General features: G+C 54.3%; 1 protein-coding gene across 2 annotated transcripts; it reads left to right on the forward strand.

The window, feature by feature from the left end:
* The first annotated feature begins 13,681 nt into the window (after nucleotides 1–13,681).
* On the forward strand, nucleotides 13,682–45,915 carry LOC139256205 (protein numb homolog). 2 transcript variants are annotated; one of them, XM_070874154.1, is made up of 8 exons: nucleotides 13,682–13,817; nucleotides 17,418–17,492; nucleotides 31,557–31,631; nucleotides 34,090–34,230; nucleotides 35,988–36,192; nucleotides 37,737–38,036; nucleotides 40,679–40,846; nucleotides 44,420–45,915. In XM_070874154.1, the coding sequence occupies exons 1-8, from the start codon at nucleotides 13,692–13,694 to the stop codon at nucleotides 45,124–45,126; spliced, it is 1,797 nt and encodes a 598-aa protein (XP_070730255.1). In that variant the 5' UTR covers nucleotides 13,682–13,691; the 3' UTR covers nucleotides 45,127–45,915. The 2 variants fall into 2 exon arrangements, with proteins under 2 accessions (XP_070730255.1, XP_070730256.1); XM_070874155.1 differs by lacking the exons at nucleotides 13,682–13,817; nucleotides 17,418–17,492 and adding an exon at nucleotides 21,345–21,421.
* The last annotated feature ends 24,780 nt before the right edge of the window (nucleotides 45,916–70,695 follow it).

The following is a 70,695-nucleotide window of genomic DNA, read 5'->3' on the forward strand; positions in this document are numbered from 1 at the left end:
CAGTACTGTTTGCTTTGAATCAGTATTCTGTCCCAGTTCAACAAATCAATCTGCCCCATGCCTGTTCGCAGGGCTCGAGCAAGTGTCTGATTTATGTCCGATCTGAATAATGCTTTAATCCGCAGCGGGGGGGAAAAGGAGCTTCATGCGAAGGTTTTTAAACTCCACATTGGTGCTTGGGTCTGAGGGAGTTCGGGAATAACAACCCCTCATAGACTACAATAACAACTAGTTGCGTTTATATAGCCCCTCTAATATAGGATAACATCTCAAGGCGCTTCACAGGAGGGTTATCAAACAAAGTTAGCACATAAATCTGTGCAGTACTGAGGGAGTGCCGCACTGTCGGAGGGGCAGTGCTGAGGGAGCGCCGCACTGTCGGAGGGGCAGTGCTGAGGGAGCGCCGCACTGTCGGAGGGGCAGTGCTGAGGGAGCGCCGCACTGTCGGAGGGGCAGTGCTGAGGGAGCGCCGCACTGTCGGAGGGGCAGTGCTGAGGGAGTGCCGCACTGTCGGAGGGGCAGTGCTGAGGGAGCGCCGCACTGTCGGAGGGGCAGTGCTGAGGGAGTGCTGCACTGTCGGAGGGGCAGTGCTGAGGGAGTGCCGCACTGTCGGAGGGGCAGTGCTGAGGGAGCGCCGCACTGTCGGAGGGGCAGTATTGAGGGAGTGCTGCACTGTAGGAGGTGCCGTCTTTCGGATGAGACGTTAAACCGAGGCCCCGTCTGCTCTCTCAGGTGGATGTAAAAGATCCCACGGCACTATTTCGAAGAAGAGCAGGGGAGTTCTCCCCGGTGTCCTGGGGCCAATATTTATCCCTCAATCAACATAACAAAAACAAATTATTTAGTCATTATCACATTTCTGTTTGTGGGAGCTTGCTGCGCACAGAATTGGCTGCTGGGTTTCCCACATTACAACAGTGACCACACTCCAAAAGTACTTCATTGGTTGTAAAATGCTTTGAGATGGCCAGTGGTCATGAAAGGCGCTATAGAAATGCAAGTCTTTCTCTCAAAATTTAACACCAAGCCACATGATATATTTGGACAGGTAACGCTTGGTGAAAGAGGTCGGTTTTAAGGAGCGTCTTAAAGGAGGGGAGAGAGGCGGAGAGGTTTAGGGAGGGAGTTCCAGAGCTTGGGGCCCAGGCAGCTGAAGGCACAGCCACCGATGGTGGAGCGATGGGAATCGTTGATGCTCAAGAGGGCAGAATTAGAGGAGCGCAGAGATCTGTAGATCCGTTTTAGTTTAGAGTTTCATTTTAATCTCGACACCAACAGCTGATCTTGCGATGTGTTCCCAATAGTTGGCTGAACTCTCTGCTCTGGGTCAGGAGACAGTGGGCCCCATTCCAGGCCTCGAGCCCCGAATCTAATCACTCCCTGTGTCTTCCAGAGAGAGCACTCTGCTGCTGCACTTAAACTAGAGGTCATCCAAAACTCGGCTGTCCCCGTGTCCTAACTCGCACCGAGTCCCACTCATCCATCACCCCCTGTGCTCACTGCCCCGTGTCCTAACTCGCACCGAGTCCCGCTCACCCATCACCCCCTGTGCTCGCTGCCCCGTGTCCTAACTCGCACCGAGTCCCGCTCACCCATCACCCCCTGTGCTCGCTGCCCCGTGTCCTAACGCACCGAGTCCTGCTCACCCATCACCCCCTGTGCTCGCTGCCCCGTGTCCTAACTCGCACCGAGTCCCGCTCACCCATCACCCCCTGTGCTCACTGCCGTGTGTCCTAACTCACACCGAGTCCCGCTCACCCATCATCCCCTGTGCTCGCTGCCCCGTGTCCTAACTCACACCGAGTCCCACTCACCCATCACCCCCTGTGCTCACTGCCGTGTGTCCTAACTCACACCGAGTCCCACTCACCCATCACCCCCTGTGCTCACTGCCGTGTGTCCTAACTCGCACCTACATTGGTTCCCGGTTGAGCAATGCCTCGATTTCAAAATTCTCATCCTTGTTTACAAATCCCTCCATGGCCCTCGCCCCCTCCCTATCTCTGTAATCTCCTCCAGCCCCACAACCCCCCGAGATGTCTGCGTTCCTCTAATTCTGCCCTCTTGAGCATCCCTGATTATAATCGCTCCACCATTGGTGGCCGTGTCTTCTGTTGCCTGGGCCCCAAGCTCTGGAACTCCCTCCCTAAACCTCTCCGCCTCTCTCTCCTCCTTCAACAAGCTCCTTAAAACCGACCTCTTCGACCAAGCTTTTGGTCACCTGCGCTAATTTCTCCTTATGTGGCTCGGTGTCAAATTTGTATCTTATAGCACTCCTGAGAAGCGCCGTGGGACGTTTCAATATGTTAAAGGTGCTATATAAATACAAGTTGTTGTTGTTACACTTGACACGCACCTTTCGACCCGAGCCTCCATCTGCCCGCCCTATTGGTCCTCGGGCTGCCAACTCTGGTTGGCTGAATTCCTGGAGGTTTCATCACATGACCCCCCCCCCCCAGGCTGCTTCTCATTGGTCCATCCTGGCAGCACCCTGCCTTCCTCCAGCCAATTGGAAAAGCAGTGAGTTTCTTTGTTATCCGATTGACAGTCAAGAATTGTCCAATCAAATGATTTTTTTCCCCCTTTTCCGAAATCCTTTATAATTTATAATATCAAAGTCTTGACTGAAGATGAAAAAACACTGCGATGGTTTTTTCCTATGGTTACTCATAGCAGTGCAGCGGGAGATTAATCTTCGATTCCCAGAGAGTCCAGGTCAATCCGGGAGGTTTAGCGACCTCTGGCTGGTTCAGGAGGGCAGAAATACTGTGACAACAAGAGCGGGTCAGAGGCTGGGTATTCTGTGTCGAGTGTCTCACCTCCTGACTCCCCAAAGCCTTCCCACCATCTACAAGGCACAAGTCAGGAGTGTGATGGAACACTCCCCACTTGCCTGGATGAGTGCAGCTCCAACAACACTCGAGGAGCTCAACACCATCCAGGACAAAGCAGCCGCTTTGATCGGCACGCTACCCACCACCTTCAACACTCACTCCCTCCACCACCGGCGCCCCCTGGCTGCAGTGTGCACCGTCTACAAGATGCACTACAGCAACTTGCCAAGGCTTCTTCGGCAGCACCTCCCAAACCCGTGACCTCTACCGCCTAGAAGGACAAGGGCAGCAGGCGCATGGGAACACCACCACCTCCACGTTCCCCTCCCAGTCACACACCATCCCGACTTGGAAATATATCGGCCGTTCCTTCATCGTCGCTGGGTCACAATCCTGGAACTCCCTCCCTAACAGCACTGTGTGGGAGCACCTTCACCACACGGACTGCAGCGGTTCAAGAAGGCGGCTCACCACCACCTTCTCAAGGGGCAGTTAGGGATGGGCAATAAATGCCGGCCTTGCCAGCGACGCCAACATCCCAGGAATGAATTAAAAAAAATAAGAATCTGAGCAAAGAGTGTTTTGTGATGCAGCCAGAAACGGCAGTGCCTGGTGCAGTGCTGAGTGACGCTGTGGGGTCGCAGGGCAGGGTCACACTGTGGGGTCGTAGGGCTGGGTCACACTGTGGGGTCGCAGGGCAGGGTCACACTGTGGGGTCGCAGGGCAGGGTCACACTGTGAGGTCGCAGGGCAGGGTCACACTGTGGGGTCGCAGGGCAGGGTCACACTGTGGGGTCGCAGGGCAGGGTCACACTGTGGGGTCGCAGGATAGGGTCACACTGTGGGGTCGTAGGGCAGGGTCACACTGTGGGGTCGTAGGGCAGGGTCACACTGTGGGGTCGCAGGGCAGGGTCACACTGTGGGGTCGTAGGGCAGGGTCACACTGTGGGGTCGCAGGGCAGGGTCACACTGTGGGGTCGCAGGATAGGGTCACACTGTGGGGTCGTAGGGCAGGGTCACGCTGTGGGGTCGCAGGATAGGGTCACACTGTGGGGTCGCAGGGCAGGGTCACACTGTGGGGTCGCAGGATAGGGTCACACTGTGGGGTCGTAGGGCAGGGTCACACTGTGGGGTCGTAGGGCAGGGTCACACTGTGGGGTCGCAGGGCGGGGTCACACTGTGGGGTCGCAGGGCAGGGTCACACTGTGGGGTCGCAGGGCTGGGTCACGCTGTGGGGTCGCAGGATAGGGTCACACTGTGGGGTCGCAGGGCAGGGTCACACTGTGGGGTCGCAGGATAGGGTCACACTGTGGGGTCGTAGGGCAGGGTCACACTGTGGGGTCGTAGGGCAGGGTCACACTGTGGGGTCGCAGGGCGGGGTCACACTGTGGGGTCGCAGGGCAGGGTCACACTGTGGGGTCGCAGGGCAGGGTCACGCTGTGGGGTCGCAGGGCAGGGTCGCACTGTGGGGGGGGTGGCGGGACGGGGGGCGCTGTACGGGTGGGGGATCGGGGGTGTAGAGCATGGTGGGACTGGCCTCAGTCGCCTCCGATAGGCGAGTGGAACGAGCTGACAGAGTGTCTGGCCTGTGAGATTTGACACGGGTTTCCCCAAATAATATCATCTGCATAAACATCACGCTTCCAACGTCACATTTCAAAGTGCATGCGTGTGTGTGTGTGTATGTGTGTGAGTGTGTGAATGTGAGAGAGGGTGGGTGTGTGTGTGTGTATTTGTGAGAGCGAGCGAGTGTGACTGACTATGCACACACACACACACACAGTCACCAGACAAGAACAGAATCAGTCTGGGCTATGATGCCCTGTGCAGTCGAATAGCCCGTGCTGTCTGGGCTCCAGCAGGAAGAACCGACCCTCGGTGCAGCACCGGGGAGGGGGGCCGGTGCTGGGAGATGCAAAACGAGAAACAGTCTGCACCTTCGGGAAAGGAGAGAGGGATAGAGAGAGCGAGGGAGGGAGAGAAAGCTGTGGGAGGGGTTAGAGAGAGAGGGGGGTGGGGGGGGGGGGGGAGTGAGCCCTGTGATGAATGAACAATCTCCGCCCTGGTCCAATTAGTCTGTCTCCCCGCTGTGGCCCTGACAGCCCACCCCTCTTCTCCCCTTCCAGTCGGCCCGCAGTCTCGGTCTCGGCCCCAGCCCAGCTCACGGTTCCCGCTCTGTGCCGGGGGGGCGAATTGTCCCGGAGGTTCCACAACCCCTCCGACCCCCAACATCCAGCCCCCAGCGGGGCTCCCTGAGCTGCCAGCGTATGTGGACTTGAACCCACAACCCTCTGACTCAGAGGCGAGAGTGCTGTCCACTGCCCCACGCCTGACACCAGAGGAGCACCCAAGGGAGAAAGGAATGGAAGATAGGGTGGAGCCTCAACACGGAGCAGATAGGCCATAAATACTGTGTAACTAGGGGTTACAGGAGGGTCGATAACCAGAGGGACACAGATTGGTGGTGATTGGCAAAAGAGCCAGAGGGGGAAGAGGAGAAAACATTTATTTTTACGCAGCGAGTTGTTGCGATTGGGAACGCGCTGAGTGAAAGGGCGGTGGGAGCAGATTCAACAGTAACTTTCAAACCGGGGATTGGATAAATACTGGCAGGGGCCGCGGGGAAAGGGCGGAGGGGGGAGTGGGACTGATTGGATCGCTCTGTCACCGAGCCCGCACAGACGCGATGGACCGAATGGCCTCCTGTGCTGTGGATTCTGTGAACAGCGAGGTCTCTGGGAATGGTCCCCCTGACCCCAGGATTCTGTTCCACTCTTCACTTTGCCTGTGGACTCTGACTCTCTCTGTCGCTCTTCCCCTCTCTCGCCCTCTCCCTCCCTCCCACACTCTCTCTCTCTCTCTGTCTCTCTCTGTCTGTCTCTCTCTCTCCCTCCCTCCCTTTCCCTCCCTCTCTCTCCCTCCCTCCCTCCCTCTCTCTCTCCCTCTTTCTCTCCCTCAACCTCCCTCTCTCTCTCCCTCTCCCTCTCTCCCTCAACCTCCCTCTCTCTCTCTCACTCCCTTTCTCTCTCTCCCTCAACCTCCCTCCCTCAATCTCCCTCCCTCCTTCCCTCCCTCCCTCCCTCTCTCTCTCTCTCTCTCCCTCACCCTCTCTCTCTCCCTCACCCTCTCTCTCCCTCACCCTCTCTCTCCCTCCCTCTCCCTCTCCCTCTCTCTCGCTCTCTCCCTCTCTCTCTCTCTCTCTCTCCCTCATCCTCTCTCTCCCTCACCCTCTCTCTCCCTCCCTCTCTCTCTCTCTCTCCCTCTCTCTCTCTCTCTCCCTCACCCTCTCTCTCTCCCTCCTCCCTCCCTCTCCCTCTTCCCTCTCTCTCTCCTCCTCCTCTCTCTCTCTCTCTCCCTCCCTCTCCCTCTCTCTCTCTCTCTCTCTCTCTCCCTCTCCTCCCTCTCTCCCTCTCTCTCCCTGTTTATTGCACGGGGCTGTTTGAACAGCTGGGCTGTGAATGACGAGCAGTTTTAGGATTATATTTTATGCGGGTAAAAGAAACGTTTCCCAGAGAATCTCCAGGCCTCATTTTCTGGAATTTTCCTCCATCTGGGGATGATTTTTTTCAAACGAAATATGAGTGAACATATTTTCGAGCGGCTCTGTCGCATATGTTCTCTCTCTCTCTCTCTGTCTGTCTGTCTCTCTCTCTGTCTGTCTGTCTGTCTCTCTCTCTGTCTGTCTGTCTCTCTCTCTGTCTGTCTCTTTCTGTCTGTCTGTCTCTCTCTCTGTCTGTCTGTCTCTCTCCTCTGTCTGTCTCTTTCTGTCTGTCTGTCTCTCTCTCTCTTTCTCTATCTCCCTCTCTCTCTGTCTCCCTCTCTCTCTCTCTCTCTTTCTATCTCCCTCTCTCTCTTTCTGTCTCTCTCTCTCTATCTCTCTCTGTCTCTTTCTGTCTGTCTCTCTCTCTCGCTCTGTCTCTCTCTCTGTCTGTCTCTCTCTCTCTCTCTGTCTCTTTCTGTCTGTCTCTCTCTCTGTCTCTCTCTCTGTCTCTCTGTCTCTCTCTCTCTCTCTCCCTCTCTGTCTCTCCCTCTGTCTGTCTCTCCCTCTGTCTCTCTGTCTCTGTCTCTCTCACTCACTCTCACTCTCTCTCTCTTTCTCTGCCTCTCTCTCCCTCTCTCTCTCTCTGTCTATCTCTCTCTCTCTCTCTCTCTCTCTCTCTGTCTCCCTCCTCTCTCCCTCTCTCCGGTGAACTCCCTCTCTCACAGGGACACTCCCCTCCCCTTGGCCGGTGTGCACTCCCCCCCCCCACCCCCTGTAAAGGCAGGGACCCAGCCCCAGCTGTGACTGGGAGCAGTTTCATTGGCAGTGAGTCCTCAGCCAGAACTGTGGCTTCAAAAGGGAAAATGCAAATGTGCGAGTGATTAAAGTTTGGAAGTATCTTTTTGTGAGGAGGCAGTAAGATGAGTCAGTAGGCGTTGGAGCAACACTGCTCCTGGGACAGCAGCCACGAGGCATGCAGAGTAACCGGTTCCCAACAGCAGGCATGCAGCCCAGTGCAGCTATAGGCGAGGGACCTGCTCTTCAACCATTAAAGGGCCATTCATCTGTGAAATTTTGCCCTCATCTTATTTCAGTACAAATCGCTCCCCCTAAGTTGCAAATACATTATCCTACCTGGCCTCGCCCCTCCCTATCTCTGTAATCTCCTCCAGCCCCACAACCCCCCGAGATCTCTGCGCTCCTCAAATTCTGCCCTCCTGAGCATCCCCGATTATAATCGCTCCACCATCGGTGGCCGTGCCTTCTGTTGCCTGGGTCCCAAGCTCTGGAACTCCCTCCTTAAACCTCTCCGCCTCTCTTTCCTCCTTCAAGACGCTCCTTAAAACCTACCTCTTTCCTGCCTTAATTTCAACTTGTGCGGCTCAGTTTTTTATTGTATAACACTCCAGTGAAGCGCCAAGTCACACACCATCCCGACTTGGAAATATATCGGCCATTCCTTCATTGTCGCTGGGTCACAATCCTGGAACACCCTCCCTAACAGCACTGTGGGAGCACCTTCACCACACGGACTGCAGCGGTTCAAGAAGGCGGCTCACCACCGCCTTCTCGAGGGGCAATTAGGGATGGGCAATAAATGCCGGCCTTGCCAGCGACGCCCGGGTATTTGAGAATGAACTTTATTCAACAAGTGTGATGTGGGGGAACTGGAGTTTGAGAGCAGCCAGTAGCCTGGGTCCTGGAAGTTGACAGTGCGTCATTGTGAGGCCATTTCTGGAAGCACTTTGCCACTTATAAAGTACACAATGTGTTTGCGTGTGTGTGCAGTGTTTTTTTTGTTCAGAACGTTTAGCATCTTCTCACCAGATATTTCCCCTGTGCTGTGAGGAACTCCAGTGTGTAAACATTTGCCGTTGATTCACCATCAGGGTCGCGCTGTTCCATTGCTTGCCTGGGGGGGGGCGCAATCTGCGGATGCCTGGCCCGCCTGTTTCGGGCCTGGGCTTGTCCGCGGCTGGGATTTTCCTCATTTGTGTTGGGTTGTGTGTCGCTTGAAGGAGATGGGGGCGGGTGGGGGGAGGGTTCAATGGCTCAGTCAATGCACCGCTCTGTGTGGTAAAGACAGAAAGACTTGAATTTATATAGCGCCTTTCTCGACCACCGGAGGTCTCAAAGCGCCAATGGAGTGTAGTCACTGTTGTAATGTGGGAAATGCGGCAGCTAATGTTGCGCACAGCAAGCTCCCACAAACAGCAATGTGATAATGACCAGATAATCTGTTTTAGTGATGTTGATTGAGGGATAAATATTGGCCCCAGGACACCGGGGAGAACTCCCCTGCTCTTCTTCGAAATAGTGGCCCTGGGATCTTTTACGTCCACCTGAGAGGGCAGACGGGGCCTCGGTTTAACGTCTCATCTGAAAGACGGCACCTCCGACAGTGCGGCGCTCCCTCAGCACCGCCCCTCCGACAGTGCGGCGCTCCCTCAGTACTGCCCCTCCGACAGTGCGGCGCTCCCTCAGCACCGCCCCTCCGACAGTGCGGCGCTCCCTCAGCACCGCCCCTCCGACAGTGCGGCGCTCCCTCAGCACTGCCCCTCCGACAGTGCGGCGCTCCCTCAGCACCGCCCCTCCGACAGTGCGGCGCTCCCTCAGCACCGCCCCTCCGACAGTGCGGCGCTCCCTCAGCACCGCCCCTCCGACAGTGCGGCGCTCCCTCAGTGCTGCCCCTCCGACAGTGCGGCGCTCCCTCAGCACCGCCCCTCCGACAGTGCGGCGCTCCCTCAGCACTGCCCCTCCGACAGTGCGGCGCTCCCTCAGCACCGCCCCTCCGACAGTGCGGCGCTCCCTCAGTACTGCCCCTCCGACAGTGCGGCGCTCCCTCAGTACTGCCCCTCCGACAGTGCGGCGCTCCCTCAGTACAGCCCCTCCGACAGTGCGGCGCTCCCTCAGTGCTGCACTGGGAGTGTAGGACTAGATATTTTTGTGCTCAGTTCCTGGAGTGGGACGTGAACCCACGACCTTCTGACTCAGACGAGAGTGCTGCGCACTGAGCCACAGCTGACACTGATAGCTGAGGCATGCCGTCCAGGAGGCTCCCAGGGGTTCGTGCATCACAGTCCGGGGGGGGGGAGATGGGGGGTTTAATGACCGTTAACCAATGGGTGAAGGAGTGGGGGGGGGGTGCAGTTGCTGAAGTTTCCTGTGGTTAATTGCACTTCAGCGCTCACAGGGACAGGAGTCGGCCATTCGGCCCCTCGAGCCTGTTCTGCCATTCAATGAGATCATGTCTGATCTGCGACCTAACTCCATCTACCCGCCCAGTCCCCATATCCCTTAGGCTATCGACCCCAGATGCAAACTAACATTCGATCTAGCATCAATTGCCGTTTGCGGGAGAGAGTTGCAAACTACTCCCGCCCTTTGAGCGTAGAAGTGTTTCCCAGCTTCACATCTGGCTCTAATTTTCAGACGATGCCCCTTCGTCCTAGACGCCCCAACCAGCGGGAATAGTTTGTCTCGACCCACCCTATTACATTGCAGGCAGTTCAGAGAAGGCTCACTCGTCGATTCCTGAGATGAAGGGGGTTGTCTTATGAGGAAAGGTTGAGCAGGTTGGGCCTGTACTCATTGGAGTTTAGAAGAATGAGAGGTGATCTTATTGAAACGTATAAGATTTCTGAGGGGGCTGGACAGGGTAGATGCAGAGAGAATGTTTCCCCCCCCCCCCCCGTGGGGGAATCTAGAACTAGGGGGCATAGTTTCAGAATAAGGGGCCGCCCATTTAAGACGGAGGTGAGGAGGGATTTCTTCTCTCAGAGGGGGGTGAATCTGTGGAATTCTCTGCCCCAGAGAGCTGTGGAGACTGGGACATTGAATATATTTAAGGGGGAGATGGACAGATTTTTGAACGTTTTCTTTCTCCGGCAGTCCCTCGGAGTCGAGGAAGACTTGCTCCCACACTAACACGAGTTCTCAGGTGACTGATGAGTCCAATGTGGGACCCACAGTCTCTGTCATGGGGGTGGGGGGGGGGGAGGGGGCAGACGGTGGTTGGAGGGACGGGTGGGTGGGAGGGGGGGGGGGCTTGGGTTGCCGTCCGCTCCTTCCGCTGTTTACGCTCGGCTTCCGCGAGCTCCCGGCGACGAGACTCGAGGCGTTCGGCGCCTTCCCGGATACTCCTCTTCCGCTTTGAGCGGTCTTGGGCCGGGGAGTCCCAGGTGTCGGTGGGGGTGTTACATTTTTTCAAGGAGGCTTTGAGGGTGACCCTTGAAGTGTTTCCTCTGCCCCCCCCCCCCCCCCCCCCCCACCCCACCCCACCCTGGGGCTCGCTTGCCGTGGCGGAGCTCAGAGTAGAGCATCTGGTTCGGGAGTCAAGTATCAGGCATGTGGACAACATGGTCCGTCCATCGGAGCCGCTCGAGCCTCGGTGCTGGGGATGTTGGCCTGAGCGAGAACACTGACGTTGGTGCTTTGCGGTGTCTACTGTACGTGGTTCATGTCTCTGATGCATGGGAGGGTGGTCTGGGGAGTCGGGGGTTACGGGGAGCGGGGCAGGGAAGTGGAGCTTGAGGCCAAGCTCAGATCAGCCACGATCTCGTTGAATGGCGGAGCAGGCTCGAGGGGCCGAATGGCCGACTCCTGCTCCTAATTCTTACGTTCTTACCAGTTCCTCTTTTAATATCTTCGGTCAAGTCACCCCTTAACTTCTAAATTCTAGTGATCGCAGCCCTAGTTCGTGGAGACTGGCTGCCCGCTGATTGGTGTGTGGGTGGTGGGCGAGCGAGCGGATTGGTCCAGGCCGCGATGCCCGCCACCCAGTAGCGGACTCGCATTCGCTGCGCGCACTCGCTCGCAATGAAGGGCCATTTTGGACAAAGCGTTGGTGGTGCTCGTTGGAACTGGCCACAGCGAAGGAGAGAGGAACACACACTTTATTTTAGAAACATAGAAACATAGAAAATAGGTGCAGGAGTAGGCCATTCGGCCCTTCTAGCCTGCACCGCCATTCAATGAGTTCATGGCTGAACATTCAACTTCAGTACCCCATTCCTGCTTTCTCGCCATACCCCTTGATCCCCCTAGCAGTAAGGACCTCATCTAACTCCTTTTTGAATATATTTAGTGAATTGGCCTCAACAACTTTCTGTGGTAGAGAATTCCACAGGTTCACCACTCTCTGGGTGAAGAAGTTCCTCCGCATCTCGGTCCTAAATGGCCTTGCTCTCTCTCTCTCTCTCTCTCGGTGAGGACAGGACGTTGACCCCCCGGCTGTGTGACGTCGCCTCTCGTTCCACGGGGCTTGCACTTGCTCAGGGCCAATGTTGGGACTGCAGACAAGGCACTCACCGTGGGAAGGAGGAGGCCTCGAGGGTCCCTCTAGTGGTGGTCCTTCGAATTACCATCGTGAACTTGAAAGACAAGAAGATTTATTACAAAGGAAGACTTGCATTTCTATAGCGCCTTTCACGACCACCGGACATCCCAAAGCGCTTTACAGCCAATGAAGTACTTTTGTTGTCACTGTTGTAATGTGCGAAACACAGCAGCCGATTTGTGTACGGCAAGCTCCCACACACAGCAATGTGATAATATCCAGATAATCTGTTTTTGTGATGTTGGTTGAGGGATAAATATTGGCCCCAGGACACCGGGGAGAACTCCCCTGCTCTTCTTCGAAATAGTGCCGTGATCTACGTAGAATTTTACAACACACAAACAGGCCAACGCCGGTGTTTATGCTCCATATGAGCTGAAAGATCTTTTGCGTCCATCTGAGAGAGCAGACGGGGCCTCGGTTAAACGTCCCATCCGAAAGACGGCATCTCCGACAGTGCGGCGCTCCCTCAGCACTGCCCCTCCGACAGTGTGGCACTCCCTCAGTACTGCCCCTCCGACAGTGCGGCACTCCCTCAGTACTGCCCCTCCGACAGTGTGGCACTCCCTCAGTACTGCCCCTCCGACAGTGCGGCGCTCCCTCAGTACTGCCCCTCCGACAGTGCGGCGCTCTCTCAGCACTGCCCCTCCGACAGTGTGTTGCTCCCTCAGTACTGCCCCTCCGACAGTGTGGCACTCCCTCAGTACTGCCCCTCCGACAGTGTGGCACTCCCTCAGTACTGCCCCTCCGACAGTGCGGCACTCCCTCAGTACTGGACTGGGAGTGTCGGCCTGGATTTTTGTGCTCAAGTCCCTGGAGTGGGACTTGAACCCATGACCTTCTGACAACTTTGAGGCGATTGTGCTGCTCACTGAGTGTCAGCCTTGGCTCGGAGGGCCAAGAGTGAATCAGGTGAGACTGTGCTGGGTTGAAGATGTGCGCAGGGCAGTCTGTTCATAGATAGATAGAAACATAGAAAATAGGTGCAGGAGTAGGCCATTCGGCCCTTCTAGCCTGCACCGCCATTCAATGAGTTCATGGCTAAACATGCAACTTCAGTACCTCATTCCTGCTTTCTCACCATACCCCTTGATCCCCCGAGTAGTAAGGACTTTATCTAACTCCTTTTTGAATATATTTAGTGAATTGGCCTCAACAACTTTCTGTGGTAGAGAATTCCACAGGTTCACCACTCTCTGGGTGAAGAAGTTTCTCCTCATCTTGGTCCTAAATGGCTTACCCCTTATCCTTCGACTGTGCCCAAGCTGATGCTGGCTCCTGTTGTCGCTGAATGGGTTCCTGTCTCTATTTCCTTTTAAAATAAACACACTTTGTATTTCCATTCTGATGGCCCAACATGAGGTAGATTAGAGAGGTCGCGATGTGATAATGGGGCTCGGTGCAGTTGGGCACGGCCAATTGTGTTGTGCGGCTTTAAACCGAGGCCCCGTATGCCCTCTCAGGTGGATGTAAAAGATCCCAGGGCACTATTTCGAAGAAGAGCAGGAGGAGTTCCCCCCGGTGTCCTGGGGCCAATATTTATCCCTCAATCAACATCACAAAAATACAGGTGATCTGGGTCATTATCACATTGCTGTTTGTGGGAGCTTGCTGTGCGCAAATTGGCTGCCGCGTTTCCCACATTACAACAGTGACTGGACTTCAAAAAGTACTTCATTGGCTGTAAAGCGCTTTGAGATGTCCGGTGGTTGTGAAAGGCGCTATGTAAATGAAAATCTTTCCATTCTGATTCTCGAACGTAAAGGATATTAGAGGGGTGATTGTGGAGCTCGTTACGGTCAGGAACTGCCGAACCCCCCCCTGCCCCCCCCTCCCTCCAATTGTGTTGCGTGACTCTTGAGGTGTCGGTCAGCGCTCTCTCTCACCTCGGGAGTTGGGAGGCCGTGTGTTCGAGTCCCCCCCACTTGAAGTCTACGTGGTGGGAAGGGAAGCGTCGCACTGGGCTAACTGTGTTTCTCCCCTCCCCCCCCCTCGCCCTCCCCCTTGTTCCTTTCCTGTGTAGGGAGAGGGACCCCGCCATGAACAAACTGCGACAGAGCCTCCGCCGAAAGAAACAGCCGTATGTGCCCGAGGCCAGTCGCCCCCACCAGTGGCAGGCCGATGAAGAGGCCGTTCGCAAGGGCAAGTGCAACTTCTCCGTCCGGGTGAGTGCAGCAACTGGCTTGTCCGTCCCACGCCCGTAACACCCACGCCCGTAACACGCCCCACGCCCGTAGCACGTCCCACGCCCGTAACACCCACGCCCGTAACACGCCCCATGTCCGTAGCACGTCCCACGCCCGTAACACGTCCCACGCCCGTAACACGTCCCACGCCCGTAACACGTCCCACGCCCGTAACACGTCCCACGCCCGTAACACGCCCCACGCCCGTAGCACGTCCCACGCCCGTAACACACCCCACGCCCGTAACACGCCCCACGCCCGTAACACGCCCCACGCCCGTAACACGCCCCACGCCCGTAACACGCCCCACGCCCGTAGCACGTCCCACGCCCGTAACACACCCCACGCCCGTAACACGCCCCACGCCCGTAACACGCCCCACGCCCGTAACACGCCCCACGCCCGTAGCACGTCCCACGCCCGTAACACATCCCATGCCGCTCCGCGCGGAGCCAAATCGAGCAAAAAGCCCGACACCGAAGGCACACATAACAATGGCCCAGAAATCCCGGCTCCGTGCGGAGTGTGTACGCACCCGGGAAGGCATCGGGAAAGCCGATTTTCAGCACGTGCATTAGACTGGATGACTTTGTGTCGGCCGGCGCAGGTATAATGGTAAGTACTGCAGGGAATCGAATACGGCCAGGGCGATCTCCTGGACTAGTGTCGATCGACTGGATGGGTCGGGGAGGAATTTTACCCAGATTACTTTCTCCAATTGCCCTGGGTTTTTATCTGCATTTTGCCTCTCCCAGGAGATCACATGGCTCCGGTTGGGGTGCAGTGTAGAATGTTTCGGTGTAAGGGGTGTCGCAGTTGTGTGAGGCGGACTGGTTGGGCTGGGTGCTCTTTGCCTTTCCACCATTGTTCATAGGTTTATATGTAACCTTCAGGGCTGCTGACCGAGGGCCGTGCGGCTCTTTGTCGGCCGGAGCAGACACGATGGGCCGGAATGGCCTCCTTCTGCCCTGTAAATTTCTATGTGCTGAAAACCGGCTTTTCCGATCTGTCAAGTTCCAGCTCCAGCTTGACAGATCATCCACACCTCGTGAGCGAGGATATTTGTATGGGCAAGATTGCGGGATTTACCCATATCTTGCCCAGCAGATGTCCTCAAACCTCTTGCGTCTGATAGAAGCAGATGCATAGCCCACTGTTACAGGCGTAAGAGTTTTAAAACACACACAAACCTTGTAAAATAAAATTGTAAAAACAAATGTTATTGTTAAAAACGCTCCCCACTCCGGAAAGTTTATTTTAAACCATAATTTAAAAAAAATTTTTATCGCAAAAATAAATATTTTTTAAATACATAAATAACTTTAATTTAAACGAATAAAAGTATGTTGTGCATTTTTTCTATCTTTTATTATTGGTTGTGTGTGTTTGGGGGGGGGGGAAGGGGTTTCTCATTCATAAAAATAATGGGTTCTCCAACTTACGGAGTTCCCATTATTATGAATGAGAACATACTTTAGCTGATTGGCTGCCCAGAGCCATGTGACTGCAGCTCCAGGCCCCCGTGCACGTGCTGCGATGCACAGTCAGTGGAGGCCTCAGGACTGGGAATTCGCGTGGGGGCAGCAGGAACAGGTAGGAGCGCTTCATTTTTCCAGAATCCAGTCGTTCGCCCGCGGGGAAAGGAGAAACCGGGATTTCTGGGCCATTAGAACAGGTGACTTAAGAGATCAGTTTTAACAAGTGCCTTAACAGAGGAGAGGTGTAATGTATTTGTTTCCCGGGTTCTTTGCTGAAGAATTCATAGCGACACACTGCTATTAAGAACTAGTTGGTTTATTAACAAAGGTTTCACAATCACACGACACATTACCGGTTCATCCACCAGGCTCACAACCACCTGCCCCATCGTGGATCCCCCGAACCCAACTGGCCGGGGTTTTATTGAGTCTTGTGAACATCACGTGACTGGCTAAGCCACTCCCCACTCAACAGCTCTGCAACTATTTTTGGTGGAAATTTTCATTCAACTGCCCCCTTGTTTTTTTTTGAGGGAACCAAAAACACAGATTAACGATTGAACCATTGTCAAATCAATCAAATTAAATCAAATAAAAATTTGGTTGCCGGGGGGCGATGATGCACTCCAGTCCCTCCGGCGCCCGTCTCACGCGGAAGGCCACGAGCGTACCGGTGGACACCGCGTGCTCCATCTCCAGGGACACCCCGGCTCGGATGTAACCGCGGAAGAGAGGCAGGTCAGTCGGGCTGAACGACCCCCTCGACCGCCCGCTGCCTGGACCGCCTGATGGCAACAGCTCTACAAACGTCACAGGTGGAGAGGTTTAAGAAGTAGGAGCAGGAGTCGGCCATTCGGCCCCTCGAGCCTGTTCCGCCATTCAATCAGGTCATAGAAACATAGAAAATAGGTGCAGGAGTAGGCCATTCAGCCCTTCTAGCCTGCACCGCCATTCAATGAGTTCATGGCTGAACATGAAACTTCAGTACCCCATTCCTGCTTTCTCGCCATACCCCTTGCTCCCCCGAGTAGTAAGGACTTCATCTAACTCCCTTTTGAATATATTTAGTGATCTTCGACCTCAGCGGCACTTTCCCTGCCCGATCCCTATATCCCATTTCTGACGAAGAGTCATTGACCTCCACAGATGCCGCCTGACCTGCTGGCTGTATCCAACATTCTCTGTTCTTACCCCATAATCCCTCGATTCCCTTAATGCCTAAAAATCTATCGCCCTCTGTCTTGAATAGACTCAACGACTGAGCCTCCACAGCCCTCTGGGGGCAGAGAATTCCAAAGATTCACCACCCTCTGAGTGAAGAAATTCCTCCTCATCTCAGTCCTAAATGGCCGACCCCTTATCCTGAGACTGTGTGACCCCTGGTTCTAGACGCCCCAGCCAGAGGGAATCCCAGAACTTGGGGCCCCGGCAGCTGAAGGCACGGCCGCCAATTGTGGGGCGAAGGGGGTGGGGAGGGAGGGGGCCGCACAAGAGGTCACAATCGGTGGAAGAGGGAGTTTGAGGAGGGAGGGGTTGTAGGGCTGGAGGAGGGTACAGAAGATGTCTCGATGCTGGGGATGTTGGCCTGGTCGAGGACGCTAACGTTGGTGTGTCTGTCTTCACGGCCAAAGGTGGGCAGAGGAAACATTGCAAGGGACACCCTCAAAGCCTCCCTGATAAAGTGCGACATCCCCACTGACACCTGGGAGTCCCTGGCCAAAGACCGGTCCGCCCTAAGTGGAGGAAGTGCATCCGGGAGGGCGCTGAGCACCTCGAGTCTCGTCGCCGAGAGCGTGCAGAAACCAAGCGCAGGCAGCAGAAGGAGCGTGCGGCAAACCTGTCCCACCCACCCCTTCCCTCAACGACTATTCCCGTATCGGGCTGTTCAGCCACGTGAGGACTCACTTTAAGAGTGGGAGCAAGTCTTCCTCGATTCCGAGGGACTGCCTATGATGATGATGGCAGAAGAGGGTGAGGTGTGAGGTCACAGGAACAGGGATTTAAACTCAGCGATGGATGCTGGGCAGGGTGATATCTGTAACGGGAAATATGGCTGGCGTGGTTTTTAAATAATAATTAGTTCCCCTCTCTCCCTGTACAGTACCTGGGCCATGTGGAAGTGGAGGAATCCCGGGGGATGCATGTGTGCGAGGATGCAGTGAAGAAACTCAAAACTGTGAGTATTTCTGATTGTCATTTTCTGAACTGCTTTTCTCCTCTTCCTGCTCCTTAAGCCCGCAGCCTGGTGGCTTTTAGCCCCTTTACAATCGGTGGCCGAGACGAAATGCTCCCCTTGTCTGAATTTAAGAAAGACTTGCGTTTGCAGATTTGGGGGGAGGATTTGAGGGGAAATTTCTTCACCCAGAGGGCGGTGGGGGTCTGGGGCGGAACTCGCTGCCTGAAAGGGTGGAAGAGGCAGAAACCCTCACCACATTTGGATGTGCAGCTTGAAGTGCCGTAACCTACAGGGCTACGGACCCAGAGCTGGAAAGTGGGATTAGGCTGGGTAGCTGTTTGTCGGACACGATGGGCCGAATGGCCTCCTTCCGTGCTGTAAATGTCTCTGATTCGATGATATCGCGCCTTTCACGACAACCAGACGCTCCAAAACGCATTACAGCCAATCGAAGTGCAGTCACTGTTGTATTGATGGGAAACGCCAATTTGCGCACAGCAAGCTCCCACAAACAGCAATGTGATAATGACCCAGATCATCAGTTTATAGTGATGTTGATTCGGATGAGACCTTAAACCGAGGCCCGGTCTGCCCCCCTCAGGTGGAAGTAAAAGATCCCACAGGAATATTTCGAAGAAGAGCAAGGGGGAGTTCTCCCCGGTGTCCTGGGGCCAATATTTATCCCTCAATTAACATCACTAAAACAGGTGATTTGGGTCACTATCACATTGCTATTTGCGGGAGCTTGCTGTGCACAAATTGGCTTCAAAAAGTACCTCATCGGCTGTAAAGCGCTTTGAGACGTCTGGTGGTCGTGAAAGGTGCTATATAAATGCAAGTCTTTCTTTCTTGAATTAAAGATTAATCTCCCGGAAGCTGCTGAGAGCAAATATCCAGGAGAAAAAAACCATAAGGGCTTTAAAATAAAAATAGTGCTTTAAAAATTGTTTTCTTGTTCAATTAGTTATAAAAATATTGGAGATGGGGGGGGGGGGGGGAAAGGACTTTTGAGTGATTTTTGACCCTCAGCCAATCGGGTAACAGAGTTAATTCGCGATCCGATTGGTCGTGGGAAGGCAAGTGCTGTGATGATGGGTGTGCCTGGCGACCAGTGGCGGGAGAGTGGGGGCGGGGCCGTTGGTGGTCATGTGACGACCCCTCCAGGAATGCGTCCAGACAGAGTTGGCGACCCAGTGTTCCGTGACGCAGGGGAAGATCCCAGCTGGGCCTTGGGTGCTGGGGTTCGGGGCTTTCAACTCTTCCCTTGCGTTCGGCCCTGAGAGAGAGAGAGAGAGAGACAGAGAGTGAGCCTCGATCATTTCTAGCTCGGCAGCTCTGGACAACGACCAGCTAATGGCGCCCTCTCCCCGCACCGGGGAAAACGCCGTATAATGGAGCACTCCTCCAGTTGCAACCTCTTGAGCACCATCGGTTCCCATCGCTCCACCATCGGTGGCCGTGCCTTCAGCTGCCTGGGCCCCAAGCTCTGGGATTCTCTCCCTAAACCTCTCCGCCTCTCTCTCCTCCTTTTAAGACGCTCCTTAAAACCGACCTCTTTGACCAAACCTTTGGTGCTCATGTGTGCTTACGTGGATCGGTGTCAAATTTTGTCTGATTTATGCTCCCGTGAGTCGCCTTGGGGTGTGTGGCTACGCTTAAAGCATAAACACCGCAGGGAGCAGCACGTGACTACAGTGTGGGCAGGTACAGCAGGAGTGGCGAGGTCGGGGCGAAGGAGCGGCGAGAGTTCGTAGAGGGGTGTGATCAGGGCCCAGGGGCAGCACGGGCCCAGCCCACACTGTGCGATATGTGGGCGCACTGGGTCCGTGCAGCAGAGCTGGTCTCCGGTCGTCCTGGTTAACCCTTGCCACTGGACCAGGACCTCGCTCTGTCAAGCCCCGTGTGGTGGCTGGTGTGCAACGGTCACCCCACATTAAACAAATCCACCCACAGGCATCTTCCACCCTTCAGGATGTAGTTCGGGATCTGGAATATTAGGTCCTTCATTGAAAGACCTGTGAACTCAGCCCTTTTTGGCGTGGAGCAAGTCATCCCTGCTTCGAGGGACCGCCTATGATGATATAAATGCAAATATAAATGGGGAAAATGAGACGAGGGATGATTTGTTGTAGTTGGAAGGTCCCTCATTCAGTATTCACTTGTGTACAGGATCCTGTGCAGAGCAGCACGCAGGGACCAGGCAGCGGGGCCTAATCGGCTTATCATCCATAACCAGCTGGCTGACACGCTGTGTAAAGGGGCCTGTTTGCAGAGGGGGCGGTTAGCCCACAGTGCAGTCTTTTTATCGTTCGTTTGCTCGCCGGGAGGATACATGATCGCTCGTGTAAACGCACTCGGGGCGGGTTCTGAACAATCTCAATGAGGCCTTCCTGTTTTGGGTTTCCTGCCGGAGTTGGACCCAAGTCCGTTGGTGAACCAGATTTATTGCCAGAGAGGTTAACAATGATTAACCTCTTACGCCCCAGTTTAATCAGCTATGAGCCACCTGTTGCTGGTTGGTGCTTTTTCCTGATCACAGTATCTCAGAAATGTACAGCACGGAAGGAGGCCATTTCGGCCCATCGTGTCCACGCCGGCCGACAAAGAGCTACCCAGCCTAATCCCACTTTCCAGCAACTGTACAGGGTATTGGTGAGGCCGCACCTGGAGTACTGCGTGCAGTTTTGTTCACCTTACTTAAGGAAGGATATACTAGCTTTGGAGGGGGTACAGAGACGATTCACTAGGCTGATTCCGGAGATGAGGGGGTGACCTTATGATGATAGATTGAGTAGACTGGGTCTTTACTCATTAGAGTTCAGAAGGATGAGGGGTGATCTTATAGAAACATTTAAAATAATGAAAGGGATGGACAAGATAGAGGCAGAGAGGTTGTTTCCACTGGTCGGGGAGACTAGAACTAGGAGGCACAGCCTCAAAATACGGGGGAGCCAATTTAAAACCGAGTTGAGAAGAAATTTCTTCTCCCAGAGGGTTGTGAATCTGTGGAATTCTCTGCCCAAGGAAGCAGTTGAGGCTAGCTCATTGAATGTATTCAAATCACAGATAGATAGATTTTTAACCAATAAGGGAATTAAGGGTTACGGGGAGCGGGCGGGTAAGTGGAGCTGAGTCCACGGCCAGATCAGCCATGATCTTGTTGAGTGGCGGAGCAGGCTCGAGGGGCTAGATGGCCTACTCCTGTTCCTAATTCTTATGTTCTTATGTACTAAGGAAGGCAAATGGCGTAGTCTTTTATTGCAGGGGGTTGGAGTACAAGAGTAAGGAAGTCTTGCTATAATTGTACAGGGCCTTGGTGAGACCACACCTGGAGTACTGCGCACAGTTTTGGTCTCCTGATCTAAGGAGGGATATACTTGCCTTGGAGGCGGTACAACGGAAGTTCACTAGATTGATCCCTGGGATGAGAGGGCTGTCTTATGATGATAAATTGCATAGAATGGGCCGATACTCTCTGGAGATTAGAAGAATGAGAGGTGATCTTATTGAAACGTACAAGATTCTGAGGGGGCTTGACAGGGTAGATGCAGGGAGGATGTTTCCCCCCCGGGCTGGGGAGTCTAGAACCAGGGGTCACAGTCTCAGGATAAGGGGTCGGCCATTTAGGACTGAGATGAGGAGAAATTTCTTCACTCGGAGGGTGGTGAATCTTTGGAACTCTCTGCCCCAGAGGGCTGTGGAGGCTCAGTCGTTGAGTATATTCAAGGTGGAGATCGATAGAATTTTGGACTCGAGAGGAATCGAGGGATATGGAGATCGGGCGGGAAAGTGGAGTTGAGGTCGAAGATCAGCTGTGATTTTATTGAATGGCGGAGCAGGCTCGAGGGGCCGAATGGCCAACTCCTGCTCCTAATTCTTGTGTTCTTATGTTCAGTGGGTCCGTAGCCCTGCAGGTTACGGCACTTCAGGTACACATCCAAGTACTTTTTAAATGTGGTGAGGGTTTCTGCCTCTACCACCCTTTCAGGCCGTGAGTTCCAGACCTCCACCACCCTCTGGGTTAAAACATTTCCCCTCAAATCCCCTCTAAACCTTCTACCAATTACTTTAAATCTATGCCCCCTGGTTGTTGACCCCTCTGCTAAGGGAAACAGCTCCTTCCTATCCACTCTATCCAGACCCCTCTAAAATTCTCCAGTCCGTAACATAACATTTCCCGTAAATCATAGAATCACAGAACCGGTTACAGCACAGGAGGCCATTCGGCCCATCGAGCCCATGCCGGCTCTCTGCAAGAGCCCCTCAGCCAGTCCCACTCCCCCCGCCCTTTCCCCGTAGCCCTACAAATATTTTTCCTTCAGGTACTTATCCAACTCCCTTTTGAAAGCCGCGATTGAGTCTGCCTCCACCGCCCTCTCAGGCAGCGCATTCCAGATCCTAACCACTCGCTGCGTGAAAACGTTTTCCTTCGTGTCGTCTTTGGTTCTTTTGCCAATCGCCTTAAATCTGTGTCCCTCTGGTTCTCGACCCTTCCACCAATGGGAACAGTTTCTCTCGATCTACTCTGCCCAGACCCCTCCTGATGTTGAACACCGCGATCAAATCTCCTCTCAACCTTCTCTGCTCCAAGGAGAACAACCCCGGCTTCTTCAGTCTCTCCCCGTCACTGAAGTCCCTCATCCCTGGAACCATTCTGGTAAATCTTTTCTGCGCCCTCTCTAAGGCCTTCACATCCTTCCTAAAGTGCGGGGCCCAGAATTGGACACACTACTCCAGCTGTGGCCGAACCAATGTTCATCATAATTTCTGTACTTTTGTACTCTACGCCTCTATTTATGAAGCCCAGGATCACGTAAGCCTTTTCTGACCACTTTCTCAACCTGCCCTGCCACATTCAATGATTTGAGCACATATACCCCAGGTCTCTCTGTTCCTGCACCTCCTTTAGGGTTGATGCTCCTATCATGTGCTATTAGGTGTTTCTCATAGACTTGTACCTTTATGTGTGTCCTAAGCGACGTAAATGATGTAGGCTGCACCGGACTGTTCGCAAGCTAAGTCTCCTGTTTTACCCAGAGCTGGGCTCCTGACCCCCATCCCCACTCCATCACCAAGAGCACATAGTCCCACCGTTAATTCTTTCACGGAATGTGGCCGTCGCTGGCAAGGTCGGCATTTATTCGGCCATGGGAGCATCACGGCCAAGCTTGCTCTCGCCCTCACTCCGACCTTTGCCCCCTGGCACTATCCAGCAAGGGTCACTGGACGGCCATTGGGGGCGGACAGCCTGTTTTTCTTTCTTTTCAGGCCTCACCCCAGGGCCCTGAGGCAAGACAGAGCGTTACAACAGTGACTGCTCTTCAAAAAGTGCTTCATTGGCGGTAAAGCACTATGGGATGTCCCGCGGTTGTGAAAGGCGCTATAGAAATGCAAGTTCTTCCTTACTACCATTACCTTTTTATTCTTTCACGGGATGTGGGCGTCGCTGGCAAGGCCGGCATTTATTGCCCATCCCTAATTGCCCCTCGAGAAGGTGGTGGTGAGCCGCCTTCTTGAACCGCTGTAGTCCATGTGGTGAAGGTGCTCCTATTAGGGAGGGAATTCCAGGATTGTGACCCAGCGACGATGAAGGAACGGCCGATATATTTCCATGTCAGGCTGGTGTGTGTGACTGGGAGGGGAACGTGGAGGGGGTGGTGTTCCCACGCGCCTGCTGCCCTTGTCCTTCTAGGCGGTAGAGGTCGCGGGGTTTGAAGAAATTCCTCCTCATCTCCGTTTTAAGTGGGCGACCCCGTATTCTGAAACTGTGCGCCCCCTTAGTTCCAGATTGGAGTAGGAGCAGTTTAAATACACAGCCCCATGTCCTGCACAATCTGTCGGAGTGAGATAATCTATCGCCAGGCCCGATCGTTGTTGTACGCACCTCCTGTCTGTTCGCCTCGAAGTCTTACCCGACTATGGAGTGAACAGATTCCGCTCTCTAAGCCCAACGCAGCCAGCTTTCTCGGACACCCTGTGCACAGCTCCTGTGAGGGTTAATCCAAGCGAGGCGCAGACAGATTGGCAGAGCTCGCCGTGCTCTGTCACTTTAGCCTGGTGTTTGGGACTCTCGCCTTGGCCTTGGAAGCCGTGTTCCCTCCAGCCCCGCCCCTCGGGGACTGAGTCTTGGGCAGGATGTCCCGTCCCATATTGGGATTTAGCGAGGGATCTGTGAACTGTGAACTGGGATCGACCTAGAGTAGGTCCCGGGCAAGGCACTGGCTGTTGGGCCAGAGAGCACGTGTGTGGCCCAGGCTGGGCTGTCAGCGGACTGGCCGATGAGGACCAGGCTCCTGTTGGGAGCGAGCCCATTCTGTGCCTCCCAGCTGGCCAGGCTTGACACCAGCACATTGTGTGGGCCGTCTCCAGAGGGGCACTGAGCACACTGGGGGTGGGCCGTCTCCATTGCTCTCCGGGGGGGGGGGGGGGGGCACTGAGCACACTAGGGGTGGGCCGTCTCCATTGCTCTCCGGGGGGGCACTGAGCACACCGGGAGTGGGCCGTCTCCATTGCTCTCCGGGGGGGGGGGCATTGAGCACACTGGGAGTGGGCCGTCTCCATTGCTCTCCGGGGGGGGGCACTGAGCACACTGGGAGTGGGCCGTCTCCATTGCTCTCCGGGGGGGGGGGGGACACTGAGCACACTGGGGGTGGGCCGTCTCCATTGCTCTCCGGGGGAGGCACTGAGCACACCGGGAGTGGGCCGTCTCCATTGCTCTCCGGGGGGGCACTGAGCACACCGGGAGTGGGCCATCTCCATTGCTCTCCGGTGGGGGGGGGGCACTGAGCACACTGGGGGTGGGCCGTCTCCATTGCTCTCCGGGGGGGGGGGGCACTGAGCACACTGGGGGTGGGCCATCTCCATTGCTCTCCGGGGGGGGGGGCACTGAGCACACTGGGGTGGGCCATCTCCATTGCTCTCCGGGGGGGGGGGCACTGAGCACACTGGGGTGGGCCGTCTCCATTGCTCTCCGCGGGGGGGGGCACTGAGCACACTGGGGGTGGGCCGTCTCCATTGCTCTCCGCGGGGGGGGGGGCACTGAGCACACTGGGGGAGGGCCGTCTCCATTGCTCTCCGCAGGGGGGGGCACTGAGCACACTGGGGGTGGGCCATCTCCATTGCTCTCCGGGGGGGGACACTGAGCACACTTGGGGTGGGCCATCTCCATTGCTCTCCGGGGGGGGCACTGACGCACGCTGGGGGTGGGATGTCACTGAGTATGGCCACCGAGCTTCCCGGCCTCGCCTTTCTCCTCCTTCTTCTCTTCCTTTCAGCCCTTCCCTTTCTCCTGTCCTTTCCTTCCTTCACAACCTTCCGTCCTCTCCATCTCGCTCTTCCTCGCCCTCCTCTCCCCTCCCCTCTCCTCCTCTCCCCTCCCCTCTCCTCCTCTCTTCTCCCTCTCCTCCTCTCTTCTCCCTCTCCTCTTCCCCCTCCCCTCCTCCTCTCTTCTCCCTCCCTCTCCCCTACAGAAAGTGGGATGAGGCTGGGTAGCTCATTGCCGGCCGGCGCGGACACAATGGGCCGAATGGCCTCCGTCCGTGCTGTAAACTTCTCTGATTCTGTGATGAGGCTCGAGTGGATGGGTTGGGCCGAATGGCCTGTTTCTGTGCTGTATATCCGGTGTGATGAAGACTGGCCTTCAGGGGGTGGGGGAGGGGGGGGGGTGCTGGGGGGGGGGGCTGGGGGCGGTGGTGGAGAAGCAGTCTGGAGCTCAGAATGGGATTCAGGGGAGGGGGCGAGATGCGCGAAAGGAGGACGATTGTCTCTGGATTTTGACTGAACGAAAACTACCTCAACGTTTTAACTTGTTAATTTTGTTTCCGTATCCTTGTCTGAAGCAGGTCCGTGCAAATGCCTCCTTTTTTTGTTTTATTAAAGCTGCTTACCGCTGTCTTGTTACGTTCCCTCCGTAACCCTCGCACTTTGCTGGTTAACCCCTCCGTCTCCCCGCCAGCGCGATCTGTGCCCCGCAATCGCTGCGTGGCGGCTTTTGTTGTCAATCATCGGGAAGAAACGGGGTTTTTCGGATTTCCGGACTAATCTTGACTCACTCGGCAGCAAAGCGGGAGTTTCGTGACTCTTGGGCCGTGGAAGTTCGGAGAAACTCTGGCATTTTACTGCGTTTGGGTTCAGTTGGGTCTGTCCGCAGATCTCCCCCCGGACTATTCGCTCCCTGACAGCTTCTCTATATCCGTAGCTCAGCGGTTATGTCACTGGACCAGCGATCCCGAGACCTGGACTGGTGATCCGGAGACCCGAGTTCAAATCCCACCACGGGAATTTCAATTCAGTTAATTAAATAAATCTGGAATAAAAAAGCCAGTGTCAGTAATGGTGACCATTGACTACCGGATTGTTGTAAAAACCCATCGGGTTCACTGACGTCCCTTTAGGGAAGGAAATCTGCCGCCCTTACCCGGTCTGGCCGATATGTGACTCCAGACTCACAGCGATGTGGTTGACTCTTAACTGCCCTCTGAAATGGCCCAGCGAGACACTCCGTCGTACCAAACCGCTCCGACAAAGTCAGCACTATGGGAGCACCTTCACCACACGGGACTGCAGCGGTTCAAGAAGGTGGCTCACCACCACCTTCTCAAGGGGCAATTAGGGATGGGCAATAAATGCCGGCCTTGCCAGCGACGCCCACATCTCGTGAAGGAATTTTTAAAAAAAACCTGAGGTGTGATCTGGGGGAAGGAGCCCGTCACTAAGGGCTGCTGACCAGGGCCTCGAACATTCTTATTGAATCACTTTTGGGCCGTATTCAGGAGTTCCTTCTACGGTAAATTGCCAGTGTTTGATCGGATTGGCTGGGGGTCAGCTATACTAACCTCTCACACACTAACCCGCTACTGAGCATGTGTCAGCAGATGCCCCTGGTTGGTGTCAAACTGGGCAGTGATCTCACTGGGTTAGAGATGTCCCTCTGCTCTCCCTGTCTCGGGGAGTCCGGTCCAGGCCACGATAGGGGCCTGGAGATGCACAATGCTGTCGCGTAAACTCTTTAACTTTGGTGCTCCGAGAGATCTGGGGGTCCTCGTGCAAGAAACACAGAAAGCTAGCGTGCAGGTACAGCGAGCACTAAGATTAGTGGGAAAGCGGGTTGTGTAGAGGACACAGAGAGGCTGCAAGGAGATTTGGATAGGTTAAGCGAATGGGCTAAGGTCTGGCAGATGGAATACAATGTCGGAAAATGTGAGGTCATCCACCTTGGGAAAAAAAAACAAGTAAAAGGGAATATTATTTGAATGGGGAGAAATTACAACATGCTGCGGTGCAGAGGGACCTGGGGGTCCTTGTGCATGAATCACAAAGAGTTAGTTTGCAGGTGCAGCAGGTAATCAGGAAGGCGAATGAAATGTTGGCCTTCATTGCGAGAGGGATGGAGTACAAAAGCAGGGAGGTCTTGCTGCAACTGTACAGGGTATTGGTGAGGCCGCACCTGGAGTACTGCGTGCAGTTTTGGTCACCTTACTTAAGGAAGGATATACTAGCTTTGGAGGGGGTACAGAGACGATTCACTAGGCTGATTCCGGAGATGAGGGGGTGACCTTATGATGATAGATTGAGTAGACTGGGTCTTTACTCGTTGGAGTTCAGAAGGATGAGGGGGTGATCTTATAGAAACATTTAAAATAATGAAAGGGATGGACAAGATGGAGGCAGTGAGGTTGTTTCCACTGGTCGGGGAGACTAGAACTAGGGGGCACAGCCTCAAAATACGGGGGAGCCAATTTAAAACCGAGTTGAGAAGGAATTTCTTCTCCCAGAGGGTTGTGAATCTGTGGAATTCTCTGCCCAAGGAAGCAGTTGAGGCTAGCTCATTGAATGTATTCAAATCACAGATAGATAGATTTTGAACCAATAAGGGAATTAAGGGTTACGGGGAGCGGGCGGGTAAGTGGAGCTGAGTCCACGGCCAGATCAGCCATGATCTTGTTGAGTGGCGGAGCAGGCTCGAGGGGCTAGATGGCCTACTCCTGTTCCTAATTCTTATGTTCTTATGTACTAAGGAAGGCAATTGCCGTAATCCTTTATTGCAGGGGGTTGGAGTACAAGAGTAAGGAATTCTTGCTACAATTGTACAGGGCCTTGGTGAGACCACACCTGGAGTACTGCGCACAGTTTTGGTCTCCTGATCTAAGGAGGGATGTACTTGCCTTGGAGGCGGTACAACGGAAGTTCACCGGTCCCTGGGATGAGAGGGCTGTCTTATGATGATAAATTGCATAGAATGGGCCGATACTCTCTGGAGATTAGAAGAATGAGAGGTGATCTTATTGAAACGTACAAGATTCTGAGGGGGCTTGACAGGGTAGATACAGAGAGGATGTTTACCCCTGGCTGGGGAGTCTAGAACCAGGGGTCACAGTCTCAGGATAAGGGGTCGGCCATTTAGGACTGAGATGAGGAGAAATCAAGGGATATGGGGATCGGGCGGGAAAGTGGAGTTGAGGTCGAAGGTCAGCCGTGATCTCACTGAACAAAAGAACACAAGAATTAGGAGCAGGAGTCGGCCATTCGGCCCCTCGAGCCTGCTCCGCCATTCAATGAGATCACGGCTGATCTTCGACCTCAACTCCACTTTCCCGCCCGATCCCCATATACCTCGATTCCTCTCGAGTCCAAAATTCTATCGATCTCAGCCTTGAATATACTCAACGACTGAGCCTCCATAGCCCTCTGGGGCAGAGAATTTCAAAGATTCACCACCCTCCGAGTGAAGAAATTTCTCCTCATCTCAGTCCTAAATGGCCGACCCCTTATCCTGAGACTGTGTGACCCCTGGTTCGAGACTCCCCAGCCCGGGGGGGAAACACCCTCCCTGCATCAACCCTGTCAAGCCCCTGTAAGAATGTTGTACGTTTCAATGAGATCGCCTCTCATTCGTCTAAACAGAAGGCTGAAGGGAGACCTGATCGAGGTCTTTAAAATTATGAAGGGGTTCAATAGGGTGAGACGTAGAGAAGATGTTACCACTAAGGGGGGCCACCAATATCAGACAGTCACCAAGAAATCCAACGGGGAATTGAGGAGAAACTTCTTTACCCAGAGAGCGGTGAGAATGTGGAACTCGCTGCCACAGGGAGTGGTTGAGGCGAATAGTATTGATGTATTTAAGGGGAGGCTGGATAAACACATGAGGGAGAAAGGAATAGAGGGTTATGGTGATGGCGGGGAGATGGAGAGGGGTGGGAGGGGGTTGGTGTGGAGCATAAACCCCGGCACGGAGCAGATGGGCCGAATGGCCTGTTCCTGGGCTGCAGTGTAGATGCGGTCGGGGATCTTTGAGTGGGGGGTTTGACACTGGCGACGTTCTCTCAACGGTAACCACACCTGGCTCTGGCTCTGGCTTTGGCCCAACACTGACGCACTCTGCTCTGCTGCACCCCTTTCCGTGCTGCGCACATCGCTCGCTCCATCTAACCACTTCCGCCCCCTGCCAGCTCAAACACTCCTCCGTTTCGTCCCGAACCATTTTATAATCATTCTCTTTGGGCATCTTCCCGACTTGTGCAGGACCCGAAGAACTTCAAATCCATCTTCCGACAAGTAAGTTGAGGCCGGGTGCCAAGGCCAAAGGCTGCTGACTTAATTAGGAGTGAATGTTATGTGCCCTGGAAATCCTAAGTGAGATTATAAGAACATAAGAACATAAGAATTAGGAACAGGAGTAGGCCATCTAGCCCCTCGAGCCTGCTCCGCCATTCAACAAGATCATGGCTGATCTGGCCGTGGACTCAGCTCCACTTACCCGCCCGCTCCCTGTAACCCTTAATTCCCTTATTGGTTAAAAATCTATCTATCTGTGACTTGAATACATTCAATGAGCTAGCCTCAACTGCTTCCCTGGGCAGAGAATTCCACAGATTCACAACCCTCTGGGAGAAGAAATTCCTTCTCAACTCGGTTTTAAATTGGCTCCCCCGTATTTTGAGGCTGTGCCCCCTAGTTCTAGTCTCCCCGACCAGTGGAAACATGCTCTCTGCCTCTATCTTGTCCATCCCTTTCATTATTTTAAATGTTTCTATAAGATCACCCCTCATCCTTCTGAACTCCAAGAGTAAAGACCCAGTCTACTCAATCTATCATCATAAGGTCACCCCCTCATCTTATTCTGATATCTGCCTCAAAAATCTTAATTCAGATAAATAACACCGAGTTGCCCCATCTCTGTAACCTCTTTCAGCTTTCTGAGAGCTCTGCGCTCCTCTAATTCTGCCCTCTTGAGCAGCCCTGATTATAATCGCTCCACCATCGGTGGCCGTGCCTTCTGTTGCCTGGGCCCCCAAGCTCTGGAACTCCCTCCCTAAACCTCTCCGCCTCTCTCTCTTCCTTTAAGAATCTTTCCCACAGTGACTACACTTTAAAAAAAAAGTACTTCATTGGCTGTAAAGCACTTTGGGGCGTCCTGAGGGGGTGAAGGGCGCTATATAAATGCACGTCTTCCTTTTACCGATTTGTCCAAGCTGTTGGTCACCTGTCCTAACATTTCCTTGTCTGCCTCGGTGTCAAAGTTTGCCTGATAACGCTCCTGTGAAGCACCCTGGGATGTTACTATGTGAAAGTTCGATGGTGACTAACACAAAATGATACCCGGGGACACTGACGTTCAAAGCGCGTTTTGAAATGGGGTTAAATATTGGGTTCCCCGGCTGTGTGGGGTGGTACTGAGGCACACAGTGCAGAACCCACCTCCGATCGCCGTAGGAACAGAAGTGAAACCAACGCCCAGCAGGAGAGCAGGAGAAAGGTTTTCTTATCGTGCCTTTAACGTACAAAAACTTCCCACGGTGCTTAAAACGGGTGGTCAATTTCAGGAAACTCCCTGGAGAATTCCCCTCCCGTGCTGTGATGCCATCGATTGAGTTCCAGGAGCCTGTAGTTGCCCCAGGGCAGGACAGTGGCTTCTGCGTCATTTGGCTACGACGCCACACATGGCCAAATAGCTTCCACATGAATTGCCAGGTGGAATCATCCTTGTGCCCCAGAATGATGATGCCCCATGGTTCTTAGGGTTCTTGGGGATCATAGACCTCTCGAACGCTCTTGCTGTGATTTGATGTGAACTTGCAGCATTCCATATGCCCATTGGTTCCTTCCCTCCTTCTCCTGGCTTCCCATTGGCTCATTCAGTGCTGGCTCCTGGTCGCCCATTGGCTCGTTCAGTGCTGGCTCCTGGTCGCCTATTGGCTCTTTCAACGCTGGCTCCTGGCTGCCCATTGACTCGTTCAGTGCTGGCTCCTGGCTGCCCATTGGCTTGTTCAGTGCAGGCACCTGGTCGCCATTGGCTCATTCAATGCTGGCTCCTGGCTTCCCATTGGCTCTTTCAGTGCTGGCTCCTGGCTGCCGATTGGCTCGTTCAGTGCTCGCTCCTGGATGCCCATTGGTTCTTTCAGTGCTGGCTCCTGGCTTCCCATTGGCTGGCTCAGTGCTCGCTCCTGGCTGCCCATTGGCTCATTCAGTGTTTGCTCCTACCTTCCCATTGGCTCGTTCAGTGCTGGCTTCTGGCTGCCCATTGGCTCTTTCAGTGCTGGCTCCTGGCTTCCCATTGGCTCGTTCAGTGCTGGCTCCTGGCTTCCCATTGGCTCGTTCAGTGCTGGTTCCTGGCTTCCCATTGGCTCTTTTGTAGCGGGCTGATTTAACACTGGATCTCACCTGTTGCTAAATTGGGAGCGTCGGTACAGGATTTCCTAATAAGGAAAGATCTTATGGGGAGACTAAAACTATAAATATCAGACAGTCACTAATAAACCCAACGGGGAATTCAGGAGAAACCTCTTTACCCAGAGAGCGGTGAGAATGTGGATCTCGCTCCCGCAGGGAGGGGTTGAGGCGAATAGTATCGATGCATTTAAGGGGAAGCTGGATAAACACATGAGGGAGAAGGGAATAGAAGGATATGGTGATGGGGGGAGATGGAGAGGGGTGGGAGGGGGCTGGTGTGGAGCATAAACCCCGGCACGGAGCGGGGGGGGCCAGACGGACTGTTTCTGTGCCGTACGTTCTGTGTAATTCGAAGCCACACTCCAGCGAAAACGTGTGTTTTATGTGTTACAGACGGGAAAGAAATCGGTGAAGGCCATCCTGTGGGTATCTGCGGACGGACTGAGAGTGGTGGACGACAAGACAAAGGTGCGGTTACTCAAACTCCTCCGGGAAAGCTCAATCGTTCAGCACAGCTTCTCCCGAGCACAGCTCTGTCTCCTGTCTCCACTTTCTGGGCAATCTGTTGCCTGGCAACGCACTTGCTGTTCACAGTATGGGTGTTCTCACAACTGTTCTCTGATGTCATGGCGGAAATTGGTCTAAAGTGCAATAAGTCATTATTAGAGAGATAATTGCTGGCCCTTTGTTAGTGATTCATCACAACATTACATCATCCATCTGGTGAAAATGCTCAGTGGGCAGCACTCTCGCCTCCGCGTCAGAGGGTTGTGGGTTCAAGTCCCACTCCAGGGGCTTGAGCATATAAATCCAGGCTGACACTCCCAGTGCAGTGCTGAGGGAGCGCCGCACTGTCGGAGGGGCAGCGCCGCACTGTCGGAGGGGCAGTGCTGAGGGAGCGCCGCACTGTCGGAGGGGCAGTACTGAGGGAGCGCCGCACTGTCGGAGGGGCAGTACTGAGGGAGCGCCGCACTGTCGGAGGGGCAGTGCTGAGGGAGCGCCGCACTGTCGGAGGGGCAGCGCCGCACTGTCGGAGGGGCAGTGCTGAGGGAGCGCCGCACTGTCGGAGGGGCAGTACTGAGGGAGCGCCGCACTGTCGGAGGGGCAGTGCTGAGGGAGCGCCGCACTGTCGGAGGGGCAGTACTGAGGGAGCGCCGCACTGTCGGAGGGGCAGTACTGAGGGAGCGCCGCACTGTCGGAGGGGCAGTACTGAGGGAGTGCCGCACTGTCGGAGGGGCAGTACTGAGGGAGCGCCGCACTGTCGGAGGGGCAGTACTGAGGGAGCGCCGCACTGTCGGAGGGGCAGTACTGAGGGAGCGCCGCACTGTCGGAGGGGCAGTACTGAGGGAGCGCCGCACTGTCGGAGGGGCAGTACTGAGGGAGCGCCGCACTGTCGGAGGGGCAGTACTGAGGGAGTGCCGCACTGTCGGAGGTGCTGTCTTTCGGATGAAACGTTAAACCGAGACCCCGTCTGCTCTCTCAGGTGGACGTAAAAGATCCCGCGGCCAATATTTCGAAGAAGAGCAGGGGAGTTCTCCCCGGTGTCCTGAGCCCAATATTTATCCCTCAACCAACATCGCTAAAACAGGTCATCTGGTCATTGCTGTGTGTGGGAGCTTGCTGTGCGCAAATTGGCTGCCGCGTTTCCCACATTACAACAGTGACTACACTCCAAAAGTGCTTCATTGGCTGTAAAGCGCTTTGGGACGTCCTGAGGTTGTTAAAGGCGCTATAGAAATGCAAGTCTTTTTGTTGCAGTCATACTTAATCCTGAATAGATTTTCCCCTGTATTCCCTTTTTTCACCTCCCTAAAACACGAGAAGCAGTTTGGCCCCCCCCCCCGAGAGGCTCCCACTGTTTGCATTATCCGCAGGAATTAATCGGTTGTGTGTGTGTTTTTTGGGAACATTTCTTGACCCCGGGGTGAGCCTGGAAACGAATACAGACAGACCCTCATTATCCAGCGACGTTGCTCAAATCGTATTTTTGAGGGAAAAAAGACATCCAATTTCATAATCCTGTCGGTCACGGGTCCCATTGTGTTTTGTCCGATTTTATAAACATCGCAGCGGGGGTGGGGGAGGGAACAGATCGAGAGAGAATTAAATCTGACTCGTAAAAAAATATATAAATTAACTCCCGTTTCTTTGAGGCGCTTGGCTGCGGAGAGGCAGGGACGCTGAAACTGGGCTTTGTGTGTGTGTGTGTGTGAATGAAGTCTTCAAAGGGCCTATTGAGATCCTTTCGATAGAGTCCCTGAGCTTATATAATGAGTCAATTAGCGATGTCGGGAAAGGCTGATTCACTGTCCAGTGCGGTTTCAGAAATACATGCCTCCCAGTTTACCCCCACTTTATTTCTTAATGCGTACAGTGAGTACATTGAAGTGCACGGGGAGGGGAGGGGAGAGGAGGAGGAGGAGGAGGAGAGAGGGGAGGAGGAAGGGGGAGGGGAGGGAGCAGAGGGGAAGAGGAGTGGGAGAGGAGGGGAGGAGAACAGATGGAGGGAGGGGAGGGGGAGGGGAGTGGAGCAGCTGGAGAGGGGAGGGGGGAGCGGAGGGGAGCAGGTGGAGGGGGGAGGAGTGGGGGAGGGGGGAGTGGAGGGGGGAGGAGGGGGAGGGGAGGGAGCAGAGGGGAAGAGGAGTGGGAGAGGAGGGGAGGAGGAGGACGGGGGAGGGGAACAGATGGAGGGGGAGGGGGAGGGGAGTGGAGCAGCTGGAGAGGGGAGGGGGGAGTGGAGGGGGGAGGAGGAGGAGTGGGGGAGGGGAGGAAGGGGGAGTGTGGGGGGTGGTGGGGTCCCTGCTCAGGAACTGCCAATTCCATCCATCGTCACATCTGCCACCATCATGATGGTGAGGGGGAGGGGGGAGATTACGACGCCCTGGTTTCTATCAGTGACCTTTTTCTGCCTTCCCTCCCTCCTCAGGACCTCATCGTGGACCAGACCATCGAGAAGGTTTCTTTTTGCGCTCCTGATCGCAATTACGACAAGGCCTTCTCCTACATTTGCCGGGACGGGACCACAAGGCGCTGGATCTGTCATTGCTTCATGGCGCTGAAAGACTCGGTAAGGCAACGCCTCGAATTTAAGGCCCTCGCCCTCGTGTCCGGATCCCTCCATGGCCTTCGCACCTCCCTATCTCCGTACCCACCACCTGCCCCCCCCCAACTCTCCGAGATCTCTGCGCTCCTCCAATTCTGCCCTCTTGCCCATCCCCCGATTTCCATCGCTCCACCATCGGTGGCCGTCCCCTCAGCTGTCTGGGCCCCAAGCCCTGGAACTCCTTCCCTAAACCTCCACCTCTCTCTCCTCCTTGAAGGCTCCTTAAAGCCTACCTCTTTGACCAAGCTGTTATAGAATCACAGACCGGTTACAGCATGGATGAAGGCCATTCGGCCCATCGAGCCCGTGCTGCCTCTCAGCCAGACCCATTCCCCCCACCCTTTCCCCGTAGCCCTGCAAAATGTTTCTCCTTCAGGGACTTATCCAACTCCCTTTTGAAAGCAGCGATTGAGTCTGCCTCCACCACCCTCTCAGGCAGCGCGTTCCAGATCCTAACCACTCGCTGCGTCAAAACGTTTTTCCTCGTGTCGCCTTTCTGCCAATCGCCTTAAATCTGTGTCCTCTGGTTCTCAACCCTTCCACCAATCTACTACTCTGTCCAGATCCCTCATGATTTTGAACATCTGTCCTAATATCTCTGTGTGTGGTTCCCCCTCCGACAGTGCGGCGCTCCCTCAGTACTGCCCCTCCGACAGTGCGGCGCTCCCTCAGCACTGCCCCTCCGACAGTGCGGCGCTCCCTCAGCACTGCCCCTCCGACAGTGCGGCGCTCCCTCAGCACTGCCCCTCCGACAGTGCGGCGCTCCCTCAGTACTGCCCCTCCGACAGTGCGGCGCTCCCTCAGTACTGCCCCTCCGACAGTACGACGCTCCCTCAGCACTGCCCCTCCGACAGTGCGGCGCTCCCTCAGCACTGCCCCTCCGACAGTACGGCGCTCCCTCAGCACTGCCCCTCCGACAGTGCGGCACTCCCTCAGCACTGCCCCTCCGACAGTGCGGCGCTCCCTCAGCACTGCCCCTCCGACAGTGCGGCGCTCCCTCAGCACTGCCCCTCCGACAGTGCGGCGCTCCCTCAGCACTGCCCCTCCGACAGTGCGGCGCTCCCTCAGCACTGCCCCTCCGACAGTGCGGCGCTCCCTCAGTACTGCCCCTCTGACAGTGCGGCGCTCCCTCAGTACTGCCCCTCCGACAGTGCGGCGCTCCCTCAGCACTGCCCCTCAGACAGTGCGGCGCTCCCTCAGTACTGCCCCTCCGACAGTGCGGCGCTCCCTCAGCACTGCCCCTCCGACAGTGCGGCGCTCCCTCAGTACTGCCCCTCCGACAGTGCGGCGCTCCCTCAGCACTGCCCCTCCGACAGTGCGGCGCTCCCTCAGCACTGCCCCACCGACAGTGCGGCGCTCCCTCAGCACTGCCCCTCCGACAGTGCGGCGCTCCCTCAGTACTGCCCCTCCGACAGTGCGGCGCTCCCTCAGTACTGCCCCTCCGACAGTGCGGCGCTCCCTCAGTACTGCCCCTCCGACAGTACGACGCTCCCTCAGCACTGCCCCTCCGACAGTGCGGCGCTCCCTCAGCACTGCCCCTCCGACAGTGCGGCACTCCCTCAGCACTGCACTGAGAGTGTCAGCCTGGATTTTTGTGCTCGAGTCTCTGGAGTGGGACTTGAACCCACGCAATTCTGACCCAGAGGCCCACTCAGCCACGGCTGGCACTGTTGGCTCCGTGATACGATGCCCCTCTCACGGCGGCGCTGTGCCCGTTACAGGGGGAGCGGCTGAGCCACGCGGTGGGCTGTGCCTTCGCCGCCTGCCTGGAGCGGAAGCAGAAGCGGGAGAAGGAGTGCGGGGTAACGGCCTCGTTCGATGCAAGCCGTACCAGCTTCACGCGGGAGGGCTCCTTCAGGGTCACCACCGCGTCACAGCAGGCCGAGCGCCAGGAGACGATGAAACAACTGCAGGACAAAAAGAAAGGTGAGCGAGGGAGCGAGGGGAGGAGGGAGAGAGGGACTGAGGGATGGATGGAGGGAGGGAGAGATGGAGGAGAGGATGGAGGGAGGGATGGATGGAAGGAGGGATTGAGGGAGGGCTGGAGACAGGGAAGGCTGGAGGAATGGAGAGACGGAAGGATGGAGGGAGGGATGGATGGAGGGATTGCGGGAGTGAGGGATTGAGGGAGGGAGGGCTGGAGAGGGAGGGATGGAGGAATGGAGAGATGGAGGAGAGGATGGATGGAGGGAGGGAGAGACGGAGGGAGGGATTGAGGGAGGGATTGAGGGAGGAAGGGATGGAGGAGAGAATGGAGGGAGGGTGGGATTGAGGGAGAGCTGGAGAGAGGGAGGGCTGGAGGAATGGAGAGATGGAGGGATGGAGGGAGGGATGGATTGAGGGAGGGAGGGCTGGAGAGGGAGGGATGGAGGAATGGAGAGATGGAGGAGAGGATGGAGGGAGGGATGGATGGAGGGAGGGATTGAGGGAGGGATGGATGGAGGGAGGGAGGAATGGAGAGATGAAGGAGAGGATGGATGGAGGGAGGGAGGGATGGAGTGAGGGAGGAGGGAGGGATGGAGGAGAGGATGGATGGAGGGATGAATGGAGGGATTGAGGGAGGGAGGGCTGGAGAGAGGGATCGATGGAGAGATGGAGGGATGGAGTGAGGGAGCGATGGAGGAGAGGATGGATGGAGGGAAGGAGGATGGAGGAAGGGAAGGAGAGATGGAGTGATGGATGGATTGAGGGAGGGGATGTCCCGCGGGAGAACTTGGGTCATGTCCCTGGATTCCCCAGGATCTATGGCTCTTGGCCTTGAACATACGCACGCACAGCCCTCCGAGGGCAGTTCAGAGACAACGGCAGTCACATGTCGGCCCAGACCGGTTAAGGGCAACAGGTTTCCTTCTCTAAAGGACATTAGACGCTCAGCGATTAATTCCCCCTGGCTGGGGAGTCTAGAACCAGGGGTCACAGTCCCAGGATAAGGGGTCGGCCATTTAGGACTGAGATGAGGAGGAATTTCTTCACTCGGAGGGTGGTGAATCTTTGGAATTCTCTGCCCCAGAGGGCCGTGGAGGCTCAGTCGTCGAGTATATTCAAGGCTGAGATCGCTAGATTTTTCGAGACTAGGGGGATCGAGGGATCGGGCGGGAAAGTGGAGTTGAGGTCGGAGATCAGCCGTGATGTCATTGAAGGGCGGAGCAGGCTCGAGGAGCCTCTAGTTCGTACGTTAGTGAGCCAGTTGGGTTTATGCAACAATCTGATACCTTCAAGGTTACTTTCTGCGTCCAGATTTGTTTTGTTGTTGTTAAAGGCGGCCGGGGTGGGGTTTGAACTGACGATCTCTGGACTCCGAGTCCGGTGACATAACCGCTGTAGTACCGCACACACACACCCCCCCCCCCCCCGATCGTGCGCGGTGTCCTGGAGGGCGGGGACGTGAGGGGTGCCGGAGCAACAGGTCAAGTGTAACCCCGCCCCCCCCCCCCGCCAATCGCTGACGGCGTTTTGTGTTTTGCCCGCAGCCGAGGCGCCGGTGGGCACGGGCAGCCCCGCGACCGGATCGGGAACCCCGCCGCTGCCGGCCAGCTGCTCCCCACCGCAGGGCGCTGCCTCGCCGGTGGACAAGAACGACCCCAACTACCAGCACGCCATCCCGCGGAGGCACGCGCCGCTGGAGCAGCTGGTGCGGCAAGGCTCCTTTCGCGGGTTCCCGGCGCTCAGCCAGAAGAACTCGCCCTTCAAGCGCCAGCTCTCTCTCCGGCTCAACGAGCTGCCGTCCACACTGCAGAGGAAGACGTCCGACTTCCAGGTCAAAAGTCCAGGTGAGAACGCCCGCCATTCCCGCGTCTCCGTTCGCCCTCCTTCGTTAGCTTTTCCTTTACATTCGGAAAGAAAGACTATCATCATCATCATAGGCGGTCCCGCGAAGCGAGGATGACTCACTTCCAGGCCAAAAAAGGACGAGTTCACAGGTGTTTCAATGAAGGGCCTGATATTCCGGATCCCGAACTACATCCTGAAGGGTGGAAGGTGCCTGTGGGTGGATTTTTTTAACGTGGGGTGACCGTTGCACACCAGCCACCACACGGGGCTTGACAGAGCGAGGTCTTGGTCCAGGGGCAAGGGTTAACCAGGGCGACTGGAGACCAGCTCTGCTGCACGGACCCAGTGCGCGCACACATCGCACAGTGTGGGCTGGGCCCGTGCTGCCCCTGGGCCCCTCGCCTCTCCTAGGCCCCGAACTCACACCTCCCCTGGGCCCCGATCGCACATTTATATAGCCCGTTCCTCATTGCCCGAAATCAATTGGAACCCCATTCCGGGGACGAGGGGATTGATTTACGAGGAAAGGTTAAGTAGGTTGGGCCTCTACTCATTGCAGTTCAGAAGAATGAGAGGTGATCTTATCGAAACGTGTAAGATTATGAGGGGGCTCGACAAGGTGAATGCAGAGAGGATGTTTCCACTGATGGGGGAGACTAGAACTAGGGGCATGACCTTAGAATAAGGGGCCGCCCATTTAAAACTGAGATGAGGAGAAATTTCTTCTCTGAGGGTTGTAAATCTGTGGAATTCGCTGCCTCAGAGAGCTGTGGAAGCCGGGACATTGAATAAATTTAAGACAGAAATAGACAGTTTCTGAACTGATAAAGGGTTATGGGGAGCGGGCGGGGATGTAGACATGTGTCCATGATCAGATCAGCCATTGTATTGAATGGTGGAGCAGGCTCGAGGGGCCGAATGGCTGACTCCTGCTCCTATTTCTCATATTCTTATGTTCATAATTGCCCTTAATCAAGTGGCTCCCCATTTCAGAGGGCAGTTAAGAGCCAACCACATTGCTGTGGGTCTGGAGTCACATATTGGCCAGACTGGGTAAGGGCGGCAGATTTCCTTCCCGAAAGATGGTTTTTTCCGACAACATTGGTAGTTTCATGGTCATTATTACTGCCACAAGCTTTTTAATTCCAAATGTATTTAATTAACCGAATTTAAATTGCCCAGTTGCGATTTGAACTCGTGTCTCCGAATCATTGATCCAGCTCTCTGGGTTATTGGTCCAGTGACGTTACCACTGAGCTACCTATCGGCATGTTAGGTCAGGGAAATGGAGCATGTTGGTCCAGCAACTGATTGCCTCACTAATTCACACTGAGCGCGCTCAGAACTGCCAAGCACTGCGATGTTTCTCCTCCACCAGTAGGGGGCGCTGACAACGGCTTGCTGTGGTGCCCACTAGAGGCTGGATTTGGGTACTGCAACTCGCTCCGGGACTTCAAACCAGCATCGGGCATGGCTATTTGCAACACCAAAGTTCTGATTGGTCCACACAAAAAAAAACAGCGTGAAAATAATCACCCTGCGCATGATCGGCCCTGAAATTCCCGGGGATGTTGGTGGGGGCCGGGCGGGGGGTGGGGGAGATTCATGGGGGAGGGTTGGAACTTCTGTCCGGACATTACTGACTTCCTCGTGTGTCAGCCGTGGCTGAGTGGGCAGCTCTCTCGCCTCGGAGTCAGAAGGTTGTGGGTTCAAGTCCCACTCCAGGGACTTGAGCACAAAAATTCAGGCTGACACGCCCAGTGCAGTACTGAGGGAGCGCCGCACTGTCGGAGGGGCAGTACTGAGGGAGCGCCGCACTGTCGGAGGGGCAGTGCTGAGGGAGTGCCGCACTGTCGGTGGGGCAGTGCTGAGGGAGTGCTGCACTGTCGGAGGGGCAGTACTGAGGGAGCGCCGCACTGTCGGAGGGGCAGTACTGAGGGAGCGCCACACTGTCGGAGGGGCAGTACTGAGGGAGCGCTGCACTGTCGGAGGGGCAGTACTGAGGGAGCGCCACACTATCGGAGGGGCAGTACTGAGGGAGCGCTGCACTGTCGGAGGGGCAGTACTGAGGGAGCGCCGCACTGTCGGAGGGGCAGTACTGAGGGAGCGCTGCACTGTCGGAGGAGCCGTCTTTCGGATGAGACGATAAACCGAGGCCCCGTCTGCTCTCTCAGGCGGATGTAAAAGATCCCAGGGCCACTATTTCGAAGAAGAGCAGGGGAGTTCTCCCCGGTGTCCTGGGGCCAATATTTATCCCTCAATCAACATCGCTAAAACAGATGATCTGGGTCATTATCACGTTGCTGTTTGTGGGAGCTTGCTGTGCGCATGTTGGTTGCCGTGTTTCCCACATTACAACAGCGACTACACGTCAAAAAGTGCTTCATTGGCTGTAAAGCGCTTTGAGACGTCCAGTGGTCGTGAAAGGCGCTATATAAATGCAAGTCTTACTTGAGTCCACCTGCAATCCCAGGGTCATGGCCAACTCAACCATTGGGAGATCTTTGATCTGATGTTGGGCGGGGGAGGCTTGACACATTGCTGCGCTCAAAGAGTTTGGTTGGAGTCTGGAGGGTGCTGAAGGTTTATTCCCGGTTTGTTTTTGCTCCCTCTCTCTCTCTCGCGCCCTCTCTCGCCCCAGTGCCAGAGTTCGACTCGTCGCCCACCGATGAGCCCGACGGGATCAACACCCTCTGCTCTCAGATCGACACGTCCTTCAACAGACCCCCCGCCGATCCCTTCTGCTCCACGCCGGGCCCCGGCTCCATGGCGCTGCCGGCCCCAACACTACCGCCCCACGCACCTCAGGGTAAGGCCAGTACGCCGGGGAGCGAGGGATGGAACCCGCCGATAGCGCGAGAGGGGCGTGTGTACACTGCGGCACGGAGTGTACAGTTGGTCAGTTTTTTTGTGCTGTCGACGCGATGGGGCTGAAATTGCCCCTTAGTATATCATCGTAGGCGATCCCTCGAAGTGAGGAGGACTTGTTTCCACTCCAAAAGGGGACGAGTTCACAAGTGTTTCAATGAGGGCCCTGATATTCCAGGTCCCGAACTACATCCTGAAGGGTGGAAGATGCCTGTACGTGGGATTTTTTTAACGTGGGGTGACCGTTGCACACCAGCCACCACACGGGGCTTGACAGAGCGAGGTCTCGGTCCAGTGGGAAAGGGTTAACCAGGACGACTGGAGACCTGGTCACTGAAAGGGGGAGGGGAGGGAAGAACAAAAGGGAAGGTCTGCGATCGAGTGGAAGGCAGGAGAGATTAGAGAGACAAAGGGGACGACGGGCCGAACTGGACTGGTAATGGCATTGAAGGCCGATAAATCCCCAGGGCCTGATGGTCTGCATCCCAGAGTTCTTAAGGAGGTGGCCTTGGAAATAGCGGATGCATTGATAGTCATTTTCCAACATTCCATAGACTCTGGATCAGTTCCTATGGAGTGGAGGGTAGCCAATGTAACCCCACTTTTTAAAAAAGGAGGGAGAGAGAAAACAGGGAATTACAGACCGGTCAGCCTGACATCGGTAGTGGGTAAAATGATGGAATCAATTATTAAGGATGTCATAGAAGCGCATTTGGAAAGAGATGACATGATAGGTCCAAGTCAGCATGGATTTGTGAAAGGGAAATCATGCTTGACAAATCTTCTGGAATTTTTTGTTTCCAGTAGAATGGACAAGGGAGAACCAGTTGATGTGGTATATTTGGACTTTCAGAAGACTTTCGACAAGGTCCCACACAAGAGATTAATGTGCAAAGTTAAAGCACATGGGATTGGGGGTAGTGTGCTGACGTGGATTGAGAACTGGTTGTCAGACAGGAAGCAAAGAGTAGGAGTAAGTGGGTACTTTTCAGAATGGCAGACAGTGACTAGTGGGGTACCGCAAGGTTCTGTGCTGGGGCCCCAGCTGTTTACATTGTACATTAATGATTTGGACGAGGGGATTAAATGTAGTATCTCCAAATTTGCGGATGACACTAAGTTGGGTGGCAGTGTGAGCTGCGAGGAGGATGCTATGAGGCTGCAGAGTGACTTGGATAGGTTAGGTGAGTGGGCAAATGCATGGCAGATGAAGTATAATGTGGATAAATGTGAGGTTATCCACTTTGGTGGTAAAAACAGAGAGACAGACTATTATCTGGTGACAGATTAGGAAAAGGGAAGGTGCAACGAGATCTGGGTGTCATGGTACATCAGTCATTGAAGGTTGGCATGCAGATACAGCAGGCGGTTAAGAAAGCAAATGGCATGTTGGCCTTCATAGCGAGGGGATTTGAGTACAGGGGCAGGGAGGTGTTGCTACAGTTGTACAGGGCCTTGGTGAGGCCACACCTGGAGTATTGTGTACAGTTTTGGTCTCCTAACTTGAGGAAGGATATTCTTGCTATTGAGGGAGTGCAGCGAAGGCGGGACTGACATATCAAGAAAGACTGGATCAACTGGGCTTGTATTCACTGGAGTTCAGAAGAATGAGAGGGGACCTCATAGAAACATTTAAAATTCTGCCGGGTTTAGACAGGTTAGATGCAGGAAGAATGTTCCCAATGTTGGGGAAGTCCAGAACCAGGGGTCACAGTCTAAGGATAAAGGGGTAAGCCATTTAGGACCGAGATGAGGAGAAACTTCTTCACCCAGAGAGTGGTGAACCTGTGGAATTCTCTACCACAGAAAGTTGTTGAGGCCAATTCACTAAATATATTCAAAAAGGAATTCGATGTAGTCCTTACTACTAGGGGGATCAAGGGATATGGCGAGAAAGCAGGAAGGGGGTACTGAAGTTGTATGTTCAGCCATGAACTCATTGAATGGCGGTGCAGGCTCGAAGGGCCGAATGGCCTACTCCTGCACCTACTTTCTATGTTTCTAAGTTAGGAAACAAACTAAGAGTCTAGATGGGGAGTTAATGGCAGGATAATTACCGGCTACCACGGGAAACCCAGAGAAATAAAAATAAAAAAGGGGCAAGGGGAGTTTTTATTTTTTTGTAAAAAAAAAGGAGAAAAGGGAATAAATAAAAGGGCTGAGGGTTTGGTCTGAAATTGTTGGACTCGATGTCGAGTCCAGAAGGCTATAAAGGGCCTAAACAAAAGACGAGGTGCTTTTTCCTCAAGCCTGCGTTGAGAGTTCTTAATGTGTGCGCCTGTGAGCAGGCTCACAGGTTTGTACACTCCCCACTTTGCCATCCTTGTCTGCCGTCCGGACACGCCATGATGGCACCATCTTGCCGTCCGGAGGAGGCGGAGTTCCCCGATGGAGGGCACTCTAGGCAGGAGTCCTCCCACTGTTTATCGGGGACTTGGCCTGGAGGGTGGTGCACGGGGAGCAGTCCCGTGCAATAAATTTTTAAGTCGGTTCACGGGCTCCCAGGCCGCCTGCAATTTCTGTGGTCTGGAAGAGTCCGTGTTCCACGTTTTTATGGAGTGTGCGAGGTTGCAGCCCCTGTTCCATTATTTAAAGGGGCTGCTCCTCAATTTCTGGTTGCACTTCAGTCCCGCGCTCCCGATCTTTGGGCACCCTGTGCGGAGGGGAGCGGGCAGGTCGGAGGGCCTCCTCGTAGGACTGCTCCTGGGCCTGGCCAAGGGGGCCATCAGCCGGTCCAGGCAGCGGGCGGACTTAGGGGGTCGTTCAGCCCGACTGCCTGCCTCTCTTCCGCGGTTACATCCGAGCCAGGGTGTCCCTGGAGATGGAGCACGCGGTGTCCACCGGTACGCTCGCGGCCTTCCGCGAGAGGTGGGCGCCGGAGGGACTGGAGTGCATCATCACCCCCCCCCCCCCCCACTGGCAACCAAATTTTAATTTGATTTAAGTTTCTGGTTAAAAGTTAATTGGTTTAATTTGTCGGTTTTAGTGCCCCCTTTAATCGGGGGGCCGTTGATTGACGATCCGACACAGAATAGTTGTTGAGTGGGGAGTGGCTTAGCCAGTCACGTGATGTTCACAAGACTCAATAAAACCCCGGCCAGTTGGGTTCGGGGGATCCACGATGGGGCAGGCGGTTGTGAGCCTGATGGATGAACCGGTGATGTGTCGTGTGATTGTTAAACCTTTGGCTAATAAACCAACTAGTTCTTAATAGCGATGAATTCTTAAGCAAAGAACCCGGGAAGCGAATACGCTGCAGGAGGGGGGGGGGGGGGGGGGGGGAGGAGACAGTGTGCCGGGGTCGGGAGGAGGTGGGGGCGGGAAGGGGGAGGAGACAGTGTGCCGGGGTCGGGAGGAGGTGGGGGCGGGAAGGGGGAGGAGACAGTGTGCCGGGGTCGGGAGGAGGGGGGGGCGGGGTGCTGGGGAATGTCTCCAGCAAGCCGCGCTCGGGCACACTGGCGCACGTCCGAGTATCGCGACTGTCACCTGACCCGTTTGTTTCGCCCTTCCGCAGGGAACGCAGGATGGGGAGATCTCGCCGCCGCCGCCAACACGGGAAGCTCGGTGTTCCACCCGAGCCACCGCCGGACACCCTCGGAGGCGGAGCGCTGGCTGCAGGAAGTGGCAAAGGCAGCCCGCGCCCAGCAGCCGCCGCCTGCCGCTGTCTCCGTGCCGACGGGGATGCCCGCCTTCCCGACGCCCTGCAACGCCACCGGCGGGCCCCCGGTCAGCATGTTCGGCCCTCCGCCGCCTCTGCAGCCCGCCTTCGTGGGCCCCGCGGCCCCCTACCATCACCCCCAGCTGCCGCTGGGCCTGAGCAACGGGCTGCCCTACCTGCCCGCCAGCCTGCCGCTGGTGGGCCTCACCCCCTCGCAGATGGTGGCCAACGCCTTCGGCAGCGCCCAGGCCTCGCACGCCGCCGCCGCCGCCGCCAAAACCCCCTCCCCCTTCCCGCCGGCCCTCGGCCTCCCCCCCTCGCCCCCCTCCTCCGCCTCCCTCGGCCACCACGCCAGGCCCACGCGGCAGCTCAATGGCTCGGCGGCCTCCAGCCAAGCGGGGGCCTGGCCCCCCGAGCCCGCCCAGCTGCCGATGCCCCCCCAGGCCGACCAGTTCGAAGCCCAGTGGGCCGCCCTCGAATCCAAGGCCCAGCAGCGACTCAGTCCGTTGTCGACCAACCCGTTCTCCACCGACCTACAGAAAACATTTGAGATCCAGCTTTAAGGAGGGGGCTCGAATGGAGGCAAAGACAAACTCTTCAGACTGAACTGTATAACCACTAAGAAACATTTCTATTTTCTGTTTTGAGAAGAGCAACTGTGAGGCGATGGCCGCGAGGAAGGCCCCGTGCTTTGCTCTTTTATTTTCCTTCTCCGTCTTATTAAGACTTTGTACCTGTGTCGGGGGGTGGAGGGGGGGGGCGGCAGGACAAAGGCCGAGGTTTGTGGGTGGAGATGGACTAAGCTCCCCTTCCCCCACCCCGCTCCCGCCCCAGCCAGACTCGCTCGTGAATACCGGACACACTGAGCTCGTCGCGTTAAACGCAAACACGATGGGATCGTGATCGTCCAGACGGGTCCTTATCAATCCTCGGAATCTCAGCGGGAAAACCCTCCCCCCCCCCTCCCCCGAGCACTGGGGCGGGATGACCACAGACAAAGCTGGGGAATAACCGTACAGGCCTCAAACACTGAAATATTAAACCGAAGGATTTGCTCCCTCCCCACCTCATTCCAAAAATCGAGAGCGAGTGAAGATTTTATAACGGTTTCAGGACACGTATTCAAAGGGTTAAACTGATTTTTCCTATTTTAAATCTTCCATTCCTCATAAGTATTTTCTAAAGTTATAAAACCAGATTGCACGCCATATTTACAAGCCTATATTGCGTCTGTCCGATTGCGTGGTGAGTGGAGCCTTTTTCGTTGGGCCCGTGTTTCCCTGGTTGCTGCCGTGCCTGAACTGGAAAGGGCCAGGGGTCGGGAGTGAGGAGGGTCAGGGGTCGGTCGTGGAAGGAGGGTCGGCGGGTGGGAGGGGGGGGGTTCGGGAGTGAAAGGGCCAGGGGTCGGGAGTGAGGAGGGTCAGGGGTCGGTCGTGGAAGGAGGGTCGGAGGGGGGGGGGGGGGGTTCGGGAGTGAAAGGGTCAGGGGTCGGGAGTGAAAGGGTCCAGGAGTGAAGGAGGGTGAGGGGTCGGGAGTGAAGGAGGGCCAGGGGTCGGGAGTGAGAAGGTTTGGGAGTGAGGAGGGGTCAGGGGTCGGGAGTGAAGGAGGGTCAGAGGTCGGGAGTGAAAAGGGTAGCAGAGGCCTTAGGTTTGGCGATACGGCCCCTCGAGCCTGCTCCGCCATTTAATACGATCATGACTGATCCGATCACGGACTCAGCTCCACTTCCCTGCCCGCTCCCCATGACCCCTTATTCCCTGATCGGTTAAGATAATATCACGTGCCGCAAGCCTTTTCTGACCTCGGCTGACCTTTTTTTTGGTTTAAAATGGCGCCGTGCGGCAACAACCTGGAGCGCCGAGACCGTTCCACTGGCCGTGCTGGCAATGAATCGAGACGGGGAACAATGCCCAAACACGGCAGGGAACTCGTCACAAAGGCCTTTGCAATCGTGGCTCTCTCTGTCTTTGAATGTGGCATGGCACGTGCTCTTCAAACTTAGGGTAGCGTAGAAATGCTGCATATTGTAGTTCAGCGGTATTTTGGTAAAGAATATATTTACATAGGGGAATTTTTTTTTTTTTGTTGAAAGGACTATCTCAGATTAAAAACCCGTCCGGCAACCAGGAATCTAAAATGTGCCAGGTACCTGTACCTGGTGAGCTATGCAATGAAATCCTGGACAATGGGGACTGTTTGCTGAGGCTGCACACCATCGCTGGGGCCTAGGCCACTGTGAGCGGCACATTGAGTGCACTGGGCCTCCATTGGTGGCAGTAGGCTTAGGATACTCCGACAGGCCGCTCACTGGGTGCCAGGTAGAACGTAGCCTCTGGAGAAAGCTATCCCCCCCCCACCACTTCCCTCCCCCTCCCCGCGTCCACTTCAAAGCCCCCGAGACTCTCGGCCTTTAAACGTTGACCAGTCCCACAGCCTTAATAAGAACATCAGAATTAGGAGCAGGAGTCGGCCATTCGGCCCCTCGAGCCTGCTCCACCATTCAATACGATCATGGCTGATCTGATCATGGACTCAGCTCCACTTCCCTGCCCACCCCCTTATCCCCTTATCATTTAAGAAACTGTCTATCTCTGTCTTAAATTTATTCAATGTCCCGGCTTCCACAGCTCTCTGAGGGAGCGAATTCCACAGATTTACAACCCTCTGAGAGAAGAAATTCCTCCTCATCTCAGTTTTAAATGGGCGGCCCCTCATTCTAAGATCATGCCCTCTAGTTCTAGTCTCCCCCATCAGTGGAAACATCCTCTCTGCATCCACCTTGTCAAGCCCCCTCATAATCTTATACGTTTCGCTAAGATCACCTCTGAATTCCAGTGAGTAGATCTCTGTACTGAACACTCCCAACGACTGAGCCCTCTGGGGTAGAGAGCTCCAAAGATTCACCACCCTCTGAGTGAAGAAATCCTTCCCCATCTCGGTTCTAAATGGTCGACCCCTTATCCCGAGACTGTGACTCCGGCTCGGGGGGAAACAACCTCCCTGCATCGACAAGCCAAGTCCAGCAGGAACTCCGCATGCCTCAATGAGATCGCCTCTCACTCCTCCAAACTCCAGAGAACTCAGGCCTAGTCCACTCAATCTCCCCTCACAGGACAATTCCCCCCCCACCATCCCAGGAACCGGTTTTTGAGTTTACCTCTACCTCATTGCAGTTTTTTGAGCTGGAGCCAGAAACTTGAACAGGTTTCCCCCGTTCGAGGGTTTTTTGCGAGGCGGAGGAATGGTGTCGAGAAGCAGGTGTTGGTCAGGAACGAGGAGCTTTAGGTCCCAGCAGATGGTCGGGTATTTTCTCATTCGGAATTGAGGTAGACCAATAGAAAGAAGCGATGGGAGGGGGGGCCTGAAAATGGTTGCGGCCGCCATTTTAAGCCGCGGTGCACTGTGGGAAATGGCCGTCTCCATGGCTCGGAGGTGGGGTGAGAGAGCCCATGTCCACCTTTTGCCCCCCCCTCCCCATTTTACTCAATCACCACCTGCCCCTTGGGTATCCTGGCCCTGGGTCAACCCTGCGACCTCCGGCAACAGTTGGCCAAAGTGCGACCCCAACCAATCGAAAATCGGCTCCTTCTCGCCCCGCTATTGGCACGAGCCACTGTAGATTGTTATCGTACCCTCGAGTTGGTGCAGGGAAAGATTGCCTGGGTGCGGAGGCGGGGGGGGGGGGGGGGGTGGGGAGGGGTCTCGGTGGGTGGTCGGCTGAGCAATTGTCCTGCGACGCGTCAACGTTCGGAGCGGAATAATTCCAGCAACGCAAGGGTCATCTCATTTCACGCGCGAAAGCCGTCCGACAATCAGGGTTTGGGAGCCTGGCTCGACAGCCAATGGCTCAACATCTCCTCCCCAACTTAACTCTGCCCTTAACCCCACTTGCGGTATCGAACATCTCCACCCATGATCCCACGGGTGTTGTTTAAGGGGGGAGGGGGGCGCGATTGGGGGGGGGGCGCTAATTGGCACGCTGGATGTCGATTGTGTTCTGTGACGGAATGAGTACTTGAACGCATATGCCAAATCACATAATTATTTTGTAATAAGACAGGTCCCCTAGTTTGTTGATTTTTAAGGTGCCATTGTATTGTGCTGGGAGGTCTCCCCGGCTTCAGATCCAGGCATCGTCTGGAGAGGTTCTGCCCTACTGATGCTCAAGATCATCCGCTAAATGGACAGGTCAGGGAGTGGCCAAGAACCAGTTTCCCATCCAGGTGTCATCGGGTTTTACAACTCCCTACGATATACCAACGGTGTGGCCCTCTGGGGTGCCCCCGTTGGCCCAGCCTTGCTTGGCTCCATCTCCATGCCCGGCCTACCCACCAAACAAGGGTCTTCCCTTGATGGGAGGGGACTCTACATTCTTTCTGGGTGGGATGAGTGGTGGGGGGAGGGCTTGGGAATCAGGCCCAATGACCTTCCGAAACCACCCAGGTCACCTTACCTGCCTGGAACTGAGGATGGTCGGTGGGGGGGGGTGGGGGAGATGGAGGGTGTGAGGTGCATTGTCCTGCCACAGAATTCACAAGCCTAACCCCCACCCCGGCACAATACCCTTGGAGGATGAACAGCGGTCTCGCGGTGCAAGTCGGCTTCAACCTTGAACACTAAAACGTACGCAGAGAGAGAGGTGGGAGGGGCCTGGTTTACCGAGGAGAAGTCAAGCAGCAGCGACGGTCTTTGGGGGGTTCAGCCAATCTCCCTTTGAAGGGACTGTCCTCCAGGCAAAACTGGTCTCGCTCAAAGTTTTCAATGGTGACCCATCTTTGGAAAATCAACAGTTACGTTTTTTTCTGGTCCTGTCCAGGGAAAAAGCACTTTCTGCACTAATCTAGGATGTGATTTTTTTTTTTTTTTTTAGATGATTCCGTCTTGAGCTGATCGCTACGGGTCTCCCCACAAGTAGGTCTTGTAAAGAAATGTTTTGGGGGAGGGGGCGCTGTGGTTCTAGGTTGCCGGAGACTCATTTGCCTCGATTATTACCTCAATGTGCAGCATTTTCCCCCTCCTGATGGGGTGAGGTTCCACAGATACTATTGCCCCTGTCCAGATATCTCCTCCCCTCCTCTGGGACTCCCCTCCCAATGGTCAGTCGGTTTGTGTTGGGCAACCTTACGAGAGAGAAATGCAACGTGATGGGAATCCCTGCTCAGTCCCATGGCTTCCAGCTGGGCCATGGAAACAAAAAAGGCGGATCCTTGGTGTTCGCCGAAGATTATTTCTTTTAGGTTGAGGGTTGAGCATAGGCGACAGGGAATCTGCTTCCAATTCACGTCTGCCCACGGCAAAGGATTCTGACTGCCCACCACGTGCGTTTATGTGGTCCCAGGGAGCTTCACAAGAGCAAAATTTGACACAAACCCACACATAAAGGAACTATTAGGACAGGTGACCAAAAGCTGGGTCAAAGAGGTCGGTTTTAAGGAGCGTCTTGGAGGAGGAAAGAGAGGCGGAGAGGTTTAGGGAGGGAGTTCCAGAGCTTGGGGCCCAGGCAGCTGAAGGCACGGCCACCGATGGTGGAGCGATTATAATCAGGGATGCTCAAGGGGGCAGAATTAGAGGAGCGCAGACATCTCGGGGGCGGGGGGGGTTGTGGGGCTGGAGGAGGTTACAGAGATAGGGAGGGGGCGAGGGCCACGGAGGGATTTGAAAACAAACTTGTGAATTTTAAAATCATCTTTTATGGAAACCAGAGAGCTCGAATTTCATGCATTCAGTTGTGAACTGAGAGTTTTTCTCTTAAAGATTTGTGATAGAATCCGAAGGCATCAACAAAATTAATACCTTGAGATCACTCCCAGTTTCCCATTAATGTAGCTTCCGATTATTGATCCCTCTGCCCTGATAATGCCGGGATTTGGCCCGCACGGCGGAACTTAACATTTACATTTTTTTTTTCTCCCTTTAATAATTTAAGAGCCACTCATTCAAAGCAGCTTGTTTTCACCTGATGAATATTCATGAAGATTGTGTGCAATAAGGCCAGTCGCCATGGTTACAGCGCTGGGGCCCCCAAATCTGCTCTCGGCAGACAGTGACCAAACTCCGAACTAACCTGAACATTTACGGCAACACTTATCGCAAGCTGCCTGCAAGGGAGTCCGGGGTTACGGGGAGCGGGCGGGAAAGTGGAGCTCAGCCCAAGATCAGACTAGCTGCGGTCTTATTAAATGGCGGAGCAGGCTCGAGGGGCCGAATGGCCGACTCCTGCTCCTAATTCTTATGTTTCTTATCTGAGTGTGGGCCTTTGTTACCTGAAAGAGTTTGCCTGCCAGTGATTTATTTTTAAAGTAATAGATCACAGCTATCAGTTATTGGACCCCCTCCCAATACACGCCATCAGTTTATTAATCGATTGATTTGTCGGATGGTTAGATGTTATTTATCCCAGGTGAGGAAGCTGAATTCTCTATCCCAGAGAGCTAGGGATGTTCAGTCATTGAGCCGTGGGTCAATGGATAGCTCGCGCTCTCTCGCGTCTCCGAATCAGAAATGTTGTGGGTTCAAGTCCCACCCCAGGGACTTGAGCACATAAATCCAGGCTGACACTCCCAGTGCAGTGCTGAGGGAGCTCCGCACTGTCTTTTGGATGAGACGTTAAACCGAGGCCCCGTCTGCTCTCTCAGGTGGACGTAAAAGATCCCGTGGCCACTATTGGCGGAAGAGCAGGGGAGTTCTCCCCGGTGACCTGGGACCAATATTTATCCCTCAGTCAACATAACAAAACAACAGATTAACTGGGTCATTATCACATTGCTGTTTGTGGGAGCTTGCTGTGCGCAAATTGGCTGCCGCGTTTCCCACATTACAGCAGTGACTACACTCCAAAATAGTATTCATTGGCTGTAAAGTGCTTTGAGACGTCCGGTGGTCATGAAAGGCGCTATATAAATGCAAGTCTTTTTATATTCAAGACAGAGGTCGATACACTTTTGGGAACCAAGGGATATGGAGATAGTGCAGGAAAGTGGAGTTGAGGTCGAAGATCAGCCATGATCTCATTGAATGGCGGAGCAGGCTCGAGGGGCCGAATGGCCGACTCCTGCCCCTAGTTCTAATGTCGATGGCTGTGCAGCCAAATTGGAAGCTCTTAGAAGCACATAATCTTACAGCACAGAAGGAGGCTATTCGGCCCATCGAGGCCGCGCCAGCTCTTTCGAAGAGCAAACCAGTCAATCCCACTCCCCCTGCTCTTTCCCCCATATCCCGGCAATTATTTCCCCTTCAAGTATTTATCCAACTCCCTTTTGAAGGCCACGATTGAGTCTGCCTCCACTACCCTCTCGGGCAACGCATTCCAGATCCTAACCACTCGCTGCGTAAAAAGGTGTTTCCTCGTGTGGCCTTTGGTTCTTTTGCCGATCACCTGAAGTTATGCCTTCTGGTTATCGCCTCTTCCGCCAATGGTCACCCTCTCAGGCTAACTGAGTCGATGGGCATTGTTGCTCATTGCCCAGGTCGTGACGCACACTTCAGAGAAACCATCGCCCGCCACGAGAGCGAGGGGAGAAATGAGCAGAGTTTTATTTTATCCATTGGGTTGCCGGGACCCATGCCATAAGAACATAAGAAACAGGAGCAGGAGTCGGCCATTCGGCCCCTCGAGCCTGCTCCGCCATTTAATACGATCATGGCTGATCCGATCATGGACTCAGCTCCACTTCCCCGCCCGCTCCCCTTATCCCCTTATCGTTTAAGCAACTGTCTATCTCTGTCTTAAATATATTCAATGTCCCAGCTTCCACAGCTCTCTGAGGCGGCGAATTCCGCAGATTTACAACCCTCCGAGAGAAGAAATTCCTCCTCATCTCCATTTTAAATGGGCGGCCAAATGGAAATGCAGAATCCCGCGTAGCTTTCCAAACGGAATTTGCTACATATTTGGAAAGAAACAGGTGAGGGGAACGGGAGGGATAAGTGGATCGCTCTTGCGGAGAGCTGCAGGAACACGGGTGGGCCGGATATATTCAAGAGGGAGTTAGATGTGGCCCTTACGGCTAAAGGGATCAAGGGGTATGGAGAGAAAGCAGGAATGGGGTACTGAAGTTGCATGATCAGCCATGATCATATTGAATGGCGGTGCAGGCTCGAAGGGCCGAATGGCTTACTCCTGCACCTATTTTCTATGTTTCCATGAATGGCCTCCCGTGTAGTAAGATGCTGCGATTCCAGGGGTAGGTTGTGGGGCCCAAAGTGCTGTTGGTGTGAGCCTGGGCAGACCCGGTTATCTTTTAAAATCCCAGCTCGTTGCTTTATCATCCCGTACTTGCCAAGTCTGTATCCCAATCTCCTCTGGGCTGAATATCCATTGCCTTGTGAAGAGGCGCGCTCCATGTGGCCACAGCCCTCCGTGTGAGGAAGGTCCACTTGCGATCACTTTTTAGACTTCGCTCAAATGCTTAAAGTCTACCCGTTGCGACCAGACCTGGCCCTGGGCTCCAGCCAAAGATGTCTTAAAAAGAACCCCATTTGAATCGGGACTCCGCCACGCTCCGCGAGCTTGTTACGGTTGAGCCCTCCGTTTCTGGTCTTACTGGAAGAGCTTCCAAAACAGCTGCCCTATTTTTTTCTGTTGAAACTTTCTTTGTGGCGTTGTCGATGAGGGATGCTGCTTCCCTCCAGCCGAATCCCTGAATCCGGAACCCTCTGCCTGCTTTCAGAGGTTGAGGTAGAAGATCAGTCAGGATATTGGATGGCAGAGCAGGCTCGAGGGGCCGAATGGCCTCCTCCTGCTCCTATCTCTTAATGTTCTGTTGGTTCTCAAGGGGATGGGGTTATTTTCCTCTGATTGGGCGTAGACCACCCAAGCAACCAAGTGAAAGCCACCTCACTGGAAGTCAGAGACCCTGGGACCTGGGGTATTTCAGCCTGAAGGGCCACTGGAAGTGGTCCCCTCACAGGGAAGTATTTCTGAGCTTCTTCGTTGACTGTTGGACCAAGCTAACTGCAGTGTGGTGCAGGGCCTACCTCCCCTTGAGGAAGAGGAGGAGGGTGGGGGGAGCGGGACAGGAGAAAGATGGGCCTGGTTAGCGGATGTGCGCACAGCCCCCAACAAAATCTGTGCCCACGGATAAATAACTCCCACCCACAGCCACTGCGACCCCGATTGTGATCGGGATGCGTCGCGGGGCAGGGTGAGGAGCGAGGGAGAGAATGTAACTGTTGAGAGAACACTTCCCTCGTTTATATCCCGTGGGGGGGGGGAGCGCGCAAAGCGATCCTGTTTCTGGCTCTCACTCACTCTCTTGGACTCACAAACCTTAGCGGGACGGCTCGGGGCTAGTTGGCGGACATGCTTATCGCCACAATCGGGCCGTCGGCCGATCGCGAGCCCACGAGGCCGAGCGATTGACCTCGCGGAAAGGCCATGGGTTTGCACGCGCTCCAATGCAACGCGATTTCACTGGGACCCTTAACCTTGCTTTTGGCCCTGACCCCTCCCTCAGTGACCGAGCTGGCTAAATCTCCGTTCAAGAAGTATTGGATATTAAGACCGGCCCGACCACTGTCAAGACATAGTCCGGCCCTCACACACTATTTTGACCCGTGTTCTTTATTACTAACAATTCCACGCCAATACCAATCACCCCCACCATCCCTGCTGCTTGTCTGACCCAACCAAATCACAGCATGTTCTGAAATCATTATAAACTCTATAAGTTTATAAAATCTTTATTGCTGTTTTTTTTTAAAATGTACCAGTAATATATTGCATTAAATTAATTTTTTTTCTGAAGAATCGAGTGTTAATGTGGAGGAGAAACTGCTTGACCTCTTCGAAGGCAGGCGGACATTTGCTGTGGTCTCATCCGTTCATCAAGCTGGAAGCCCGAGGGGGGGGTTTATTTCCCCCGTTCCCCTCCATGGGGCATGGAGTCACGTTAGGGGTCCGATGGGCCAGGCACTGCTATCTCATCCAGATGTGCCAGCCGGCTATTTGGCCGTGGGAGGGGCGCCACATTCCCAATTCCATCTCAACCTTTCCAACAGGAGTCACTCATTACCCGGGATATTCGGCACAGAAACAGGCCGTTCGCCCCAACCAGTCCGTGCCGGCGTTTATGCTCCACTCGAGCCTCCTCCCGTCTTTCCTCATCTAACTCTATCAGCACAACCCTCTATTCCCTTCTCCCCCATATACTTGTCCAGCCTCCCCTTGAATACATCGATACTATTCGCCTCAACCCCTCCCTGTGGCAGCGAGTTCCACATTCTCACCGCTCTCTGGGTAAAGAAGTTTCTCCTGAATTCCCCATTGGATTTCTTGGTGACGATCTTATTTGATGGCCTCTAGTTCTGCTCTTCCCCACAAGTGGAAACATTCTCTCTGTATCCGCTCCATCAAAACCTTTCATCATTTTAAAGACCTCTTTTTTTCAAGAGAAAAGACACCCAGCCTGTTCATCCTTTCCTGAGATGTATACCCTCGCATTTCTGGTATCATCCTCGTAAATCTTCTCCGCACCCTCTCCAGTGCCTCGACATCCTTTTTATAATGTAATATAATATAGGCACATCAGCGTGAGCTAGCGGAGCCAACCCTACCCCAGTGTGACTCAGTGCCTTGTGAAGGGGAGCGGGGAACTCGTGATCAGGAACAGGGGCCGCCATTTCCCCCTCGCGCCCCCCCCCCACCCCCGCCAACCTGAAGTACCACCATCGATGTCGTAGCTGCGATCAGCTAACTCATCGTGGAGCGATGACAGAGCCTCATAAGCTGCCTGATCTATTTGGCTGCGATTTAACGGGATGGAAAATCGCAGGACAGAGCACGGTGGATTCGGAAACTCCCGGCCATTATGGCCGAAGTAAGCGGACACTAAAATTTGAAGAAAAAAAACCCCCCACTGGGGTGGAAATTCGACTGGGGCAGCATCACAAACGGACAGAATCTAATGGGACGCCCGTTACACGCACCCCCCTGCCCCACCTGACATTCCGTTCTATTGAAGTTAACAAAACTGAACATCAGGAAATGGGTGCGGGCAAGGGGGAGGCTGATTCCATAATTGCCCGTTTTTGTGATGCCTCCCCAGTTGAATTTCAACCCCGCTGTTTTTCGTCGTCTTAACAAAAAAAATTCCGGTTTCCAGTTTGATAGCGGGCATGAAACTGCAGGACCGGTCCGGCCTTCAACGGAGGCAGTTTTCTCCTCCGGATTTGGAGCCCGGGGCCCAGCCCAGAGCTCCGCACGCCATGGGTTTCGTCTCGCCGGGCCCGAACGCAGCGAGTTTGTGGCCGTGGGAGAAGGTTTGGTTTTTGCAAGCTGGGAGTTAGTGAACGAACTCTTTCGAACCAGCAATTGTCACACCCTCTCGTGTTCTGGTGGGGGGGTGGGGGGAGGGGAGGGGGGAGGGGCAACTTGCAACTTGGGGTTTTAACTTAATGCCAAATTCCTATTTTATATGTATTAATATATATTTTAAATAGTTATGTTTAATAAGCTGTAAGTAATACTACCAAACGTTGTTATAGCGGGGGTGGGGGGGGCCTGCATGAATCTGTTCTAAAATGATCTTCGCGCCAGTGGAGAAATTGTGTCATTGACCAAAATTAAAAACGGGACCAAAAATCTACTGTGTCTTTGGTGTCACTCCCTCGCCCTCTCGAGTCACAGCACGGATGATGAGATGCCCAGCAGTTACATAAGAACATAAGAAATAGGAGCAGGAGTAGACCATATGGCCCCTCGGGCCTGCTCCGCCGTTTAATACGATCATGGCATATGAATCTCGGGAGTATTTGCCCCGGGGTGAGCCGAGCGCTTTCAAGTCCTGGTCTTGGGGCAAGTGCACTGATGTCTCCGACCGATGTGTCTGGGTTGGCCACATTCCTCCCACTGGCATAGTGTGAGCGGGCAGGTCTCTACAACTTCCCCAAACGTTTACGGGAGGCCCCGTTATTTTTTTTTTAAACTCTATATCCTTCACAATAACGGTTCACTAATTTTCTGTGGTTCTGGGAACAGGCCCAAATGGCCAACCTCTTTTGCACTCTCTCTGGTTAGAACTAGAAGCCAACATTGAGCCAAAAGGATGATATTAAAGATGGCGGAGATGTACATAAGGAACATAAGAAATAGGAACAGGAGTAGGCCATACGGCCCCTCGGGCCTGCTCCGCCATTTAATACGATCATGGCTGATCTGATCATGGACTCAGGTCCACTTCCCTGCCTGCCCCCTTAATCCCTTATCGGTTATGAAACTCTCTCTGTCTTAAATTTATTCAATGTCCCGGCTTCCACAGCTCTCTGAGGCAGCGAATTCCACAGATTTACAACCCTCAGAGAGAAGAAATTCCTCCTCACCTCAGTTTTAAATAGGCGGCCCCTTATTCTAAGATTATGCCCCCTAGTTCTAGTCTCCCCCATCAGTGGAAACATCCTCTCTGCACCCACCTTGTCAAGCTCCCTCATAATCTTATACATTTCGATAAGATCACCTCTCATTCTTCTGAATTCCAATGAGTAGAGGCCCAACCTACTCAACCTTTCCTCATAAGTCAAATCCCTCATCCCTGGAATCAACCTGGTGAACCTTCTCTGAACTGCCTCCAAAGCAAGTATATCCTTTCGTAAATATGGAAACCAAAACTGCACGCAGTACTCCAGGTGTGGCCTCACCAATACCCTGTATAAGTGGAGCAAGACTTCCCTGCTTTTATACTCCATCCCCTTTGCAATAAAGGCCAAGATTCCATTGGCCTTCCTGATCACTTGCTGTACCTGCATACTATCCTTTTGTGTTTCATGCACAATACCCCCAGGTCCCGCTGAACTGCAGCACATTGCAATCTTTGCTCTCTCACATTCCCCAATCCCCCGAATCCGTGCCGTCATCAAACTGCGTGAAATACACAGCACAGAATTCCGGCCATTCGGCCCGACTAGTCTGTGTTGGTGTTTATACTGCTCACCAGCCTCCACCCCTGGGAGGACAGACACACCAACGTTAGCGTCCTCGACCAGGCCAACATCCCCAGCACCAAAGCACTGACCACACTCGATCAGCTCCGCTGGGCAGGCCACATTGTCCGCATGCCAGACACGAGACTCCCAAAGCAAGCGCTCTACTCGGAACTCCTTCACGCCAAACGAGCCAAAGGTGAGCAGAGAAAACGTTACAGGGACACCCTCAAAGCCTCCCTGATAAAGTGCAACATCCCCATCGACACCTGGGAGTCCCTGGCCAAAGACCAGTCCGCCCTAAGTGGAGGAAGTGCATCCCGGAGGGGCGCTGAGCACCTCGAGTCTCGTCGCCGAGAGCGTGCAGAAACCAAGCGCAGGCAGCGGAAGGAGCGTGCAGCAAACCAGTCCCACCCTCCCCTTCCCTCAACCACTGTCTGTCCCACCTGTGACAGGGACTGTGGCTCTCGTATTGGACTGTTCAGCCACCTAAGGACTCATTTTAAGAGTGGAAGCAAGGGGAGGGTGGGACTGGTTTGCCGCACACTCCTTCCGCTGCCTGCGCTTGGTTTCTGCACGCTCTCGGCGACGGGACTCGAGGTGCTCAGCGCCCTCCCGGATGCACTTCCTCCACTTAGGGCGGTCTTTGGCCAGGGACTCCCAGGTGTCAGTGGGGATGTTGCACTTTATCAGGCCCCCCAAGTCATCAAGATCTACGGCGGGGCCCTGGACAACGTGGACCATTTCCCATACCTCGGGAAGAGCAGGCATCGATATCCCCAAACTCCCTGGACATTACACTCTAACCCCTGCCCCTGCCCCCACACGCAGCACGGCCTAAATGCACACCAGACATTTATTGGCTCTCCCAATTTTCAGGAGCATGCGTGAGAAATCTGCGGGGGGGGGGGGGGGGGGCGTGTCACCAATCTCCCCCCTCCCCGCCCCCGCCAGGATCAGCCTGGTGCCTCCAGGGATTAAAGACAAATCTCCCGGACACCCGAGGGGAGAAAAACCAGCGAGCGTTACATTTTAAATTCCCTTTGAACACTTGTTTAATAGTTATAAATAAACTAATTTATAACTAGGCGGGGGCGGGAAACAGCTGTTCAACCGGGTGGGGCAGTCAGAGGCGGGGAGGTCTTGTGATGAAACCTCCAGGAACGCGTCCGACCAGACTTGCCGACCCAGGGGCAATTGAGTTTTAGTTTCTGCTTTCGTCACAAATCCCGTCCTTTCCAGAATTTAATGAAAAAAGAATCAACACTTTAAAGGTCCCGTCACGCGATTTCTCCAAAGGCTGGACTTTCTCGATGCATGCACGGAGAGTATTTAATATTCTTTAACTTATTCTTAGCTTCCCCCACCTCCCTCTCCCCAAATTGATTTTTGTTGAAAATGACCAAGTACTGTACTCAAGGGGCTCCCAAGGGAACTTGGTATAAGGCCCCTGAGTCGATCAGTGGTGCAAATGGCCTGTAGCGTTTAACAGACGGGCATCTTTATCTGGCTTCCAGTTTATTCAATGACGAGATTCCAATAAATTGATTTACCGTACAACACCGACTGTTCTGTGGAAGCCGACATCTTTTTATTTCCTGCTGTTCTTTTCCCTTCCCCCATTCCCCCTCTCCCGAAGATACGGATTTTCTGATGGGAAATAAAACAGCACTGTGACTATTTGCACTGCGCTTTTTGCTGCGCCTGGGTCCAATAGATTCCGCCCCCCCTCTCGCGCAAGGTGACCCCAATGAGCAGTCGGGTCACGTGATCATTGGAGAGCCAATCAGGATTTTCACAGTGCCAATAACTTGCAGCCATCAAACAGCAGTCAGCGAGTGTGTGGAGAGAGAGAGATTATTCTGCTGTAACCGCCTGCACCTCCTCTGGACCCGCCTTTTGTTTCTGCGCCTGCCTCGGTGCAGGTCTCAGCCTTACACAGACTGTACGGCACAGAAACGGCCCACTGGGCCCCACCGCTCCGTGCCGGGGTTTATGCTCCACACCAGCCCCCTCCCACCCCTCTCCATCTCACCCCCATCACCATATCCCTCTATTCCTTTCTCCCCCATGTGTTTATCCAGCTTCCCCTTAAATGCATCGATACTATTCGCCTCAACCCCTCCCTGTGGCAGCGAGTTCCACATTCTCACCGCTCTCTGGGTAAAGAAGTTTCTCCTGAATTCCCCATTGGGTTTATTAGTGACTGTCTGATATTGGTGGCCCCGAGTTCTGGTCTCCCCCACTAATGGAAACATCTTCTCTACGTCTACCCTATCAAACCCCTTCATTATTTTAAAGGCCGCTATCAGGTCACTCCTCAGCCTATGCTTTAAGAGACATCTTCCATCCCTTTAGTCATTGAGCCACTCCTGCCCTCCAGCCTATCACAGACCCTCCCTGGTGTTCTCTCCCTGCCCCTGCACTTGCTTAAAAGCGGCTCATCTCCAACACCTTCCTGTTCTGACGAAATGTCACCGTGCAGAAACAGCCCGACCGTCCCTCTCCCCACAGAGGCTGCCTGGCCCGCTGGCCGTATCCAGCAATGGCAGTTCTTAGTTTGCTTTCCCTGATGGGCCGTTGATCACCCTCGGGTGCCTCGTCCGAGTGACCATTCCCTCAGCGCGAGAGCATGTTAGCGGGCTCCTCGACTACAAGAGGCACTACAGCCCAGTCTGGTCCTCCCGCTCCCCAACTGACATTTGTACACGCACACACACACACACACACGCGCTCACACACACGCGCTAACGCACACGCTCATACTAACACACACACACACGCACACGCTTACGCGCACGCTCACACACATGCTCACGCACACACACACACACGCTCATACGAACACACACACACACGCACACGCTTACGCGCACGCTCACACACATGCTCACACACACGTGCTCACGCACACACACACACACGCTCATACGAACACGCTCACACACACGCACACACACACTTGCATGCACTCACATTCACACATTGGCATTCTCAAATTCACATACATAAGAATTAGGAGCAGGAGTCGGCCATTCGGCCCCTCGAGCCTGCTCCACCATTCAATGAGATCACGGCTGATCTTCGACCTCAACTCCACTTTCCCGCCCGATCCCCATATTCCTTGATTCCCATAATATCCAAAAATCTAGCGATCTCAGCCTTGAATATACTCAACGACTGAGCCCCCACGGCCCTCTGGGGCAGAGAATTCCAAAGATTCACCACCCTCTGAGTGAAGAAATTCCTCCTCATCTCAGTCCTAAATGGCCGACCACTTATCCTGAGACTGTGACCCCTGGTTCGAGACTCCCCAGCCCGGGGGGAAACATCCTCCCTGCATCTACCCTGTCAAGCCCTGTAAGAATTTTGTATGTTTCAATGAAATAACCTCTCATTCTTCTCAACTCTAGAGAATATCGGCCTAGTCTGCTCAATCACACGCACACTCACGCACACACTCACGTACACGCTCACGTACACACTCACGTACACGCTTGCATTCACAAACTCACTTATGTCCTCACATACCTTTCGTAAACGTCAGCGGATCCATAACTCTGCTGTTCACACACGCACACAATTGATGAAACTCTAATGTCCCACGCAATGGAATGGAATAACTCTCCTGGTTATAATAAAATTAGCATGAGTGCGATTTAACAACAGGTGCATTCAAGTAGCACCTTCAACATAGTAAAAAGCCCCAAGGGTGCTTCACGGAAGCGAAATCAAACACATTTTGACACCAAACCACAAGTTAGGACAGATAACCAAAAGTTTTTTCGGCTATTTATTTGTCCAGGGGATGTGGGCATCGATGGCAAGGCCAGCATTTATTGCCCATCCCTAATTGCCCCGTGAGAAGGTGGTGGTGAGCCGCCTTCTTGAACCACTGCAGTCCGTGTGGTGAACGTGCTTTCACAGTGCTGACTTTATCGGAGCAGTTTGGTACAACGGAGTGTCTCGCTGGGCCATTAAGAGTCAACCACACTGCTGTGGGTCTGGAGTCACATAGCGGCCAGACCGGGTAAGGGCGGCAGATTTCCTTCCCGAAAGGTCATCAGTGAACCCGATGGGTTTTTACAACAATCCGGTAGTCAATGGTCACTATTACTGACACTGGCTTTTTAATTCCAGATTTATTTAATTAACTGAATTTAAATTCCCCAGCTACCTTGGTGGGATTTGAACTCGGGTTTCCGGATCACCAGTCCAGGTCTACGGGATCGCTGGTCGAGTGACATTACCACTGAGCTACGGATATAGGGAAGCCGTCAGGGAGCAGTGTCCCGCCACGGGACCCTGAACCCTGAATAGTCCGGGGGGAGGGCCGGGGGGTGGGGGAGATCTGCGGACAGACCCAACTGAACCCAAACGCAGTAAAATGCCAGAGTTTCTCCGAACCTCCTCGGCCCAAGAGTCACGAAACTCCCGCTTTGCTGCCAAGTGAGTCAAGATTAGTCCGGAAATTCGAAAAAGCCCGTTTCTTCTTGACAACAAAAGCTGCCACGCAGCAATTGCGGGGCACAGATCACGCTGGCAGGGAGACGGGGGGGTGGGGGTGGGTTAACCAGCAAAGTGCGAGGGTTTACAGAATGTGGGTGTCACTGGCAAGGCCGGCATTTAATGCCCATCCCTTAATTGCCCATTGAGAAGGTGGTGGTGAGCCGCATGTCAGAGGGGGCACTTAAGAGTCAACCACATCGCTGTGGGTCTGGAGTCACATATCAGCCAGGCCGGGTAAGGGCAGCAGATTTCCTTCCCTAAAAAAGGACATTAGTGAACCCGATGGGTTTTTACGACAATCCGGTAGTTTAATGGTCACCATTACTGACACTGACTTCTTATTCCACATTTATTTAATTAACTGATTTTAAATTCCCCAGCTGCCTTGGTGGGATTTGAACACATATCTCCGGATCATTAATCCAGGCCTCGGGATTACTAGTCTTGTGACATAACCACGATGCTGCTGTACCCCTGGTCCAAATGTTTATGAAGATACTGAATACCACATCAACGTTCTCCAGCTGTCGTATGCTGACCGCACCTTTCAGAACCCTTCACATTCTTAAATGGGATGTGACAGAACGTGTTGGATCGCGAGAAAATATTGCACAGAATGAGCCAGTAACCCACACTGCAATATACGGGACACGATTCACGCAACCGGGGTCTGCAGTCAAAGCCCCGCCAGCAGCCAGACACGGTCCAACGACCCTGTGAGTCACAGCCACTGCCTCTCTGAGGTAAGCCCAGTATTTGTTGGTCTGTCTAGTGGGCCACATCATCCAGGAACTCTTCCACCTGTTGGCACAGTAATAAACGGGTGCAAAGGGTCCCACTCACGAGTCAGGACACAACGACACAAGCCTTAAAATGTCCTTCTTTTCAAACACTATGTCAAAGGCGATAGATGAATGTCATCACCATCATAGGCAGTCCCTCGGAATCGAGGAAGACTTGCTTCCACTCTTAACATGAGTCCTTAGGTGACTGAACTGTCCAATATGAGAACCACAGACTCGGTCACAGGTGGGACAGACAGTGGTTGAGGGAAGGGGAGGGTGGGACTGGTTTGCCACACGCTCCTTCCGCTGCCTGCGCTTGGTTTCTGCACGCTCTCGGGCGACGAGACTCGAGGTGCTCAGCGCCCTCCCGGATGCACTTCCTCCACTTAGGGCGGATTGGTCTTTGGGCCAGGGACTCCCAGGTGTCGGTGGGGATGTTGCACTTTATCAGGGAGGGCTTTGAGGGTGGTCCCTTGTAACGTTTCCTCTGCCCCACCTTTGGCTCGTTTGCCGTGAAGGAGTTCCGAGTAGAGCGCTTGCTTTGGGGAGTCTCGTGTCTGGGGCATGCGGACAATGTGGCCCTGCCCAGCGGAGCTGATCGAGTGTGTGGTCAGTGCTTCGATGCTGGGGATGTTGGGCCTGGTCGAGGACGCTAACGTTGGTGCGTCTGTCCTCCCAGGGGATTTGCAGGATCTTGCGGAGACATCGTTGGTGGTATCTCTCCAGCGACTTGAGGTGTCTACTGTACATGGTCCACGTCTCTGAGCCGGCTTGGACAGGCTGGATGCGGGGAGGATGTTTCCCCGGGGCTGGGAAGTCTAGAACAAGGGGTCACAGTCTCGGGATACGGGGTAGGAAATTTAGGACGAGATGAGGAGAAATGTTCTCACTCAGAGGGTGGTGAACCTGTGGAATTCTCTCCCACAGAAGGCTGTGGAGGCCAAGTCACTGAATATATTTAAGAGGGAGATAGATAGATTTCTAGACACAAAAGGCATCAGAGATTATGGGGAGAAAGCAGGAATATGGCGTTGAGATAGAGGATCAGTCATGATCGTATTGAATGGCGGTGCAGACTCGATGGGCCGAATGGCCTACTACTGCTCCTATTTTCTATGTTTCAATGTCTCTGAGCCATACAGGAGGGCGGGTATCGCTACAGCCCTGTAAACCATGAGCTTGGTGGCAGATTTGAGGGCCTGGTCTTCAAACACTCTTTTCCTCAGTTGGCTGAAGTTCTTGTTGTTGAATAGGCCATTGGGCCCCTTGAGCCTGTTCCACCATTCAATGAGCTCACGGCTGATCTGTCACCGTTAATACTCTTCCTTACCCAACAAAAATCTGTCGATCTCAGTTTCGACATTTTCATTTGAGCCCCCCGCTCCCCGCCCCCCCACCCCCTCAGCCTCAACAGCATTTTTACGGGAAAGAGATTCCCACCAGAATTGCCACCCGACTTCACCCCTGAACGGCCTGGCTCTAATTTTAAGGTTATGCCCCACCAGAAGAAATAGTCTCCCTCTAATCTACCCTTATGTAGGCAGCACACTGGCCTTTGAGGGTCAGAACATTGTGGGTTCAAGTCCCACTCCAGGAACGTGAGCACATAAATCGAGGCTGACACTCCCCGTGCAGTACTGAGGGAGCGCCGCACTGTCGGAGGGGCAGTACTGAGGGAGCGCCGCACTGTCGGAGGGGCAGTACTGAGGGAGCGCCGCACTGTCGGAGGGGCAGTACTGAGGGAGCGCCGCACTGTCGGAGGGGCAGTACTGAGGGAGCGCCGCACTGTCGGAGGGGCAGTACTGAGGGAGCGCCGCACTGTCGGAGCGGCAGTACTGAGGGAGCGCCGCACTGTCGGAGGGGCAGTACTGAGGGAGTGCCGCACTGTCGGAGGGGCAGTGCTGAGGGAGCGCCGCACTGTCGGAGGGGCAGTGCTGAGGGAGCGCCGCACTGTCGGAGGGGCAGTGCTGAGGGAGTGCCGCACTGTTGGAGGGGCGGTGCTGAGGGAGCGCCGCACTGTCGGAGGGGCAATGCTGAGGGAGTGCTGCACTGTTGGAGAGGCAGTGCTGAGGGAGCGCAGCACTGTCGGAGGGGCAGTGCTGAGGGAGTGCCACACTGTCGGAGGTGCCGTCTTTCGGATGAGACATTAAACTGAGGCCCCGTCTGCTCTCTCAGGTGGATGTAAAAGATCCCATGGCATTATTTCAAAGAAGAGCAGAGGAGTCCTGGGGCCAATATTTATCCCTCAATCAACATAACTAAAACAGATTATCTGGTCATTATCACATTGCTGTGTGTGGGAGCTTGCTGTGCGCAAGTTGGCTGCCGGGTTTCCCACATTACAGCAGTGACTACACTCCAAAAAGTACTTCATTGGCTGTAAAGCACTTTGAGACGTCCGGTGGTCGTGAAAGGCGCTATATAAATGCAAGTCTTTCTTTCTTCTTATTAATTCCTTTAATCATCTTAAAGCACCTCTGTGAGATCGCCCCTAACTCGAGGGAATAGGTGCAGCACCAATGGGAATGGTAGGGTTTGAGGTGTTGCCTGCACAGATTCACAAAGCACAACGAAGAATTCAACGGTGGGGAAATGTTCAGCGATGCTGGGTCAGTAAGTGGCAGCTCTTGTGAGATGGAAAGTTGGCTCAATAATCTCATCAATTGGTTAATTATACAGGATGCTGGAACGCATGCAGTCAGGAAGTCGTATGATCTTTTTACGAGGGCTTAATGTATCTGCATTAAATATTAGTTTTAATAATTAATTATGTTTGATTGCAGTAATGATTAGCTTACAGGGTCACAGGTTTACCATCTCCTCTTTTTAATAACCTAAGTTGAGAAAATTCAACTCTGTCGCTCAGTATCCTGGGGGCGTTTGTCAAATATTTTGTCATAACACTCCTGCAAAGCACCTTGGGGCGGTTTACAGACAACAACAACAACTTGCGTTTATCTAGCGCCTTTAACGTACTGACACGTCCCATGGCGCTTCATCATCATCATAGGCGGTCCCTCGAAGTGAGGATGACTCGCTTCCACGCCAAAAAGGGATGAGTTCCCAGGTGTTTCGATGAAGGACCTAATATCCCGGATCCCGAACTACATCCTGAAGGGTGGAAGATGCCTGTGGGTGGATTGTTTTAACGTGGGGTGACCGTTGCACACCAGCCACCACACGGGGCTTGACAGAGCGAGGTCTTGGTCCAGGGGCAAGGGTTGAACCAGGACGACTGGAGACCAGCTCTGCTGCACGGGCCTAGTGCGCGCACACATCGCACAGTGTGGGCTGGGTCCGTGCTGCCCCTGGGGCCCTCGCCTCCCCTAGACCCCGAACTCGCGCCTCTCCCGGGCCCCGATCACGTCCCTCTACAATCTCTCGCCGCTCCTTCGCCCTGACCTCGCCGCTCCTGCTGTACCTGCCCACGCTCCAATCACCGACCTGGACCTTGATGACGTCACCGATGTCGCCCTCCTGCACCAGCTCGCGCTGTACCTTGCCGTGGTACACCGCCACGCTGCCCATGGTCGCCGCTCCTTTTATGGCCCCGACCTGCCGCTGATGGGTCTCTCGCAGGTCGGGGCCTTCTTGGGACATTTTAAAGACAACAACTTGTATTTATATAGCGCCTTTAACATAATGAAACGTCCCGAGGTGCTTTACAGGAGCGTTGTAAGACAAAAAATGTGACACCGAGCCACAGAAGGAGAAATTAGGGCAGGTGACCAAAAAGCTTGGTCAAAGAGGTCGGTTTTAAGGAGCGTCTTGAAGGAGGAAAGGGAGGCGGAGAGGTTTAGGGAGGGAGTTCCAGAGCTTGGGGCCCAGGCAACAGAAGGCACGGCCACCGATGGTGGAGCGATTATAATCAGGAATGCTCAGGAGGGCAGAATTAGAGGAGCGCAGAGATCTCGGGGGGTTGTGGGGCTGGAGGAGATTACAGAAATAGGGAGGGGCGAGGGCCATGGAGGGATTTGAAAACAAGGATGAGGATTTTGAAATCGAGGCGTTGCTTAACCGGGAGCCAATGTAGGTCAGTGAGCACAGGGGGTGATGGGTGAGCGGGACTCGGTGCAAGTTAGGACACAGGGCAGCGAGCACAGGTGAGTGATGGGTGAGTGGGACTCGGTGCGAGTTAGGACACGGGGCAGCGAGCACAGGGGGTGATGGGTGAGCGGGACTCGGTGCGAGTTAGGACACAGGGCAGCGAGCACATGGGGTGATGTGTGAGCGGGACTCGGTGCGAGTTAGGACACGGGGCAGCGAGCACAGGGGGTGATGGGTGAGCGGGACTCGGTGCGAGTTAGGACACGGGGCAGTGAGCACAGCGGGTGATGGGTGAGCGGGACTGGGTGCGAGTTAGGACACGGGGGCAGTGAGCACAGGGGGTGATGGGTGAGCGGGACTGGGTGCGAGTTAGGACACGGGGGCAGTGAGCACAGGGGGTGATGGGTGAGCGGGACTGGGTGCGAGTTAGGACACGGGGGCAGTGAGCACAGGGGGTGATGGGTGAGCGGGACTGGGTGCGAGTTAGGACACGGGGGCAGTGAGCACAGGGGGTGATGGGTGAGCGGGACTTGGTGTGAGTTGGGACACGGGGCAGTGAGCACAGGGGGTGATGGGTGAGCGGGACTCGGTGCGAGTTAGGACACGGGGCAGTGAGCACAGGGGGTGATGGGTGAGCGGGACTTGGTGCGAGTTGGGACACGGGGCAGCCGAGTTTTGGATCACCTCGAGTTTAAAGACGCCGTATAAAAGCACATTATTGGTGTTCCTCAATGAATAATGATTAACTTTCTCGTACTCAACAGCAAACAAAACACCGCATGCGTTACAGTTCGTTTCCTGAGGTTGATGCAAAGCTGCGATTGAAAAGGTAAACTGTTGGTCTTAACACTGTGAATGGTTGAGATGGTAACAGTCAGTAATAAAAATCTCCCAATGATGACTAGCTGCCCCTTTATTGAGTTCCCCGAGTGTTAATCGGAAATTGCAATCCCCAGACACTAATTGGTGGAGAGACTAAAGCCTTCAAATGGACCTCTGCTGTGCATTTTATTATCTCGTTAAAGTTGACCGAGGAAGGCAAATGATTCACTGATGCTATCTGCAGAATCCTTCAAACATCCATCAGCAATAAAATCTAATACAAAGGCAAAATATTGCAGTGCTGTAATCTGAAATAAAAACAGAAGATACTGGAACTACTCAGTGGGTCAGGCAGTATCTGTGGACAGTTAACAAACATAAGAAATAGGAGCAGGAGTCGGCCATTCGGCCCCTCGAGCCTGCTCCGCCATTCAGTAAGATCATGGCTGATCTGATCATGGACTCAGCTCCACTTCCCCGCCCGCTCCCCATAACCCTCGACTCCCTTATCGCTCAAAAATCTGTCTCTCTCCACCTTAAATATATTCAATGACCCAGCCTCCACAGCTCCCTGAGGCAGAGAATTCCACAGATTCACCCCCCTCTGGGAGAAGAAATTCCTCCTCATCTCCGTTTTAAATGGGTGACCCCTTATTCTGAAACTATGCGCCCCCTAGTTCTAGATTCCCCCACGAGGGGAACCATCCTCTCTGCATCTACCCTGTCCAGCCCGCTCAGAATCTTATACGTTTCAATAAGATCACCTCTCAGTCTTCTAAACTCCAATGAGTACAGGCCCAACCTGCTCAACCTTTCCTCTTAAGACAACCCCTTCATCTCAGGAATCAACCGAGTGAACCTTCTCTAAACTGCCTCCAATGCAAGTATATGTTAATGTTTCAGGTCGATGACCCTTCATCAGAACTGGGAGCAACAGGAACTAACTAAACGATCGCAACTCAAACACGCACAGCTGACAGGGTTGCTGTATTGTATTTTCTTTATGGGATCTTTGCTTAAGAATTCACAGCGACACATTGCTATTAAGAACTCGTTGGTTTATTAGCAAAAGGTTTAACAATCACACAACACATTACCAGTTCATCCACCAGGCTCACAACCGCCTGCCCCATCGTGGATCCCCCGAACCCAACTGGCCAGGGTTTTATTGAGTCTTGTGAACATCACGTGACTGGCTAAGCCACTCCCAACTCAACAGCTCTACAACTATTTTTGGTAGAACACTTAAATCAAGTGCCCCCCTTTTGGCCCCCCACATTTCCAAATAAAACTTTAACTGAAACTTAAATCAACTTTAAATTTGGTTGCCGGGGGCGATGATGCACTCCAGTCCCTCCGGTGCCCACCTCTCGCGGAAGGCCGTGAGCGTACCTCAACAGCCCGAATGTGTTTATTTAGCTTCCCCTCAAATCATCATCTTAGGTGGTCCCTCGAACGAGGATAACTTGCTTCCACAAGAGTTCACAGATGTTTCAATGAAGGACCCGATGTTCCAGGTCCTGAACTCCAATTGAGGGGGTGGAAGATGCCTGTGGGTGGATTGTTTTAACTTGGGGTGGCCGTTGCACTCCAGCCACCACACGGGGCTTGACCGAGCTAGGTCTTGGTCCAGGGGCAAGGGTTAACCAGGACGACTGGAGACCAGCTCTGCTGCACGGACCCAGTGCGCTCACATATCGCACAGTGTGGGCTGGGCCCGTGCTGCCCCTGGGCCCTCGCCTCTCCTGGGCCCCGAACCCTCATTCGCCGCACCTCCGCCCACGATCTCTCGCTACTCCTCCGCCACAAACATTTGCCGCGCCTCCGCCCTGACCTTCCCACTCCTCTGCTGTACCTGGTACACCTATGCTCCTGTCCACACTCCAAACAGCGTCGATACTATTCGCCTCAAGCCCTCCCTGTGGCAGCGAGTTCCACATTCTCACCACTCTCTGGGTAAAGAAGTTTCTCCTGAATTCCCCTGTTGGATTTATCAGTGACTGTCTTATATTGATGGCCCCCTAGTTCTGGTCTTTCCCCCCACAAGAGGAAACATCTTCTCTACGTCTACCCTAATCGAAACCCTTTCAGAATTCTAAAGAGCTCAGGTCACTTTCTCAGCCTTCTGTTGTATAGAGAAACCTTCCCCAACCCATTGAGCCTTTCCCGCTGTGTCGAGCCCTTCAGTTCAGGTATTGTCCTTGCATGGTTCAGTTGGGAGAGCAGATATAGACTGGGCTGCAGGAAAGCTGCTATTTTGTATATTGATCCGAGGACTATGTACGATGAGTGAGGATGGGGAGAAAAATCTGTTCATGGGGGTAAATAATTGTAGATTTTTGCCCAGATTGTCTGTATTTGGTCAGAACAGAGCGGCTTTGTAAAGAAACCCTGATGGACACAGGTTTTAACTGGAAGCCCTCATCCGTGCCTTTGTTACCTCAAGACTTGACTATTCCAACGCACTCCTGGTTGGCCTCTCACATTCTACCCGACGTAAACTGGAGGTGATCCAAAACTCGGATGTCCATGTCCTAACTCGCACCGAGTCCCGCTCACCCATCACTCCCTGTGCTCACTGCCCCGTGTCCAAACTCGCACCGAGTCCCGCTCACCCATCACCCCCTGTGCTCACTGCCCCGTGTCCTAACTCACACCCAGTCCCGCTCACCCATCACCCCCTGTGCTCGCTGCCCCGTGTCCTAACTCGCACCGAGTCCCGCTCACCCATCACCCCCTGTGCTCGCTGCCCCGTGTCCTAACTCGCACCGAGTCCCGCTCACCCATCACCCCCTGTGCTCGCTGCCCCGTGTCCTAACTCGCAACGAGTCCCGCTCACCCATCACCCCCTGTGCTCACTGCCCCGAGTCCTAACTCGCACCGAGTCCCGCTCACCCATCACCCCCTGTGCTCATTGCCCCGTGTCCTAACTCGCACTGAGTCCCGCTCACCCATCACCCCTCCATGCTCGCTGCCCCGTGTCCTAACTCGCACCGAGTCCCGCTCACCCATCACCCCCTGTGCTCGCTGCCCCGTGTCCTAACTCGCACCCAG

This window comes from Pristiophorus japonicus, unplaced genomic scaffold (genome assembly GCF_044704955.1).
Source record: "Pristiophorus japonicus isolate sPriJap1 unplaced genomic scaffold, sPriJap1.hap1 HAP1_SCAFFOLD_697, whole genome shotgun sequence".
Lineage (NCBI taxonomy): Eukaryota > Metazoa > Chordata > Chondrichthyes > Pristiophoridae > Pristiophorus > Pristiophorus japonicus.

What these genes read in the sequence shown, in the direction of transcription:
- LOC139256205 (XM_070874154.1), top strand. Translation starts at nt 13,692, where the DNA reads ATGAACAAACTGCGACAGAGCCTCCGCCGAAAGAAACAGCCGTATGTG. An exon ending in AGTGCAACTTCTCCGTCCGG is followed by an intron (nt 13,818 to 17,417) that starts GTGAGTGCAGCA and finishes CTCCCTGTACAG; the next exon opens with TACCTGGGCCATGTGGAAGT. An exon ending in TCATGGCGCTGAAAGACTCG is followed by an intron (nt 34,231 to 35,987) that starts GTAAGGCAACGC and finishes TGCCCGTTACAG; the next exon opens with GGGGAGCGGCTGAGCCACGC.